The sequence below is a fragment of the Zootoca vivipara genome, chromosome 12, assembly GCF_963506605.1.
Source record: "Zootoca vivipara chromosome 12, rZooViv1.1, whole genome shotgun sequence".
In the NCBI taxonomy this organism is placed as follows: domain Eukaryota; kingdom Metazoa; phylum Chordata; class Lepidosauria; order Squamata; family Lacertidae; genus Zootoca; species Zootoca vivipara.
The window spans coordinates 58,311,698-58,376,482 of record NC_083287.1 but is presented as its reverse complement, the minus strand read 5'-3'; the positions used below and the strand labels follow the sequence as shown (position 1 = coordinate 58,376,482).

The following is a 64,785-nucleotide window of genomic DNA, read 5'->3' as shown; positions in this document are numbered from 1 at the left end:
ACAAACCCCATTAAAAGCCTGCACAAACCGCAGTATGCTTTCCTGGCATCCAACTACAGTGCTGTTTCTGCCTACTGTTGATTAGGTTTAATTTATGGACTGTAATGTTTATGTCTTACATGGTTTACTTGTTGTACTGAGCCATATGTAACTCGCCCTGGGACCACATGGTGTAGGGTGGGCTGCAAATGCAAAATCAATAAATATAGTGATATATTAATTCTCTTCTGTCAGTAATAATTAACAGGCTTGCTGCTGTATTTTGAATAATCTTGAAATGCAACCCTGGTGCACTGAAGTTATCCATCTAGATGTTATCAGGGCCTTGATAACTTTGACCAGCTTTCATTTCTATAATTTTTCTTTCTTAAAATATTGATAGTGGATGTCACAGTGGCCGGAGTGGACTACTTCAGAGTAACGACGCTACGCAGCTCTGCATTTTATTCTTTTATTGGTGCTGCGTATTTACAGTGCTCAAGTCATTGCTATTTACACGGAGCGATGTTGTCAGTCGGTTTCAGAACCTCCTAATGGCTTTTGGCGCGTCTTTCTCCAACACAAAAGCTTTGGCAGACCCATCCTCTTGCCCCTCCTCTTCCTGCGTAATTCTGGAGTTGGGGGGATGGGTCTTCCCCCCTTACTTGCCCCTTCCTGTCCCACCTGGGACCCTGGCTCCTCTACCTTGCCTGAGCCTCGGACACGACTTCCTGCTTCCCCACTGGAATCGGAACTCTCCCTGCTTTCCCCTTTGCTCGGGGACGGGCTTGAACTCAGGAGGGGAGGGACTTCGCGATATCCCCTGTCCCTCACATCCACCCCCCTCCCAAGCTCTCCTTCACCCCTCCCCAGGCCCCCCCCATGTGTCGGTGACGACTGGAAGCCTAAAAACTCGGTGCTCTCCGAGCCCGTTGGTGTGAACACCTCCCCCCAGTCCTGCGAGCCCCCCCCTTCCGCCTGGGAGGACGGGAATCCCAAAAAGTCCGTGGCGTCAGAGCTGGTGGGGGTAAAAATGTTTTGCCAATCTGCTCCTTCCTCTGACTGGGTGGATCTTGGCGACACCCATACCTCATCCTCTGGTTCCTCAAACTCCGCTTCCCAGCGCCATGGTGAGCTGTTCTCCCGTGCCTCCTCCTCCTCCCCCTCCCTTTCCATGTGCCAGGGCTTGGGTCTGTGGGGAAAGAGGGCGTGAAATTCTTCCACCAAGAATTCCTCCTGTATCTGAGTGGCGGGAACCCATTCATTCTGGGACGGTGGAGCATCCTCCCATGCCATGAGGTACTCCAGGCCCCCCACCCCCCACCTTGAATCCAGGATGGCCGTGGCCTCATTGAGTTGCTCCCTGCTTTCCCTCTCCCCCCCTCCCTCGGGGGTTTGTTCGCTGTCTCTGAGCCTGCTGCTTTCCCTGTACGGCGACAGCAGCGATCTATGAAACACTGGATGCACCCTCATGTCCTCTGGCAGTGCCAGCCTGTATGCCACCGGGTTGACCTGTTGCGTGACCGTGAAGGGGCCCAGCCATTTGGGTGCCAGCTTTTTGCACCTCCCCCTGGTGGGAAGGCCCTCCGAGGACAACCACACCTTGTCCCCCACCCTGATGACCTCCCCTTGTCGCCTGTGGCGATCTGCCCCCTTTTTGTACGCTTCCTTGGCCCTCTCCAAGTGTTCTCTGAGCTGCTGGTGCACCGTCTCCAGTTCCTCTGCCCAATCCTCAGCCTGTGGGCCCTCCTCCTCCTCCTCCCTCTCCCTCTCTGGGAAAGATCTGAGGTCGCGCCCGTAATTGGCCTTAAAGGGCGACACCCCTGTGGAGACGTGCACTGCATTGTTGTAGGCAAATTCTGCTAGTGGCAAGCGATCCACCCAGTCCGTTTGCCGCTGGCTGACGTAGCATCTCAGGTACTGCTGCAGAATGGCGTTGACCCTCTCCGCTTGTCCGTTGGTCTGCGGGTGTCTAGCCGTCGACAAGCTGACCTCCACCTGCAGGAGGTTCATGAGCCGCCGCCAGAACCTGGAAACAAATTGGCGGCCACGATCCGAAATAACCCTTAAAGGTAATCCATGCAGTCTGAAAATGTGATCAACAAACAGTTTGGCTGTCTCTTCTGCCGAGACTGCCCTGGCACACGGTATAAAGTGACACATTTTGGACATGAGGTCCACCACCACCAACACTGCAGTCTTACCCCTGGACGAAGGCAGATCTGTGATGAAGTCCATGGACACCACTTCCCACGGCCTGTGTGGTGTGGCTAAGGGCTCCAGCAACCCTGGTGGCGCTGCTCTGACCACCTTCGCCCGCTGGCAGGTGGTACAGCCCCTTACATAGTCTCGAACATCTTCCCTCACCCCTGGCCACCAGAAGTGTCTCATGACTAGGTGAGTGGTCTTGTCCCTTCCAAAATGCCCCGCTGTAGGGTTGTCGTGCATCTGCTTGAGGACCGTACGTCGAAGCTGGGTGGTGGGTAGGTACAGCGCACCCTTGTAGAAAAGCAGCCCTCTGCGTTCTGCAAAGTCTTTTGCCTGCTCCCTCCCCCCTCTCAGTTCTCTGAAGATGCGGTTGGCAAATTCATCCGCTGCCGTCAGTGCTGTGAGTTCTGCCTCGCTCACCACTGCTGCTCCGCAGGACCATGCCGACGGGGGGAAAATGTGCCTTGGGGCTGGTGGCGCCTCCTCCTCCATGTACTCTGGCTTGCGGGAGAGGGCATCCGCCCTGACATTCTGCTCTCCTGGGATGTAGTGTATGGAGAAGTTGAAGTTCGAGAAGAACTCCGCCCACCGTATCTGCCGCTGGTTGAGCACCCTGGCAGTTCTCCAGAACTCCAGGTTCTTGTGGTCTGTGCACACCTGGATGGGGTGCTTGGCGCCCACCAGGAAGTGTCTCCAGTGCTGGAACGCCGCGTGGATCGCAAGAAGTTCCCGATCAAAAACTGTGTAGTTTCGCTCGGGCTGGGTCAACTTCCTGGAGAAGAAGGCACAGGGTCTCCACTCTCTGTTGGCGTCCAGTTGCAACAAAATGGCGCCCACAGCCTTATCAGAAGCATCTGTTTCAATGCGTAGGGGCGCGTCCTGAACCACGTGGAACAGGTTCTGGTCTGAGGCGAACACCCTCTTGAGGCTTTCGAACGCTGCTTGCGCCTCTGGTGTCCACCTGAACTTCTGCTTGCCTCTCAGGCAGTCAGTGATGGGAGCCGTAACTCGAGAGAAGTTCTTGATGAACTTCCTGTAGAAGTTGGCAAAGCCTAGTAGGCGTTGGGCATCTTTGCGCGTCCTGGGGCTGTGCCAGTCCAGGATGGTCTGCACCTTGTCCTTGTCCATTGCCAGCCCCTTGTCTGACAGCTTGTAGCCCAGGAAGTCCACCTCCTTGGTGTGAAACTTGCACTTCTCCAGCTTCACATACAGGTGGTTCTCCTTCAGGCGCTGTAACACCTCCCTGACGTCCTTCACGTGCTGCACTGGGTCGTTGGAGTAAATAAGGATGTCATCCAGAAAGACCAAGCATTTCCTGAAGAGTAGGGACCCCAGGACGTGGTGCATGAAGGCCTGGAAGCATGCTGAGCCCCCTTGCAACCCGAAGGGCATCACCAGATATTCAAAAGAGCCCAGAGGCGTGAACATCGTGGTTTTCCACTCATCGCCTTCCCGGATCCTGATCAAGTTGTACGCCCCCCTCAGGTCTAGCTTGGTGAAAATCTTGCCTCTGCGTGCCGCTGTCAGGAGATCATCCACTCTGGGCATGGGGAAAGCCACTGGCTCTGTCACCGAATTCAGCCGTCTAAAATCCACCACAAGACGGCGCTGTTGCGTGTCTTTCTTGTCCACCCAGAAGACCGGGCTGCCCCCTGCTGCCTTGCTTTCTCTGATGAACCCCCGCTTGAGGTTCTTGTCGATAAAAGCGCGCAGATCCTCCAGTTCCTGGTCTGACATGGCGTACAGCTTGGCTGGGGGTATAGTTGCCCCAGGCACCAGGTTGATCTGGCAGTCAAAAGGCCTGTGTGGGGGCAGGTGGTCGGACTCCGCTTCACTGAAGACCTCCTGCAGGTCCCAGTATGGTTTGGGTATCGCCTCACCCCCTTTGACGTGCATGGTGGCCACCGTGGCTATCGGAGGCCCCTCCCCTGGTTGGTGCTGCATGCAATGTTCCAGGCAAAAGTCCGATCCAAAAGTGATGCATCTCTGATGCCAACTTATGGAGGGGTCGTGGCGCGCCAGCCAGCTCATGCCCAAAACGATTGGGGGGTCTGAGATGGTGGTGACGTTGAATGCCAGTGTCTCTGAGTGCCTTCCAACCGTCATTCTCATGGGGGGGGTTTGATGAGTGATGGCCCCTCCCAGCAGCTCTCTGCCGTCAATGGTTGCCACGTGCAGAGGAAAATCCAGCTGCAGAAGCTGGATCTGGTGCTCTTCTGCAAAGTTTCTCGAGAAGAAGTTGGCTGAGGCACCACTGTCAATTAGGGCGAGGACCGTCAATGGATAGCCATTTGGGAGCGTGAGCGTCACTTCTAGAACCACTCCTGCTCTGGGAGGGGTGGGCTGGCTCTGCTCCTCTCTGTGCGGGTGGGTGGGCTGGGGCTGTTGTCTGCTGACTGTGCCTGGCTGCCGCCCCTTGTCTCCTGCAGCCAGGCTTTCCCGTTTCCCTGCTGTGGTGCTGCGTCAGTGGGGGAGGGCACAACCGTTCCCGCCTTTCCTTGCCACTCCCTGCGATGTGGGCAGTCTCTGACGAGATGCTGGGGGGAGTTGCAGAGAAAGCAATTCCCACCCCTTCCCTCCTTGCGTCTTGGCGCCGCTGGGGTTTGAAAAGCCCGCGCGCGCGCGCTATCAATCTGCATGGGTTCCTGGTCCTGACTGGCCCCAGGCGTGGCTTGAAAGGGTTGTTGAGGGAGTGGCTTCTCCTGCGACCGTGGGAACCAAGCCCGCTTTGCGCGCGTTGCTTGCTTGTCGCTCCATCTGGATTCCTGCCTCACCCCCACCGCCAGAGCCGCTTTGCTCAGTTGATCCATATTACTGGGCTTTGGACCTCTCGAGAGCTCATCCTTCACCTCCTCATGCAACCCCAAGTAAAACGCCGCTTGCATTGGGGCAGACTCCAGATCCCACCCCAATCTGTGCACCAGCATGGTGAATTTCGCCCAATACGCGCGAACTGTCATATTTCCTTGGCGTAAATTATGAAGTTCCTCCTTAGTCTGGTCCATATGACTATCGGACGAATACATCGTTTTCAAACCTTCTAGAAATAGTTTGACATTCTTCATGCAAGGATTCCTTGTTGCAATTAACGGTCTTAGCCACTCCCTGGCCGCCCCTGTAAGGTGCTCCACAATAAACGCTACTCTGTGCTCATCATCAGGGAACTCATCGTGGTGCAGCTCAAGAGCATACACAATCTCAGTCTCAAAGCCCTGAAACTCCTTCGGGTCTCCATTGAACTTGCTTACTAGGGTCCCGGCTCTCCTTCCTGGCAGCACTTGGACTTGGGGTGCCCCTCCCGCCTTGTTTTTCTCTGCATCCAGCTTGTTTTGGAGGTCTACCGCCACCGCCCTTAAATGCTGCTCTTTTTCCTGGAGCTCTCTCACCTGTTCCGCAAGTTGTAGCCGGTCGTCCTGGACCTTCTTAGTCTCCTCTTTAGCTGCCTTCAATTCTCCCTGCGCCTGCAGCGACAGCTGTTGCAGTTCTAGCTGGGCTTGCTCAGCGATCTGCCGCCACTTCTCCGCCTCTGACACGCTCATCCCGGCAACTCCAAAGTAGCCCAAAAATGATTAGGAGGTTGCTGTCACAGTGGCCGGAGTGGACTACTTCAGAGTAACGACGCTACGCAGCTCTGCATTTTATTCTTTTATTGGTGCTGCGTATTTACAGTGCTCAAGTCATTGCTATTTACACGGAGCGATGTTGTCAGTCGGTTTCAGAACCTCCTAATGGCTTTTGGCGCGTCTTTCTCCAACACAAAAGCTTTGGCAGACCCATCCTCTTGCCCCTCCTCTTCCTGCGTAATTCTGGAGTTGGGGGGATGGGTCTTCCCCCCTTACTTGCCCCTTCCTGTCCCACCTGGGACCCTGGCTCCTCTACCTTGCCTGAGCCTCGGACACGACTTCCTGCTTCCCCACTGGAATCGGAACTCTCCCTGCTTTCCCCTTTGCTCGGGGACGGGCTTGAACTCAGGAGGGGAGGGACTTCGCGATATCCCCTGTCCCTCACAAAGCCCAAGAGGAGGGAGGTGCTGTGGGTCTCCTTAGAACCATAGAGTTGGAAGAGACCCCAAGGGCCACCCAGTCCAACCCCCTGCCAAGCAGGAAACAACATCAAAGCATTCTTGACATATGCCTGTCTAGCCTCTGCTTAAAGACCTCCATAGAAGGTCTTCTGCTGTGACGTTTAAGGCAGCTTTACGTGGCCACGGGGGAAACCACGAAAGGGGAGCCCAACACACCTGTAAACCACACAGGCTTCTATGCAGGCAGCCCCTCACTTTAGCTTTACACATACAGTGGTGCCTCGCTTAACGAATGCCCTGCTTAACGAAATTTCCGCTTAACGAAAGGATTTTTCGAGTGGAGGTTACCTCGCTATACGAATGCATTTTACGAAAAATTCGTCTAGCGAATCGTGGTTTCCCGTAGGAATGCATTGAAATTCAATTAATGTGTTCCTATGGGCAAAAAAAAAATTCAAAAAAAATTCAATGCATTCCTATGGGATTCGCTAGATGAATTTTTCGCTATAAGAAAAGACCCGTGGAACGAATTAATTTCGTCTAGCGAGGCACCACTGTACATAGAAATTACCGTAAGTCATGCTCTCAGAGCTGGGTGCCTGATTCGGCAAGAAAAACAGGGCCCCTCCTCTCCATCAGGCCTGCTCAAGGCTGAATTTTCCCTGCCCCAACACACTTCATATTGCCTGCACTCATTTTTGCATCTCTCTGCTGCCTATCAAAGCATACACTCGGATTCCCACTACTGTACAGAGGGCTGGTGAGGAAGCTGGTTCCCTTTCCCTGCAAAAGCCAACAGTCCCTGGCACCCGGGCAGTACAGCTGGGCACTATTTGGTTTTCTACATTGCGATGGATCACCAGCTAATCATTTCAATACACCGATATATCACGATGCCTGAAATAAGGGTGGAGCTACAGAGAGGCATTGGCTGGCTTCACAGTTTTCCCCACATTGTGTTTTTTTGCGCGCGCACACACACAAACACACACCATGACTGGCAATCTATATTGCCACGTCAGAAATCATGAAACCGATATCACAATATGGATGTTTTGGACGATATCTTGCCCAGCCCTAGCGGGCAGCACCCCCCCCCACGCCCACCTGGAAGGCGTTGTTCAGCCACAGCACAGAGCAGGAGGTGTAGTTCCCCATACGGTGTAGATTCCCAGAGATCAGGTGGGTCTCGTTCAGCCAGCAGCCAAACACGTCATAGGGCTTGTTGCAAACCCGGGACAGGAGGGCAAAGTTTTCTGGAAGGAGAAAACACGGGGAGCCCAACATGGTTTTCATTTTATTTATTTTTAATGACATTTAAAAACTGCCTTTATCTTCCAAGGATCTCAAGGTGGCCACGTGGTTCTCCCCCTCCCCATTTCATCCTCACAACAACCCTGTGAGGTAGAACTGACCCCTATCAAACTGTTGCCAGTTGCCTTCTGCTTCGCTCTAAGTCTCTTCCTCCACAGCCGGATGTTTGCCAAGCAGCCTTAAACTATGCTGGGGGGGGGGGATCTGTGCTCTTTGTTCTGCTACATGCAAAGCGCTCCATGTCCCTGGAGTCAAGCAGGAAGTGGAGCTTAGCATAGGAGGAGCGGCCAGGTCCTGTGCTGCTTCTGCCGCCTCTCTCCCTTCCGCCTCTGCTTCCTCTGCAGAGACTGAACTGCTTTCTACACCTGGCTCCTCTTGCTTGCAAAAGCCTGTTGCCTCTTCAGCACCCAACCATTCCTTCCCTCCTTCCCCCTCTGACCCGTCCACCACCCCACTCCCCGAGCTCTGAGCCTCCCCCCCCCTGCGGCTTCCCTAGGTACCTCCCTCCGTTCCTCCTCATCCAGCCAGTCCTGGACACCAGCAGCCTCTGCTAAAGGAAGGCAGCTTCCAGGAAGCTCATTCTTGGAGCATTCTTAAGCTTAGTGGGGTGACAAGGGAGGAACAGCAAAGCCCATTGTTTTTTACCCAGGTCGATGACAGCGATCTCGCCTGAGGAAGTAGTGCGGGGCCCCATGAAGACCCCGGAGACAAGGAGGAGGGAATCGTCTGCGTTGAACTGGGAGAACTGGGTGTACTTCCAGTTGTACTTCTTCATGCTGGTGCTGTGGAGCAGGGAGAGAGGGAGGCCATTGTTCCAGATCTGCCAAGAGAAAGCAGGAAAGGGAGGCCCATCAAGATGGCTGGGCAGCAAAAGGGCAGCTCTAAGTTACTAGTCCTTATCGCTGGGGAGACACACTTGAAAGAGGATGGGCCATGTCCTCTGAGGAGCTGAGGGCCCAATCTTCTGCTTGTCTCTCCTCTGAAATGTTCCACTGTGTCTCAGCGCAGCTTCCCGCTGATATACAATTTCACTCGGGTCTCTAGCTGTTGTTGGACTACAACTTCTATCATCCCAAATAGCAGAATTTGTCCCTCTCATGATCAGCAAAACAGATTCCAGAAATAATGCAATATAGTCAAACCTCGGTTCTTGAACGGCTCAGTTTTCGAATGTTTTGGCTCCCGAATGCCAAAAAACCCAAAAGTAAATGCTCTGGTTTTCAAACGTTTTTCAGAACTTGAATGTCCGACGCAGCTTCCGCTTGAGTGCAAGAAGCTCTTGCAACCAATGGGAAACGGTGCCTCAGTTGTCGAAAGTTTTGGAAGTAGAACGGTCTTCCGGAACAGATTATGTTCAACAACCAAGGTTTGACTGAATAAAAGAGACCATGAATGTTGGTCTTGAGTTGGAGAATTTAGTGTTTCTATGGGAAATCATTTAATCATAGAGTGTAGAGTCGGAAGATTCCGCAATGCAGGAATCATCTGACCAACATGGGACTCAAATTCATGACCCTGAGAGGTTACGTGTGTATTTAAAGTACAGGACACACAGTCCTGCCTTAGAATGCCCCCCCGCCCTTTCACAGAACCCTCGTGCTGGAAGGGACCCTGAGGGTCATCCAGCCCAACCCATGGCAATACCTACCTTTCCTCCAGGAAGGTTTCGGCAGTGCGCATGAGGCTCCCTCGCCTGCTTATGCCATCCTCATAACAACCCTGCGAGGTAGGTGAAGCAGAAAGGATGACTGGGCCCAACTCCCCCTGTTCTCTTCAGGGCTGAGGTGGGTCTCTCAAGCTGGGTCTCTCTGCTCCCATTCCCGTCACCGACGCAGGGATCAAAACAAGCAAGCTACCTTCCAGGGTTGCTGTGAGGATTGCGGAGCACAGCTTCAAATGCTTGAAACACACTGTGTTATAGTTAGGATTCGTTCCCCCTCCGCCCTGCTTCACCTTAACAGTACAGTCCTTGGAGCAGGAGGCCAGCAGGTAGCCATTGTGGGAGAAGCTGAGGTGGAGGACTTGGTCGCTGTGCTCTGCCAACGTCTGAACTTCCACGCAGGGGATGGTATCGGACAGCCGCTGGAACTCGCCATACCAGGAAGTGGCAGCTGCAGAGGAAAGAGGAAGAGGAGGAGGAGGAGGAGGAGGAGGAGGAGGGCTGCAGGACCCACCACCCCTCGCTGAAAATCTGAAGGGATTACCAGACCACCTCCATCAAGCCTCCTTTCCTTCAAGGGGCGGCCATTGCATCAGGTTGCCTCTCCATCGGGCACCTCCAGCCCGGAAATGGGCCAGCATTTGGATACCATAGGAACAACTGTTCAGAAACTGGTGTCCAGGTTTTGATTTTCCTTCTCCCTCTCCTCCCTCTTTCTTTGTGTGCCATGGTCTTGGTTTGTTTTGTGGATTATAAGCCTGCAGGGACAGGGACTGCCTTGCTTTGCTTGTATATATGCTGCTCTGGGAGCCTTTTCAGCAGGAGTGCCCAGCACACATGCTCTAAACAAATAAATGAAATCAATAAAGACCCAGAGACCTAGACTCAGGCAGCATTTCTACTATCCTGCATTATCCCAGCTGGCCTCTCTTTCTGCTGTGATTATCACAGAATGGCAGAGGTGGAAGGGACCCTAAGGGTCATCTAGTCCAACCCCCTGCAATGCAGGAATATTTTGCCCAATGTAGGGCTCAAACCCACAACCCTGAGATTAAGAGTTGTCTGCTCTACAGGCTGAGCTATCCCAGCTGAAGATCTACAAGTGTTATTCCTTGCTTCCACTCTCTGCCTTGAGTCCGAGAGTCACTCTCCAGCTGGTTTCCAATTTTCCTCATTCCTCAGCTATAAGCCTCACCTCCAAACCGAGCTGACCCCAGTATGGGGCAACAGATCAGGGGCACAGCAATTACTCTTTTCCAGTTTTGAGGCTGCCTGCTCTGCAAGGGAGGACATACCTGGGTGTCGTGGGACGTCCCGGGCTACTGGATAGTATCTGTAGAAAAGGTCCTTCCAGAGGACTTCGTCCTGAGCCACTGCATGCCACTGCTGGCACACGAGCCCCGCTGAGAGGACGTCTGAGTAGTCCAAGTACAGGAATATCTCAAAAAGGATGCTGTCAGGGAGAACCACACCCTCCATCGTGGCATCCTGTCACTGCCAAGCGCCCTGCAAGACCAAGGGAAAGGGGGACAGGTTTAGGCAAAGGATGCTCAAGAACGGTAGGCGAAGAAGACAAAAAAGAGAGACAGCGTGGTGTGGTGTAGTGTTTGGACTAGGAACTTGGAAACCAGGGTTCAAATCTCTGGTCACAGTCGGTGAAAACAAGACAGTGCCTGCTCCTGCAGGCAGCGGCGTAGCTAGCCGCCTGGCCGCCAGGGGTGGCAAACCCCAAGGCACCCTGCCAGGGGGCGGGGTGTCCGTCGTGCGCATGCATCGCATGTCACAACGCATGTGTCATGATGCATGAGAGCACAGGAGGGATACGCCGTGGAGGAGCCAGGCTCGGAAGCCGCCAGAGCTCTTTCCGCAGCGCACCCCAGCCTCGCCTCCACGTGGGCGGCGAGAGGCGCTCGCAGCGGCGGCCGACCGAGGTGGTCACCCCGCCCCACCTGCTGCCCCCCGCCCAGCCTGAACACACACTCAGCCTGCACACACACACACACACACCATTATTACACCACTGCCTGCAGGCTTGCGATCTTTGAGAAGGAGAGACACATGAGAGGAGAAAGGGGTGAGGATGGAGGGGTGGGGTGGGGAGAAAACCCAGACAGCAATCTGTACAATTTCTTGTTGCCAGTGTTAGAAACTGAGATATGGAAGCTAGGAGCTAAATGTCACCTTAAACCGAGGTTATGGGAGCGACAATGGAATGTCCCACTTTTTTATGGCAAGAATATGAAAAAGGATCTAGGAGTCCTGGTAGACCACAAACTTGACATGAGTCAACAGTGTGATGGAGCAGCTAAAAAAGCCAATGCAATTATGGGCTGCATCAATAGGAGTATAGCGTCTAGATCAAGGGAAGTAATAGTACCACTGTATTCTGCTCTGGTCAGACCTCACCTGGAGTACTGTGTCCAGTTCTGGGCACCACAGTTCAAGGAGGAGACTGACAAGCTGGAACGTGTCCAGAGGAGGGCAACCAAAATGGTCAAAGGCCTGGAAACGATGCCTTATGAGGAACGTCTTAGGGAGCTGGGTATGTTTAGCCTGGAGAAGAGAAGGTTAAAGGGTGATATGATAGCCATGTTCAAATATATAAAAGGATTATTATTAATAGAATTTATACACTGCCCTATACCTGGAGGTCTCTAGGACTGGGCAATATATCAATATATCATCCAAGTCCATATCATAATATCAGTTTCATAATTTCAGTTTCATAGCCATGTTCAAATATATAAAAGGTTGCCATATAGAGGAGGGAGAAAGATTGTTTTCTGCTGCTCCAGAGAAGCGGACACGGAGCAACGGATTCAAACTACAAGAAAGAAGATTCCACCTAAACATTAGGAAGAACTTCCTGACAGTAAGAGCTGTTCGACAGTGGAATTTGCTGCCAAGAAGTGTGGTGGAGTCTCCTTCTTTGGAGGTCTTTAAGCAGAGGCTTGACAGCCATATGTCAAGAATGCTTTGATGGTGTTTCCTGCTTGGCAGGGGGTTGGACTGGATGGCCCTTGAGGTCTCTTCCAACTCTATGATTCTATGAATACCAAGCTGAAAATGAATGAACTGCAGCTAAAATCTTATGTTCATTTTTCACATGGACTAGTCCTTCCACTGCCCACCCCCGAATATACTAAGGTCCAAATTCTAGACTTTAAGAAAGCCGACTTCAGAAAACTTAGGGAAACGCTGGGTGAAATCCCATGGACAGTAATACTAAAAGGGAAGGGAGTTCATGATGGTTGGGAGTTTGTTAAAAGGGAGATATTAAAAGCACAACTTCAGGCAATACCAATGAGACGGAAACATGGAAGGTGCCTAAAGAAGCCAGGCTGGCTATCTAAAGAACTTTTGACTGAGTTAAGACTTAAAAGGGATATGTACAAAAAATGGAAAAGGGGGGAAATCTCCAGAGAGGAATTCAAACATATAGCCAGCACGTGTAGAGACAAAGTCAGAAAAGCTAAAGCACAGAATGAACTCAGGCTCGCCAGAGAGGTTAAAAGCAACAAAAAGGGCTTTTATGGGTATGTCCGTAGCAAAAGGAAAAACAAGGAAACAGTGGGGTCACTCAGAGGAGAAGATGGTGAAATGCAAACAGGGGACAGAGAAAGGGCAGAACTCCTCAATGCCTTCTTTGCCTCAGTCTTCTCCAAGAAAGAAAACAACGCCCGACCTGAAGAATATGGAGCAGATGATTCAGCAGGGGAAACACAGCCCAGAATAAGTAAGGAGGTAGTACAAGAATACTTGGCTAGTTTAGATGTATTCAAGTCTCCAGGGCCAGATGAACTACATCCAAGAGTATTAAAAGAACTGGCAGAGGTGATTTCAGAACCACTGGCAATAATCTTTGAAAATTCCTGGAGAACAGGCGAAGTTCCAGCAGACTGGAGGAGGGCAAATGTTGTCCCTATTTTCAAAAAGGGGAAAAGAGAGGACCCAAACAATTACCGCCCAGTCAGCCTGACATCAATACCAGGAAAGATTCTAGAGCAGATCATTAAGCAAACAGTCTGTGAGCACCTAGAAAGAAACTCTGTGATCACTAAAAGTCAGCATGGGTTCCTGAAAAATAAGTCATGTCAGACTAATCTGATCTCATTTTTTGACAGAATTACAAGCCTGGTAGATGAAGGGAACGCTGTGGATGTAGCCTATCTTGATTTCAGCAAGGCCTTTGACAAGGTGCCCCATGATATTCTTGTAAAGAAGCTGGTAAAATGTGGGCTAGACAATGCTACCATTCAGTGGATTTGTAACTGGCTTACTGACCGAACCCAAAGGGTGCTCATCAATGGCTCCTCCTCATCCTGGAGAGTAGTGACTAGTGGGGTGCCACAGGGTTCTGTCTTGGGCCCAGTCTTGTTCAACATCTTTATCAATGACTTGGATGATGGGCTTGAGGGAATCCTGAGCAAGTTTGCAGATGACACCAAATTGGGAGGGGTGGCTAACACCCCAGAGGACAGGATCACACTTCAGAATGACCTTAACAGATTAGACAACTGGGCCAAAGCAAACAAGATGAATTTTAACAAGGAGAAATGTAAAGTACTACACTTGGGCAAAAAAAATGAAAGGCACAAATATAGGATGGGAGACACCTGGCTTGAGAGCAGTACATGTGAAAAGGATCTAGGAGTCTTGGTTGACCACAAACTTGACATGAGTCAGCAGTGTGATGCAGCAGCTAAAAAAGCCAATGCAATTCTGGGCTGCATCAATAGGAGTATAGCATCTAGATCAAGGGAAGTAATAGTACCACTGTATTCTGCTCTGGTCAGACCTCACCTGGAGTACTGTGTCCAGTTCTGGGCACCACAGTTCAGGAAGGATATTGACAAGCTGGAACGTGTCCAGAAGAGGGCAACCAAAATGGTCAAAGGCCTGGAAACGATGCCTTATGAGGAACGGCTTAGGGAGCTGGGTATGTTTAGCCTGGAGAAGAGAAGGTTAAGGGGTGATATGATAGCCATGTTCAAATATATAAAAGGATGTCATATAGAGGAGGGAGAAAGATTGTTTTCTGCTGCTCCAGAGAAGCGGACACGGAGCAACGGATTCAAACTACAAGAAAGAAAATTCCACCTAAACATTAGGAAGAACTTCCTGACAGTAAGAGCTGTTCGGCAGTGGAATTTGCTGCCAAGGAGTGTGGTGGAGTCTCCTTCTTTGGAGGTCTTTAAGCAGAGGCTTGACAGCCATCTGTCAGGAATGCTTTGATGGTGTTTCCTGCTTGGCAGGGGGTTGGACTGGATGGCCCTTGTGGTCTCTTCCAACTCTATGATTCTATGAATATTCTTAAGAGGGTCTCTTTTCCAGTCTTCAGAGTAGCTGGGGTCTTCCTTTCCTCCCACTCTGCAGTTTTAATCTCAAATCTTAGGTACCCTACTGCGCCCAGAGCTCCAAAACTGCTCATGCTAATGAAATCCACAGTTGCAAAATTCACCTAGAACAATGGGAGTTTTGGACACTGCTTGTTGCCAAATAACTTCGGAATTTGTAGAGGGAAACCCCCTCTCCCTTCTGCTTCAAACCTTGTGAGGCCTTGTCAGCATGTAACACCTCTGCTCAGATGATTTGCTGCTGGGCCCAGTTCAAGGTGCTACTATGAGCATATAAAGCCCTTAACAACTGGGGGCCAATTTACCTGGCAGATTGTGTGTCTATGGGCGCCCACTGGCCCTCTTCAAGTGGCAGAATTGGCCCTGCGGAACAGGTTTTATGTGGCAAGAACCTGGTCGCTTAATGTGGCAGCACCTGCACATTGGAAATCCTTGCCCCTTGGGCCAGGCAGGTGCCATCTGCTAAAAAAAAAATCCCTGCTTAGATAAGCTTCACCCAGATGCTTAGGAAATCAAGGTCGTTGCCATCTGCTTTAGTATTTTCACAATTGTGTGTTTTTAAAAGTAGGGTTATGAGTTTTCCCTCTATTTTGCAGTTTGTTTGTTTTTAAACTAATTTTTATTTGATTTTGCAAGTGTAAATTTAGGAAAATAAAAAATGCATATCCACATTTAGTGATCTCTCTGAATCTCCAGACTTCCCACCCCCCCTCCGTGGGTTCTATTGTCAGTTTTATCTTATCTTTGCGGTTTTCTGCAATGGAGTGGTGCATAAATGTTAGGAAATAAATAATAATAAATAACAAACCAGCCAAAACTGCCTCCTGCCCCCCCCTAGAGAGATACTCTCCCCATTTCTCCCCCGCCCCCCAACACACAGCTCCCCTCTTGGGCCTTTCGCCTGGTTTGTTCTGGTTCTCAGCCCCCCTCCCCCCCAATTCCCCAAATTGGTCCCCCTCCCCCACATCCATACATCCCCTCCCCCTCGCATCTATTTGGGGACCCCTCCCCCCCAGGCATCCCCTCCCCCCGCATCCCAGGCGACTCCCCCCCTTCCCCCCCCACAACAACAGACCTCCTACCAGCTGCTTCCTACATCATTTCCGGAAGGGCCCTTCCGCTTCTGGCCGCCACCGTCAGAAGCCGTCTTCCGTTCCATGCTCTATGCTTAGCTCCTCTAGGCATCCTTTCTCTGTGGTTCCCCTCCCTCGTCCGCCGCTCTTCCGGCGCAGGCGCGGCGGGAGAAGACGTGCCCGAAGGCGGCGCAGGGAGCAATTCGGTGTTTGGCCACAAGAGGGAGCTCGGCCGCTGCGCCTCCTGGCGGAATATAGTATTATGCATTGCAGAATAAAAATGTGGGTTGTTAGTTTAGTTGAGAAGAAGAGAGAAGGAGGGAGAATTCGTGAAGATGGGTCCCCATTAAAACATATTGGTCATTATGTTACCGTTATAAGAATTTTAAGGTGCTATATCAGGCATCCCCAGACTTCGGCCCTCCAGATGTTTTGGACTACAATTCCCATCTTCTCCGACCACTGGTCCTGTTAGCTAGGGATCATGGGAGTTGTAGGCCAAAACATCTGGAGGGCCGCAGTTTGGGGATGCCTGTGCTATATATATAAAATAGATGTTCATAAATAGGGTTGCCATACTCAATAGAGGACAGGACTTCTGTGCCTTTAATTGCCCTGCTCTCTTTTGAGTCTGGAAACCTTAAGGAGATACCAGCAGACCCTTTGCTTGGAAATTAAACAAAGGGTCTGCTGGTTTCTCTCTAAGGTTTCCAGACTCAAAAGGGAGCAGGGCAATTAAAGGCACAGAAGTCCTGTCCTCTATTGAGTCTGGCAACCCTATTCATAAATGTACCAAGCAAACACATACAAATATGTAAACCACGTGTCTGAAAGCCACAGAAAAGTCCTGAAATCATTTTCTCTCTCCCAAAATGACCTCAAATATTTCTCTGCAAGGTTGACGGAAATCGGAAATCTCCCCATCGTCTCTTTCACAAATCCGGTCTTAAGGGCACCTTTAAGATAGGAATAGGGTGTGAGCCTGTGGCCTGGATTCAGGAACTGAGTAACAAAAGAGTGGCCAGGATGCCCAGGGAATTCAATTGAGGAACCTAGCAGACAAGAGGAAAAAACAACGCATTCAGATTTCTGTTGTAATCTGCCCCACCTGTGATGTAGGTATAATGCAATGGGGGAGGTGGTCCTGGGAAGGGATACACCCCTCCTTTGATGTATGTATGAGGTTTCTGGGGGTGGTCTGGAGTTTGAGGGTGGGCAATTTAAAAAGTATATATAAGGGCGGGCACACCCTCCTGTGTGTGTGTGTGTGGGGGGGAGAACCCTGTTGCAACAGCTTTAATAAAGATCAAGCTTACTACGGGTAGCTGCTTTGCTTCTCAATATTCTCTGGTTGGCCTCTGTTATTTTCTCCTACCGATGGAGAACCTACAAAAGGACTCTATAAGGGCTCTTGGGTACCCCATAAGTGAAAAGGAGCAGTTTTTTCTCATAACAGTTACTATTTGTATTTATGGGATGTTTCCACAAAACAGCAGCAGTCCTTGAAATACTTTTTTTTTAAAAAGATGTGCTCAAGTTTTTTGGGTTTTTTTTAGAGCTAAGGATTGCTAATTGTGAGGTCAGAAGGCCATGAGACAGAGATATGGGCAGAGGCTATAATTGCACAATTAACCATGGCCAGAGAGGGAGAGAGAGAGGCCGATAGGTATTGGTACACCAATGAGCTCATGCTGAGTTATTTACATATGCAAACTAAAGCTTGGTTCAGATTCAGAATTGAGCCTGAACTGTTGTTGTTGTTCAGTCGTTTAGTCGTGACCAGAGCACGCCAGGCACTCCTGTCTTCCACTGCCTCCCGCAGTTTGGTCTGACTCAGGTTGGTGGCTTCAAGAACACTGTCCCACCATCTCGTCCTCTGTCATCCCCTTCTCCTAGTGCTCTCCATCTTTCCCAACATCAGGGTCTTTTCCAGGGAGTCTTCTCTTCTCATGAGGTGGCCAAAGTATTGGAGCCTCAGCTTCACGATCTGTCCTTCCAGGGAGCACTCAGGGCTGATTTCCTTCAGAATGGATCAGTTTGATCTTCTTGCAGTCCATGGGACTCTCAAGAGTCTCCTCCAGCACCATAATTCAAAAGCAGACACCCCCAAACTGCGGCCCTCCAGATGTTTTGGCCTACAACTCCCATGATCCCTAGCTAACAGGACCAGTGGTTGGGGAAGATGGGAATTGTAGTCCAAAACATCTGGAGGGCTGAAGTTTGGGGATGCCTGTTCAAAAGCATCAATTCTTCGGCGATCAGCCTTCTTTATGGTCCAGCTCTCACTTCCATACATCACTACTGGGAAAACCATAGCTTTAACTATACGGACCTTTGTCAGCAAGGTGATGTGTCTGCTTTTTAAGATGCTGTCTAGGTTTGTCACTACTTTTCTCCCAAGAAACAGACATCTTTTAATTTCGTGACTGCTGTCACCATCTGCAGTGATCATGGAGCCCAAGAAAGTAAAATCTCTCACTGCCTCCATCTCTTCCCCTTCTGTTTGCCTGAACTGTAACTCTGCCATTTCCCACCGAAACCTTTGTTCCATCCTGGTCATATTAAACTCAATTGTAACAGGGAAAATGAAGTAAATCCATTATCCCTCATGCAACAAGAAAGGAATAGTAAGCTCAACGGAGCCTCCATTTCGAAAGGTACTTTACCTGTGGAGACCGGCTATTTGCTCCAAGGCGGCAACACATGTCCAGCTGTGTCCACTGTGTGAAAAGGAATGGGGAGTTAGAGGTGGCCTCATCTAAGTAGCCCTGAAACAGAGGCATAAAACTGGGGAGGGCTGTTGCCATCTTGCCTTGTGCGCGGCCTTCCTATTGGGGTAGCTTTGGCTAAGCTGGTGCCCTCCAGATGTGCTGCTGGGGGAATGACAGGAGATGTGGTCCAAAACAGCTGGATTCCCCCCCCCCCCCCCGGTTGGCCAAGGTTGCATTTGGCCATCTGACATGATGCCACTGTGGGAAACCAAGATGTTGGTCTGATGTCTGCAGGCACATCGTGGCACAACGCCTAGGCTAATTGATAGAACTCACTGCCACAGGATAGGGTGGTGGTAATTTTGTCAAGGGGAGGGGAGATTAGGCAAATTTCACGGGGAAAGGCAGCCTTGATGGTTATTGAACAAAGGCAATATAGAACCTCCAGGTTTGTAGAGAATCAGAGGTCTTGCCATGAAGATCCTGGGATGGAAGGTGGGGTGGACAATCTATTTTTATTCACTTGTATTTTTATTTAAAGCAGAATAATTGACAGATGTACACACCTCTGCTCCACTCCCCTTTTCATGGTGGCGCCAGGGAAGTCTCTGCCATGCGCTGACAGGTGTAGATTTCACAAGCTAGCGAGACTTTGCTCCCTTTGGGTCAGCCTTGGCTTCGGCCTTTCAGGAAAATTCATAGGGCTGGTTAATGACTGACCAGCTCTCGCCCCCTCCTCTCCTGCCCCACAAGCTCTTCGCAGTCCGGCCATGGGTCCCACCTCGTTCCCTTTCGTCCTCTTGCTCCCCCTGCTCCTTGCTGCACCCGGCGCTGCCCAGGGCCCCAAAAAACGCCCAGCCCCAGAGAATCCCATCGACAAGATTGATGTTCAGGCCAACTTCGATCTTGGCCAGGTGAGCAGATGGATTTGGAAAGGGAAACAGAATTTCTTCTGGGGTTGGAGTGGGGCAAAATAGCTGAGCTAGAGCTGTCCAAATGCGTCTCTCAATCATTGGCTGAGATGCTGTGATGTCATGGAATGCCCTGCTTCTTTTCCCTCCAAGATGTTTCTAAAGGTGGTTGCAAGATATTAATCGGAGTGTTTTCCTCCCCTGTCACACCAGCCGGTGCTCCTGGATCTCAACGGAAGGGTTTTCATTCATCCCCTGTTGACAGCAAATCCTCTTTAATATCTGCGTCAGAAGGAAGGTTCCAGAAAGCGCTCTGTCCAAATGCCCTGAAGCAATCTGGACCCTGTCCCTGCCCTCCTCTCACATGACGGCGTCTCTTACAGCCTTGTGCTTTACCTTTCTGTCTCTGTCTTGCACTTTCTCTTCTCTTTGGTGATCACTCATAGCCGAGTAAGATTGTCTTCCATAAACAGGGTTTTAACAATGGGTATGAAAGTGACTGTGGAGGCCAATTCTGGATCCACACGTCCTTCCACAGTGGGGACATTGGTTTCTGGGCGGGAGTTGATCACGGTGTGCATTTGCCAAATGTGCCTTCCTCTTAGCACGTTTCTCCCTGGCGTCCTGAGTTCGAGTGTCTTCAAAACCAGGACACCTTTGGTAAAGGCTGTTCTCCACCTGGAGCGCTCACAGGCCAGAGTTTCCCAGTTGTCAGTGTTTATACTACATTTTTTAAGATTTGCTTTGAGACAGTCTTTAAACCTCTTTTGTTGACCACCAGCATTACGCTTTCCAAGCCAGTCACAAAGGCGTCCTCAGTCCAATCTGGGTCCAAAGGGGAAGGGGAAGCCAGGTGGGAACTTCCTTCTCAACAACCCCCGCCTCTTGAAAAAAACGCCCCTGAGCTTGTGTGCGTTGTCAAGAACCTCACTCATAATGTGATATTTACACACTGGCGTGATATGGCACACCTTGGTTCTCAAATTCTAAATTTGATCCATGCCAAGTAATTCCATTTAGCCTAGATAATTTAAACCCACCTGTACCTCTAAATAGCAAGAGGATGCTCTCTAAAATCCACCTCATGACAAAGTTTAAAAGGCAAAGGACCGAAAATCTGCTGGTTGTTAAGGTGCTACAAGACTCAATGTTTTTACAGGTTGTCTATGCTTTCCAGTGTGATTTGGGGCAGAAAAGGCTCCTGCGGGGACCTGCGGGTGGTGATGGACACCCTCCCACCATCCCTGACCTTTGCTGGGGTTTATGGAAGTTGTGGTCCAAAACAGATGGAGGACACCAGGTTGGGTATCCTTGGTTTGGAGGAACAAACAAACGAACCCTCCCACCCACACAAATCTTATTTTTTAAAATCGTTCAGCAATATTGTTAGTGTTATTTACACCTTCACATTCAGTGGGCTGTAACCGACCAAGTTCTACTCAAGAGGATACACAGTGAAATTAATGAACCAAAGTCAGATTCATATCCATCCATTTCAAAGGGCCTACTCTAATGTAATAATAATAATAATAATAATAATAATAATAATAATAATAATAATATATTATTTATACCCCACCCATCTGGCTGGGTTTCCCCAGTCACTCTGGGCGGCTTCCAACAGAAGAATAAAATAATCGATTAAAGATTAAAAGCCTCCCTAAACAGGGCTGCCTTCAGATGTCTTCTAAAAATCTGGTAGCCCTCTTTGACATCTGATGGGAGGGCGTTCCACAAGGCGGGTGCCACTACCGAGAAGGCCCTCTGCCTGGTTCCCTGCAACTTGGCTTCTCGCAACAAGGGAACCGCCAGAAGTCCCTCGGCACTGGACCTCAGTACACAACATTTCAACATTTCTCCGATGAAAATAGGGACACCCTATTCCATCCCCTCCAAGATTTCTCTGATGAAAAGAGAGACGTCTTGGGTTGTCCCAAGTTGACTCTCCCTCTCTCTCCTCCTCTAGTTTGCTGGGAAATGGTTCCTGGTTGGGGTGGCCTCGCAATGCAGCTACTTGAGTGAGAACAGCCACCGGCTTGAAGCAACCAACCTGGTGGTCTCTGTGGGTGGCCCAAGCTCTCAGGGATCCTTGTTGGTGAGCACCTTCCGCCCGCTGTGAGTATCCGAGTAAGCTGGCAGGATCCGCTGGGCCCAGATGAACGGGGTGTGGAGGAAAGGCCATCCTCTTTGTTGGTCCCCAAGAATCATAGAACGGTAGAGTTGGAAGGGACCCCAAGGGTCCTTTAGTCTAACCGCCTGCATTAGAGGAATCTCAGCTACAACATCCCTGGCAGATGGCCACCCAACCTCTGCTTAGAAACCTCCAAGGAAGGAGAGTCTACCACCTCCTGAGGGAGACCGTTCTACAGTCAAATAGCTCTTACTGTCAGAAACTTTTTCCATGGAGAACTATGTCTGGTACCTTTGGAGGAAATACAGTGGGGTATGAATGTGGTAAACCAAATAAAAGTGGTTAAAGGTTATTATGAGAGAAGAAATAATATTTGAATGTATGGAAAAATTTTGGGGTATAAATTGTGAGGCTAAAGGAAGAATTAGAGATGGATGGGAAAATAAATTTAGATTTGGATTATTTAATGAATTGTAGGTTGAGGATAGTCGATGTTTTTCCCCCCTTTGTGTAGATTAGAATTGGTTGTGAGATGATGGAAAAATTGCGTTGGAATGATTTAAGATGATAAAGGAAAATTGCTTAATTTAGATTTTAAAATGGACCCAGTGTGGGGGTAATCGAGGAAGTCCACAATGTCAAGTTAATGTAAGAATTGATATGTTTTAGGGGTTTTTTTGAGTATGTTTTATTTTTATTTTTGCTTTTTTGTTTTTGTTTTTGTGTTGAAATGTTTGAAAATCAATAAATATTATTTTTTTAAAAAAAGATAAATGTGGTAAACCAAAGGAATGCTCTTACGAGCATCTATTACATGCACACACACAGGCAATGCCTTTGTTTTATTCTGGGATGTGCAAGTAGGGGTGTGTTTTTCTGGTGCTGGCTGTTGCTAGGCAAACAGCCTATGGAACAGGATCCGGCCTGACGTGGACTGGCCGCTGGAATACTGCCCTGAATGCCTGGTCTTCTCCTCCATTTCCACAGGGATGGCGTCTGTTGGAACATCCAGCAAACTTACTTCCCCACCAAGATTCCTGGCAGGTTCCTCTTGAAAGGTAGGTGGGCGAGGATTGGGGTAGTTTTGCCAATGGGGACCTCCCTCACCTTTCTCCCAATTCCCCCTCCCCCCCCCCGAGGAATAATCCTCAGCTTTTCTACTATGCATTTCAAGCACTCCCAGTTGATATCTCTAGTACCCCTACAGCAGGGGTGGGTAGGCAACCTAAGGCCTGTGGGCCAGATCCTGCCCAATTGCCTTCTCAATCCGGCCCACAGATGGTCTGGGAATCAGCGTGTAGATTGAGTAGAATGTGTCCTTCTATTTAAAATGCATCTCTGGGTTATTTGTGGGGCATAGGAATTCGTTCATTCCCCCCCAAAAAAATATAGTCCGGCCCCCCACAAGGTCTGAGGGACAGTGGACCGGCCCCCTGCTGAAAAGCTTTGCTGACCCCTGTTCTAGTTTATGAATTGCTTCTTTGTGATTACAGGTAGGTAGCCGTGTTGGTCAGGGTCGAAGTAAAATAAAAAATTCCTTCAGTAGCACCTTAAAGACCAACTAAGTTTTTATTTTGGTATGAGCTTTCGTGTGCATGCAGTGTGCATGCACACGAAAGCTCATACCAAAATAAAAACTTAGTTGGTCTTTAAGGTGCTACTGAAGGAATTTTTTTATTTTCTTTGTGATTGACGTATTAGCTGACCTTCTATCCCAGTAGGGACGGCTTCTTGCTGAATCATCAGTTTCTTTAAAGCAACAGGTTACCATAACTCTTCTAATATAAGCATATTCCAAGATTTATAAGGATTTACATTATCACCTTAATTGTGGCCCTTTGGGCCCCTGCTACACTATGGTGGTCACCTTATGCCTGACAAGAGAAACAGCTAGACAGGGCAATTGGGATTAATGGAGGGGATGGAATAATCTTGCAGGGGAGCAAGCAAAGCGCCATTTCTCCATGCGCTGACCTAGGGCACTCTGTGTGTGTGTGTCCCCCAGGCCGTGGCAGCCCCGTGGACGTGGTGGTGGCAGAAACGGATTACAACAGCTATGCCATTGTGTATTACCAGAAAGCCCGGAAGATCTCCGTGAAGCTTTATGGTGAGTACTCCTTGGAATCGCTGGGCAGGTTTCTGGTGGGCTGGAAACATTCCTGCAGAAGGGAGGGGAGCTCTGTCTAAGCTCAGCCTTGAGAGCTAAAAAGAACCTACAGAGGCAGTGTGCCTCCAAGTATCGGTGGTGCGGCAAAAATGAGGAAAGGTTTTCAAGCCCCTCTTGGAAGACCCCTGGAAGCAGTGGCACCGTGGCAAGTGGGACATTGCCCAGTTTGCCCGTGGTCCCAGTCAGCAGGACTCTGCTTATGCCCTTGTTAGGCAGGATGGGAATGGAGCCCCCAGGCTCAGGGGTAGTCTACTTCAAAAGTGCTAAATGCTAGGAGTAGACTTTTGCTTCTCCTTCCATAAAACAGGACTCTGTTTTCGCACTTTCAATTGTTCTCCGAGATGTGGAGGAAAAGGGGCAAGCAGGACAGTCTGGGATCAAATCAGAAACCAGGACGGCTTCTATAATTCCAGGACTGTCCCTAGGAAATTGGGACACTTGGAGGGTCTGCATTCAGCTGCTCGCCCTGCAGAGATGCAGGCAAATTGCACCAAGGTTCCCCGTTGCTTCTCTGTATGAATCACTGCCCTAGGCACCTCTCCATCCACACCAGAGGCATTCCAGCAGCAGAGACTTACGCCAAGAGACTTGTTGACAGAGCAGTGCATACTCACCTCAGACATTGCAGAACTGGACCTTTACAGGGGGAGGGGGGAATTGTGATTTGGCTGTCGGCTGCTTAGGGAACAAAGACGGCATTAACGCTGCACTTAAATTTATGAAAGGACGAGCCATCCGGGTGAACGACGCCGTCACGGCTAAATTTGAGCAGCGTGTGACGGGCCTAGGCCTGAACGAGGACACGACCTACTACTTCCCTGTCTATGGTGAGTAGAGGATGGGGCTCCATGCCCCATAATTTCAGGGGTCCGGCTGGGAAAGTGAAGTGTAGGTGGGTTCCCATGAGGCAAGACACAGCGATAACAGCAAGAACCTTTTTACAGGTAGGTAGCCGTGTTGGTCTGACGCATCAAAACAAAATAAAAAAATCCTTCCAGTAGCACCTTAGAGACCAACTAAGTTTGTCATAGGTATGAGCTTTCGTGTGCATGCACACTTCTTCAAGAAAGCTCATACCTATGACAAACGAAAGCTCATACCTATGACAAACTCTCTAAGGTGCTACTGGAAGGATTTTTTTTTATTTAGCAAGAACCTTTATTGAACTACATAACCAGGGAAACAGGGGCAAAGCAACTGCTTATAAACATTTCTGAAAGCCTGGGCCACTCCCACTCCCAACTTGATTGGCTGTCTAAACTTCCAAGCTGCGAATCACAACTCAGAGTTCAAGGGCCAATGGCAGAGGCCCAAATCCAGAAGTGTTCTGTGATTGGACATCACGTATTGAATCAGAAAACAGGAGCTCAGAATCCTTAGTCCAGACTCAAGCTCAGGCAAACACAGACCACTGAATACATAACACTGAACATGCAGAAGTCCCCTGGCCCTCCACAGGTGATGGGGAAAGACCCCTCCGTCAGAGAGGGCCATCCCGTTGGTGCCATTATTCTCAGGTGACATAGTGGACTTGACAGGTCTCTGAATTTGGGGTCCCTGCAGATCCTGACACCATTGGATGCCTCAATGGATGCGTTATGGGGTGAGGCTGCAGTCGAAGGCTCACGTTCTGCCCTTTTTCTGTTGGAAGCCGCCCAGAGTGGCTTGGGCAACCCAGCCAGATGGGCGGGGTATAAATAATAAATTATTATTATTATTATTATTATTATTATTATTATTATTATTATTATTATTATTATATTAGAAAGTCCCCGGCTGTTAGCACTTTTAATGTAAAAGAGAGGAGTGATTGAGTATGAGGTCGCTTCACACCCACGAAAGGCTATGGGCCCATTTGGGCTTTAAACGGTGTGAGGTTACCGCCCCCCCCCAATAATTAACTACAAACGCCAAAATTTGGCATGCCCCCCATGTGCCAAAGTTTTGCTCTTGCTATTCAGTGAAAACCCCACGTTTTGCAGTACCCTCAATCTGAGTAATCGATACCTCAAACACGAGGTTGACACTCAAAAAATCCAACAGTGTCCAAATCACTCTAAACTGGTGCCAAGTTTTGGCAACAGTTTTGCAGGGAAAACTCCATGTTTTGCAGCGCCCCGCAAGATGAGTCCCCCTTGTGCAGAGCGTTTCCCCCCTTATCATCAGAAAGTTGTGATGCTGCAAAAGATTTGAGACTGTGGATTTTGTGTGTCCCCCCCTTTTAATTTCAATATATAAAGAAATCCATTCATCATGCTATGCCATGCTGCTGTCATTGATGAAATCTTCTGCTTGGGTGCGGGTAGAGTTCCCCAGCAGGTTTTCTTTACTCTCCACAACTAAGATAATTGCTCATTTTTTCTTCCTCTGGCCCTTTCCCTCAGGGTTTTGCGACTCGGCTGACCAGTTCCACATCCTCAATGGTGAGTTGCAAATTTGACTGCTTCTGCCCTGCTAAATAAATAAATAAAATGTAAATCAGAACCAGAAAAGCTACAGGACTTTCTGTGGCAACTCAAGAATCACGGTGAAACAATTGCTGATTCAAATAGGCCGAGTGTTCACACAAAGACCGTGGTATGTTTGGCTTTATTCACCTTGCTGAAGAACATAGAAATATCAAAGGTCCCTTTCGACCTCAAGGAAGTTATGTGGAGATGGACTCTGCTGTTGCGCAGACTTTCTAGGCAAATAATCAGAAATGCAAACTGAATTGATTTTGGACTTTTATTAGGAATAACTGCATTTTCAGCTTTAAACTCTGTTTGACAACAAACAAACTTAGGAAATTGACTTCATTTATGAAGCTGTAAACTGGAGGAAAGAAAAACTGCAACGTAAGAAACAGTAGATATTAGCAATATAATACATTTATATGAATAGTCACTATTTTAATTATCAGCCGTGACTTAAAGACCAGAAACAAGCGTACGTATTAAGCAAAAAACAAAACAAAACCACACACAAAATTTGGGGTGGGTGGGAACCAAGTGAAAGCGTTTCAGAAAGCAGAATTCTGCAATGGGTGGGTTGGGAACAGGAGCCAGGAGGACGTGATACTCCCTCAGGTTCGCAGCTGAAACTTCACATCCAGGTGAGCTTGCCTCGCCAAGGTCATGATTTCCGACAGCTTCACGGCCATCTCAGCAGCTTTGTCTAAGTCATCACAGGCCAAGATCTCCAAGTCACTCTCTGCTATCAAGGCCTTGGCTGCGTCCACCTGCGTCCCTTGCAGCCTCACGACGATCGGGATGCTCAGCTCCAGCTCGGTGGCCGCCATGATGATCCCTTCCGCGATGATGTCGCACCGCATGATGCCGCCGAAAATGTTCACCAGGATGGACTGGACCCTGTCGTCCGAAGTGATGAGCTTGAAGGCCTCTTTGACCTGCTCGGCTGTGGCGCCGCCTCCGACGTCCAGGAAGTTGGCCGGTGTCCCTCCGTGGAGCTTGATGATGTCCATGGTTGCCATTGCCAAACCAGCGCCATTCACCAGGCACCCGATGTTCCCATCTAACCCCACATAGTTCAAATCCACACTGGCCGCCTCTCGGTCCCTCGCGTCTTCTTGGCTCCAGTCCTGCAGGTCAAAGATCTTCCTCTGGCGGAAAGCCGAGTTGCTGTCAAAATTTATCTTGGCATCCATGCACATCACTTTCCCCGTTGAGTCTTCCGCCATGGGGTTGATCTCCACCATGAGGGCGTCATACTTAATGAAGATGTTGTAGAGCTTCATCATATTGTCCGCGGCATCATCCGCCACCTTGGCGGGGAAGCCCATCTTCTGGGCAAGCTTCAGGGCCTGGTCCTTCCGGATGCCTTCCACAATGTCAACGGGCTCCTTGACGATGGCTTCGGGGTCCTCGGCGGCCACGTCTTCAATGTTGACGCCCCCCTGGGAGCTGCCGATGAGCACGGGGCCCTGGAAGGACCTCTCCATGGTGATGGCAAAGTAGTACTCCTTCCTTGGGTAGCGGCGCTCGCAGATGAGGACTTGGTTGCAGATCCGGCCCTGCTTTCCCGTCTGCTTGGTGAAGAGCTTCTTGCCGATCATCTTGGAGGCGATCTCCCGGGCTTCTTCCGGAGAGGAGACGATCTTCACCCCTCCTTTCAAGCCCCCTTCGAATGTCCCTTTGCCCCGGCCACCAGCCAAAACCTGTGCCTTCACCACTATGTCCTCCGTCCCGATCTCTTTCGCTGCCTTATAGGCTTCTTCCGGCGTCTTGGCCACCAGGCCATTAGGGACGGAAACGCCGGCTTCTTTCAGCAGCCCCATGCTCAGGTACTCATGCAGAGACAAGCTCCTCCGCTGCTGTGTTTGCAGCCCAAGGCCTTTAAACCATCCTGGGCTTCCACCAAACAAAAGGGAACCTTCTCTTGCCATCAGGCCAGCCACTCTCAAGGTCCACCGGCAGATCATGGAGGCTGATTTCCCTTCCCTTCTTTGGATATTTCTCTTGCTCCTGCTCAGATCTCCTCCAACAGACCTTCCCAACTGTCCTTTTAAGGGGCAGGGCAATGCCCAAGATTCCTTCTCTACCTGCCTCCCCATTGGCTGGGGCCAAGATTCCGCAATGACATCACCACCCTGACCAGACACGCCTCTTTGGTGTCTAAATGATGTTGCCTTATTGTAGCGGGACACCCCTTAAGATTTGTGGGTGGGTAGGAGGGGATGTGATGTTTGCAATATTTACTTTCCCCACCCTGAAGAACCCCCCTGTAAAGGGGAGGGCACTGTCTCCTGCTGGATCAGGCCAATAGCCCATCTAGGCCTGCATCCTGTTCCCACAGAGGCCAACTAGTTGTCTGTGGGGAGCATGAAAATTGAAACCAGGTGCATTTCAGGGCAAAAGTGAAGTGCGGAGTTTATGGTTCTACCAAGGAGCGTACATATGCCAATCAGTCATGTCGTTTTAGGGGGGGTGAAACTTAATTATTTCAAATGTCTTCAGTGAGAATTTCTAAAAATTATGTTTTTGGGTGAGAGGAATTAAAGTTTGCTAATATTTTAGTGACTGGACAACATTTAGTTTGGTAATCTACGTTTTGTCAAAAATCGCATAAACTTCTCTTGGAAAACCAAAGAATTTTAATTTTACCTTCTGAAAATGTCAGGTAATGTTAAATAAATAATAAATAATTAATATTAATATAAAACAAAACAAAACTGCAAGTACTTGGCAGTTATTTCTATGCAATTATACACACATTTTGCTTACTAATTATATTAATTTAACTAAAATAGCTTTTGAATTCCCTAGTTGTGTTGCAACTTTTTAGCACATCCCTCAGTTTTGGAATGTGGAAGTTGGAAAATTCAGCATGCCCTGATAAAGTTAACTTGGCCCGGCAGCAAATGGGCAACAAGGGCAGATATCTCAGCAGAGGTGTGATACGATGGCAAGGCTTCCCTCCCACCAGCAATTGTGCTGCAGCATTCTGCACTCACTGGTGTTATATATAAAAAAACCTGCTCCTTTTCCCTTACGGGGTATGCAAGAGCCCATATAGAGTCCTTACGTGGGTTCCCTATCAGTAGAAGAAAATAACAGAGGCCAAGCAGCGTATATTGAGAAGCAAAGCAGCTAGGAAGCCTCATCTTCATTAACTGTTGCAACAGGGTCCCCCACTCCCCCCACGCAGGGAGGCAGGAGGAACCCAGAACAAGGGTGTCCAGGCCGTTATATAGACTTTTGAAATTGCCCATCCTGTAGCCAGAGACCACCCCCAAAACATCATGCATACATCGCAGAAGGGGGCGGTCTACAGCAGAAATCCTGTTTGCCAGGATACCTGATAATGGTCACTGATTGCTTTACCTGAGCAGCCTGGCCATTCTTTTGTGATGGTAAACACATTAATTCCCGAATCCAGGTCACAGGCTCACCCTCTTCATACACAAGTTACAGGATTTATAAGCAAAAAGACAAAGGGAAGGCCTTCCTCCTTGCAGAGAAATATTTCAGGTCAATTTGGGAGTCAAAATGGTTTGCGAGAGTCAAAATGGCTTCAGGACTGCTCTCCTGTACTATTTCAGACACTTACGTACGTGTTTGCCTTGTACATTTATGAACGTTTATTTTATATTTGGGACCTTAGAATTCTTATAACGCTGGGTTGAGATTCCTGCATTGCAGGGGGTTGGACTGGATGACCCTCAGGGTCCCTTCCACCTCTACAGTTCTATGATTCTGTGATGTCACTGTGAACTTTTTGCCCTGGCCAATGAGAAGGCCAGGGAGGTGGACTGTTGGAAAAGGAACTTGGGGAAGTCTCTCTCCAGGGGCCAGTTGGAAAGTCTGGGAAGGAGAAGAAGTTGGGAAAAGTGGGTGAAAGATACCTCCATGATCTGCAGGCAGGCGGTGAGGATGGTGAAGACCACCATGGCCAGGGTGCTGGGTGGGAACCCAGGATGTAAGCGCCATGGGCTGCCCACGCAGCAACAAAGGAGCTTGTCTCTGCACGAGTACCTGTGCATGAAGCTCTTGAAAGACGCCGGCATTTCCGTTCCCTACGGACTGGTTGCGAGGACACCGGAAGAAGCCTACCAGGTGGCGAGAGACATTGGCACCACGGACCTGGTGGTTAAGGCGCAGGTTTTGACAGGGGGGCGGGAGAAGGGGACCTTTGAGGGTGGCCTGAAAGGAGGAGTAAGGATTGTCTATTCTCCGGAAGAAGCCCGGGAGATCGCCTCCCTGATGATTGGCAGGAGGCTCTTCACCAAGCAGACGGGAGAAGAAGGCCGCATCTGCAACCAAGTCCTCATCTGCGAGCGCAGGTACCTCCGGAGGGAATACTACTTTGCGATCATGATGGAGAGGTCCTTCCAGGGCCCCGTGATCATCGCCAACTCCCGGGGGGGCGTTGACATTGAAGACATCGCGGCGGGGAAACCAGAGACCATCATCAAGGAGCCCGTTGACATTGTGGAAGGCCTTCAGAGCGACCAGGCCCTGAAGGTCGCCGAGAAGATGGGCTTCCCTCCTAACCTGGTGTACGAAGCCGCGGACAATATCGTGAAGCTCTACGACTTCTTCATTCAGCATGACGCCCACATGGTGGAGATCAACCCCATGGTGGAGGACTCGACGGGGAGAGTGATGTGCATGGATGCCAAGATCATTTTCGACAGCAACTCGGCGTTTCGACAGAAGAAGATCTTTGACCTGCAGGACTGGACCCAGTTGACGGAGGATGACAGAGACGCGGCCCACGCAGAGCTCAACTACATCGGCTTAGACGGGAACATCGGGTGCCTGGTGAACGGCGCCGGCTTGGCGATGGCTACCATGGACATCATCAAGCTGAATGGAGGAACCCCGGCCAACTACCTCAACGTCGGGGGCGGCGCCACCGTGGAGCAAGTGACGGAGGCCTTCAAGCTCATCACGTCCAATGAAAACGTGCAGGCCATCCTGGTCAATATTTTCGGGGGGCTCATGAGGTGCGACGTCATCGCGCACGGCATCATAATGTCGGTCAAAGACCTGGATCTCAAAGTACCGGTGGTCGTGCGGTTGCAAGGCACGCGGGTCAAAGACGCGAAGGTTTTGATCGCCGAGAGCGGCCTGAGGATCTTGCCCTGCGACGATCTGGATAAGGCCGCCAAAATGGCCGTGAAGCTCTCAGCAATAATGAACCTGGCAAGGGAGGCGGAAGTGGATGTTATGTTCCAGTTGCCACCCTGACAGAGCAGATCCTTCCGGCTTATTTCTGCAAAAGACACATAAGCCCCCTTGTGATCTCAGTTTTCCACAATAATCTCCCCCAACCCTGGTTTTTGTGTGTGTGTGTGTGTCAAGGTCTGACTTGTTTAATAAGCACATATGAATCGGACCTTTAACTTACAGTTGCTAATATATTAATTTACATGAAGAGTGACCCTCTGGTCACTCTTCATGTAAATTATTATATTGCCAAAATTTATTATTCGTGGCAGGCACCCCCACTGTCCAGTTTACAGTCACAAAAATGACGTAATCCTCAACAAGCATAAAATAACTTAAATCTGAAAGTACATTTCATCCAAATAAAAGTCTACAATCAATCGGATTTTTGGAATTGTCTCCCTGATTATTGGACATGTGTGACAGCAATATCCGTACCTTCATATGTGAGCAACACTTTTTCTGCCCAAATGAAGAATGGATGAATCTGTCAAGTGTGGTTTCTCGTTTTCCTCCCCCCCCCAAAGTTCTCCACGTCTGCATCAGTTTGCAAAAAGTTCCCTTGAAAATTTAGCAGGATTTTAGTGCACGCATACCTGATGTGCTATTGCATAACGCACACACATTTGCAACCAACTTAAACTAATAGAATATGTTTTTGTAACCCCCCCCCCCCCGGCCACAAAGGCACCAAGTTGAATTAAAGACGAGGGGCCTCAGCTAAGCCTCACCCCTGGTCCCATGCCCCCTTATGCCTCTAGTCTAGCTTGTCTGTCTGCTCTCCCTTCCCTATGGGGCCCATGTGGGGCACAGAGACATTCTGGGGGAAGGTCAAGGGGTCACGAGATGCCCGCATGCCACTTTCCACTCACTTCATCATTATTTTTAAAGTATTTATTTCGTTTTTCAGATTAAGATTTTACAGTCACATATTCAACATACAACATAAAAAGTAGATTCCGAGGAATCTCCCAGACTTCCCTCCTCCCCTTTGTGGGTCCTACTGTTAATCATTTCCTCCTGCATCTTTTATGATAATCCAAATCTTTTACCTCTCCATTGTGTCCAAAATTCACCCTTAAACTACGAGTGATATTCCAATCTTACTAATGATGTTAACTGTGTACAATGGTCTTTAAGATAAGTCATAAATGTTCCCCATTCCTTATTGAAATTTTGGTCTTCCTGATTTCTGATTCTTCCGGTCAGTTTTGCCATTTCGGCCTAATCCATCCACTTGACCTGCCCTTCTTCTCTGGTAGGGACTTTATTTTCTTTCCATCTCTGGGCTAATAACATCCGTGTAGTCGTGGTCCCATACATAACTATGACTTTCCAGTCACTTCAGCCCCATCCTTGGTTAAAAAGGCAACAATCATTAAAAATGGGGGGGCCAAGGCCTGGGCATGAGGCTACTGGGGTGCCATGTTGGGGTGCCCAGGATTTAAGCTGACGAGTGGCCACTTTGGCTGGAATATAACCCCACCCCCCCAAAAAAACAAAGGTTGCTAGCTGTGTCCCTAAAACACTTCTCTTGCATTCGCAGTCAGAATGCAGAAGAACAATGGGAGGAATACGCATGTCTAGGAAGGGCGCCTGAAGGTGCAGCCTGACTTTACATGAAAGGGCTTAGATAGAAACATTTTTAAAGTAGACCACGCTGGAAATGGACATACAGGGCAAATGCCTACATTCCAGCAGGCTGCAGAGCAGAAAGAGGGAAAAAGAAAGCAGGGTTATTCTATCATGGCTGCTCAGAGCTGCCTCTGGCTCTTCTGCAACTGTCACCTCGCAGCAGCCCTTCCATCAAGATCTCTGTGCTGTTTCCACCCCAACTGGTCATTATAACTTGAAGAACTGGTACCTGAGCTTATTCCTTTCCTCCTCCCTCCCCATTCCCCTTTCCTTTTATGCCACCTGTTTTAGATTGTTTTTCGTTGATCTGGAAGCGTGGTTGTTATGGGTTGTTTTGGGCTAAACGCTTTATAAATAAATAAGCGAATGCACTGTGCATATCCCTGGCATATTCTTGCCACTTTTAGAAAAGCCTCTAATAAAAAGAAGATGTTTTTAGAACTGTCACCAAGGGGGAGGTGAAAAAAGGAGGAAGAGCAGGTACAAATAAACGACGTAGAAAGAACAATGAGTCTAGAAATATTCTTACAAGGCAGCACTGGGGGAAATATCCACATCAAGTTCTTTTAAACTGATTTTACTCGGCGTAGACCTGCTGAAATTAATGCTCATGACTAAGGGCTGGTGCAGAGCCTACAGCACTAGTTCAAAACCCGTCTCAGGCATTAAATTCACCAGGGGAGACTACCTTAAGGCAGACAGTGGCAATTCTTAGGATATCTTATCACAGAGGAGCTACAATTCACTTTGATGCAGAAGCAGGAGGAGCCCAAGAATTGGAAGACACTCAGGGCATCATCCAGACTGGCCCCCCTCCCACCTATAACAGTGCAGTTCAGACTGGAATTTTATATGTACAGTACTAACAGGAAATTGAAACGGGACGTATCCAGCATTGCATCATAAGGGATGTTACAATGCGGAAAGAGATGGGGAAAGAGGGCTGTTCATTTTTTAAAAGCAGCAGACTTGAACCTAGGTGTGCTGAGCCACCAAGACGGCAGAAAGAGAGACGAAAGGTGTTAAGATGTGTCGCCTTCTCTATCGAATAACAGAAGAGAATAATATTTCTTTTGACGAGAAAACATTGCAAGGCGTTATTTTGACCAAGTAAAAATACACAGCCTGTGTTTGTTTATTACAGATATCAAGGTGGTGGCGTAACGGACTACGAGTGCCAGACTAAGACCTGGGGGAGCAGGGTTCGAATCCCCACTCAGCCACGAAGCTCACTGGGTGAGCTTGGGCCCATCACTGCCTCTCAGCCTAACCTACTTCACAGGGTTGTTGTGAGGATGAAATGTATACCACCTCGAGACCCCTGGAAGATACAGGTGGTATATAAATATGATAAATAAATAAATACAGCAAAAAGGAAAAGGAGCCTATAAATCTTTTTTTCCCATTTTGAATAAAGACGTTCTGAGGACCTAACTGCATTAAGGGTGTAGAGTGTTGTCAGTGGTTGGTGGGTTTCCTAAAAGTTGATATGAGGAGGCGATTTCACAGCAGGACTGAAGTGTCGGGGGGGGGGGGGAAGTGAAGGGTCCTCTTTTGTTCCGCAGTCAAGGAAGGACACAGAGAGCCCAGAGACAGGCGACTTGAGAATATCATTAGGCAGCCCTACCCAGATTGAGAAGGACCTCAGGCTTCTCCTGGCCTGCTGTGCCATGAGCCCTCACCACGCAGTCTCTCTTAGCACAAGAAACGGCACAGGCATATCGTGCGCCAAACTCAGCAACGGAGCTGCGATGGGTGGGAGACGGAAGGGAGCTGCCAAGTGCTAGGGGGGGTCGGGGCGATAACTTGTGTTCCTGATGCTAAAATGTCCCAAAGGCTGCAACCTTTCTTCATAGGGGAGTTCCTCCATCCAGCGGCGTAGCAGAGGTTGTCAGCACCAACGCTGATGGAGTAGGGTTGCCATATTTCAAAAAGTGAAAATCTGGACAAAATTTGTTGAGCTTTTTCTTTTCTTTTCTTTTCTTTTCTTGCCAAAGTTGTTGAATTTTTTTTTGGGGGGGAACCCCAAAAGAATGAGGTTCTAAAACTATTTTTAGGGAAAAAATATTCCGAAATGGGTTGCCATACGTCCAGGTTTCCCCAGACATTTTGCTGATTTGCGGAAATCCCCCCAGACGCCGTTTCAGACAGCCAAATCCCGGATTTGTCCTGGATGTATGGCTTGGCGATCCCTCATAGCCAAGTAAGATTGTCTTCCATGAACACGGGTCTTAACAGTGAGTCCATAAGTGCCTGTGGAGGCCAATTCTGGATCCACATGTCCTTCCACAGTGGGGACATTGGTTTCTGGGCCGGAGTTGATCACAGTGAGGGTTTGCCAAGCGTGCCTTCCTCTTAGCACGTTTCTCCCTTGCGTCCTGAGTTTGAGTGTCTTCAAAGCCCATGACACCTTTGGTAAAGGCTGTTCTCCAACTGGAGCGCTCACAGGCCAGTGTTTCCCACTACACTTTTTTAGATTTGCCTTGAGAGTGTCTTTGAACCTCTTTTGTTGACCACCAGCATTACAGTTTCCATTTTTAAGTTCGGAATAGAGTAGTTGCTTTGGAAGACGATCATCAGGCATCCGCACAACATGACCAGTCCAATGAAGTTGATGTTGAAGAATCGTTGCTTTGACACTGGTGATCTTTGCTTCTTCCAGTACACTGGTATTAATTCGCTTGTCTTCCCAAGTGATATGTAGAGCTTTTCAGAGATGCTGTTGATGGGATATTTTGAGGAGTTGGAGATGACATTTATAAGTGGTCCATGTTTCACAAGCATACATTTAGGTCGGTAGTACCATAGCTTTGTAAACAAGCATTTTGGTTTCCCTGCGAATGTCCCGGTCCTCAAACACTCTGTATTTCATTCGGGAGAAAGCTCGCAGAGCTCAGGCGATGCTGGATTTCAGCATCAATGCCGGCCCTAGCGGAAAGGTAACTGCCCAGGTAGGCAGCCCTATGCTGGAGTGACCCCACCCCAACCAGAGCAAATTGGGTATGCACTGAGCCGCCTGCCTGCCCATGTAGGGGGAAGCCCAGCTGGCCGATGGGGTTAGAAAGGAGTGCTGGGCTGGGCTGGAGTTGCCTGCTTCGCACCCACTTGAAAATTGTGCACCCGGGGCCACTGTCCCCGACACCCCCCCCCACGACACCCCTGGCTCCATCTGGGTAGGACTTGGCCACACAATCTTGCATAAGAACGAAATCTAAATCTTGCTGGAGCTACCTGGCTGAGGACTCCATGCGAGAAACCCTCTCCTACTTCCATTTTGGAAAGAGTGAGATGACCAGGCCATGTGATCGCCTGACCCTAAAGTGGGGGCACTTGGTGGGAGTGTTAGTAGAGGAATCTGCAGCGACTGCGTGCGGCAGAGGTAGACTCTGGATCAGGCATTGTTCTCTCAACGAACAAGTCCTCGCGAATAAATCCACCATCTTGTGTGCCATAAAGGCACCAGAACCCTTTTCACCTATAGGAATCAAACAGAAAAGCTGTAAACCTAATTCTGCTCGTTAGGGAGAGGTGGGTTAAACCTGGGCTTTGGGTTTTTAAGAATTTTGCTTGTTCATTTATAATTTGTGGGCTTATTTATTGTGCACCGCTTTGGATGACGCATGTGCGTAAGCAGCATTCGCCTAGCCGGGATTCCTGCATTGCAGGGGGTTGGACTAGATGACACCATGAGTCCCTTTCAACTCTAAGATTCTGTTCTGTACATAAATAAGTACGGTACACAGGCGAGGAATGGAACTGGTGTTGACATTTATTTTAAAATAAAACAAGATTTCATTTTGCACTTTTGTCAAATCTGTAACATTACAAACTTAAATGTTGGTTAAAAGCAACTATTAAAACCATTTGTTAAAAACAACTTGTTACACCATGGGCAGATTCCATCCACAGTGGAGGACCTTTGTGGCTTCATTGATTTCAGAGGGAGAACCGTGAGCAGTGCCTTCGTTCTCACCCTGTTACCAATGATGGGCCTTGAAGGTGCTTGACTGGGCCTGGATCATGCCCATTGTCTCTGATGATATCCCTACACGCTTGAAATATACACAACGTCGTGTTTCTCGAGTAATTTGATGAAGTGTTCCAGCTGCATCATCTCCACCTCCATCTTCTCTTTGCGAAGTCTCCTTGGAATCGAATCGAGGACAATGGAAAGATTTTGGTATTCGTGGTTGATCCCCTCCCAGTTTTTCTTCAGACCCTGTGCGAAGGAAGGGAGAAGCAAACTTTAAGCAAACTTATGAAGTACGCGGCAGCAGGATGCCAAAATGTGCTTTATGTGGCTTTGCAGCCAGCGTTACAGAAAGAAATTTAAAAATGGATAAAAGGCATGTATTTATTTCATAAAATATATGCACCGCTTGATTGTAAAAACAACAACAACCCCCAAAGCAGTTTGCAAAAGAGACAAAATAATAAAATTATCACTAAGAAAAATTACGTACGATGATTTAAGATGCTGAAAATTTGAAATAACAATAGACTGAAAACAGATTAAGACTCGCATCAATTTTCTAAACATCTGGGTAGCTTGTCTAAACAAGAATGTACACTACTGTATTTAGCAGGCACCAAAAAGAGGACAGCGTAGGGGTCCGCCTAGTGTCCATAGGCATCCTATATAATAAAGTCCCTGTGTCTCTGCGTCCAGTCCCTGTGTCTGCGCTACTGCGCATGTGCCCCACGGGCACAGGGATCGGACGCAGAGACTTGGAGCGCAGAGACCGGCCCCTCCTCCGCCTCCTCCCGCTGTCCCGAGTGGCGGCGGCCTCCTCCACCTCCCTTCTCCTGAGGAGAAGGAAGAGGCCTCTGCCGCCGCCTCCCGCAACGCGCCTCAGGTAAGCGCGCCGCCCCTCGCTCTCCCGCCCCGCGTCACTCTGCCGCAGCAGGGAGGTGGAGTAGGCCGTCGCCACTCGGGACAGCGGGAGGAGGTGGAGGAGGGGCCGGTGGGCCTCAGGCGCTCGACGGAGGCGACGCCTGCGCTGTCCCAGGGCTTCCCCTCCGTTCCCGCCCGGCTAGCGCCCGTTTACTGAACGGGCTGAATGACACTAGTAACTTGATAAACTTTTAACTAAAAATCCCCAAACGCTGCAACCATTCCTCATAGGGGAGTCTCTCCAACCCCATGATAATTTTGGGGTTCCTTTTCTGAGCCAACTTATTCCCACCCCCGTCCTGAAGCCGTTTGATCTGCGTCACCCTGTGTACCTCTATAATTTTCTCCTTCTCTGCCTTGGAGAGTTTTGTCAGGCCTTTCTGCATGAGGGCTTGCTGGAGGTAAGCATCGCTCTCCTCCTGAGCCTTCTTGGTGTCCATTATCCGCTTCTTAATGTATTTTGGTATCACACCAAAATCCTGCAAGGAAAGCACACTTGGATGTCCCAAACAATGCATTGCAGAAAACGCCCAAACGGCCCCTAACCTCCTCCTCCAAGCCCACAAAACATGGCAAGAAATTGACCAAGAAAATGTTCACTGTAGAAATAAACCAAGTGACCAATACTTTAGTTTTGGTACTATGGATAGATAGATATGTATCTTCTAAAAGTCAGATAGTTATTTATTTCCTTGACATCTGGTGGGAGGATGTTCCACAGGGAGGGCGCCACCACCGAGAAGGCCCTCTTGGATTAGCATCTTTACTATGTAAGGCCTCCTGAACCTTAGCAACACATTTTAAATATTATTTTAACCAAAGCATTGGGGATTTTTAAAGGTGCCTAGAGAAGGGCATCTCTAAGGAGGGCTGAGAGAGACCCCAAATCTGAAAATCCTGAAGAGCCTTTGCTGCAAACCACTGTAGACAACACTGGACCAAATGGCCCAAGAATCAGATCCAGAAAAAGCAGCTTCCTACTCTCCTCTGAACCATACCTTTTTGTGGAGGTATCTTTGAATGAGCCCTGAATCATCGAGGAGGAACTTGTCTCCCTTCCGCACGTCAACATATGCCCGGAGGGGCTTCTTGGCCACGGCCATGATGGCCTCGGCGATGTTTGAGGAGATGTAATCCTTCTTGCTTTGGATGCCCATGATGGGGTGGTCGCTCCTCTCGGGCACATTCAGCCCTGGCTTTCTCATGCCTTGGTTTCTTCTTCCTGCATTGTTTTGGAAAAGCCACACGTTTGCAACTGTTTTATCAGCAAGAACTGCCTTGGGGACCCTCTGGCACGCAGGCCCTCTCCTCTCCTGTGGTTTCTGGCAAGTGGGATTCAGAAGCATCACTGCCTCCAACTGTGGAGGGCAGAGCAGAGCCACCCTGGCTAGGAGCCACCCATAGCTCTCTCCTCTATGAATGGTTTCCCCAAAGAATTGTGGGTGCTGAGAGATCCTTATTCCCTTCCCAGAGTTACAGTTCAGCTGACAGGAGCCAGCCAGCAGTAAATCACACTGAGCAAGTTGGAGTTAACTCTTTAGTAGCAAAAAGCAAAAGCTGCATGGAGTGTCAGGCCCTCTCATGCCTCTCCTGGTTCTTGGAGACCACTGGGGAGGAGAGCTCATCACAGCAGGAGGGGGAGACACCCGGGACTCATCACCTGCCAGACTCATCTCTGCCCCTTGGCCTCCCTCCTCTCCTGCTTCAGCTTCTGCCTCTGATTCTGGACTCCTCGCTTCCACAGACTCTCCCCCCTCACTAAGCCCTGTTACCTCTCCAGCTTCCGATACCTCCTCTTCCCAGTCTTCTACCTTGTCTCCTTCTTCCCACTCATCATTGTCCCACCACCCAGCCCTGGGCGCTGAGCCTTCTTCCCTTGGTGGTTCCCTAGCTGGTTCCTCCCAGCTCCAGCCCCCACAACATTCCCCATGAAGGGGCAGGGCACCCACAATTTTTTGTCCCACCAGGGAAGAAGCAAGGTATCCTCTATAATAATATCCAAGTGTCTCTGCGCATGTGCCCCACAGACAGCCGTTGGGACTTGGAGGCTCACGTGCGCCGCCGGGACTGTAGGCTCTTGCCGCTCGCTGTGATGGGAGGGATTAACTACGTGAGGCAAAGCAGGGCGGTGCTAGAGGAAGACGTGGAGTCCTCCTGGGAGGAGCTGCCGACGCTGCCGCAGTCGCCACCCCCGCCCACCGGCACCGGCCGGAGCCCTGGCAGTGCCACCGCCGCCAGTTTGTGGGGGCCCGACATGCTGGGCGCGGGGGGCGGCGCAGGGGCCAGGCCGGCCAAGCCCCCCTTCGTCTCCTACATCAACCCGGAGGTAGGTCGGGCACTGAGGGGACCAGGAGAGATGGTTGGTCTGAGAGGAAGGGAGCGCGCACGCGCGGGTGGGGCTGACTGGCGGCACACGGGACGAGGAGGGAATTGGGACTCAGGGGGAGAAGGGTTTATTTACACATTCCTGGTAAAATTAAATCGGGAGTCCCTCCAGGGAAATTATGTGTTTCTGTTAATGACCATGATGGTACCAGGGAAGTTCTCAAACAATGACAATGACAATACACACAGTCCATCACCAATTATAGCTCACTGTTCTAGCACCCGTTAATTTAACGGGCTTCATGATACTAGTACAGAAATAAACAACAACAGCACAGTTGCACACTGTGTTCACTTCAGAAATGCAGCCCCAGAAGAAAGCAGAACTTTTCTAGGCCTGGTCTGGTCCAGTGTCCAGCATGTTCTCTCAGACCAGATGCAGAATCCTAGAATCATAAAGCTGAAGAGTTGGAAGGGACCCAAAGGGTCGTCTACTGCAACCCCCTGCAATGTACAGAGCATGCAAAGTGGTGGTTGTGGCAGCATCTTTCCCTCCCAGAGACAGTGGTCCTCTCTCAAATGCTTTCCAAGAGGATTGGGAGAGACCCACAGCACAGAAGATTTAAATGGCTCCGGAGATTCGTGCTTCCAATGAACCTCACCCCGACCCCATCGTTCGACTAAAACGTACGCTTCAAGAGCTTGGGTTCGCTGGCATGCTTCCGAAGAAACTCTCTCGGAGTGGGGATGTAGAGCTTGGGGATCCCCATGGTTTTGGAGGGCACCGTCTTCCTCTCTCGGATTTCGCGTATCACATTCGGCTTGAAGGTTGACACAAACCTTTCATTCAAGAGGTAGCAGGAAGAAGAAGAAGAAGAAAAAGAAGAAGAAGAAGAAGAAGAAGAAGAAGAAGAAGAAGAAGAAGAAGAAGAAGAAGAAGAAGAAGAAGAAGAATTTATTTGTACCCCACCCATTTGGCTGAGTCTCCCCAGCCACTCTGGGCGGCTTCCAATCGAATATTAAAACAATACAGCATTAAATATTAAAAACTTCCCTAAAAAGGGCTGCCTTCAAATGTCTTTTAAAAATAGGATAGCTGCTTATTTCCTTGACATTTGATGGAAGGGCGTTCCACAGGGCGGGTGCCACTACTGAGAAGGCCCTCTGTCTGGTTCCCTGTAACCTCACTTCTCGCAGGGAGGGAACCGCCAGAAGGCCCTCAGAGCTGGACCTCAGTGTCCAGGCTGGACGATGGGGGTGGAGATGCTCCTTCAGGTATACAGGACCGAGGCCGTTTAAGGCTTTAAAGGTCAGCACCAACACTTTGAATTGTGCTCGGAAACGCACTGGGAGCCAATGTAGATCTCTCAGGACCGGTGTTATGTGGTCCCGGCGGCCGGTCCCAATCACCAGTCTAGGGGCTGCATTCTGGATTAATTACAGTTTCCGGGTCACCTTCAAAGGTAGCCCCACGTAGGGCACATTGCAGTAGTCCAAGCGGGAGATAACTAGAGCATGCACCACTCTGGCGAGACAGGGAGGGTCTCAGCCTGCGTACCAGATGGAGCTGGTAGACAGCCGCCCTGGACACAGAATTAACCTGTGCCTCCATGGACAGCTGTGAGTCCAGGCTGCGCACCTGGTCCTTCAGGCCCATTCAGGACCAGGGAGTCCCCCACAGCTGCCCGCCCCCTGTCCCCCCAAAACAGTACTTCTGTCTTGTCAGGCTTCAACCCCAATATTTTAGCTGCCATCCATCCTCCAACCACCTCCAGACACTCACACAGGACCTTCACCGCCTTCACTGGTTCCGATTTAAAAGAGAGGTAGAGCTGGGTATCATCCGCATACTGATGAACACCCAGCCCAAACCCCCTGATGATCTCTCCCAGCAAATAGAACTCAAAAGGAAGCTATGTACTCCCCCCCCCCACCATTTATATTTCAGGAGCCATTGGCTGGCTGTCAGGCAAAGTGGGGCAGGTGCTGGGGGGTGGGGTGGTAGGGGGAGCCATTTGGGGCTGAAGTGACTTTAAATAAATAACTAAAGGTAAATAAATAAAGCAAAGAGCTCCACTACAGCCAACAAGACGAGCTTGCCCCATTGATCTCACTAACGCCTACGTTCGACTGACTAAGGCTGGATCCAACCCACCAAATTAATTTCCTTTAAAATCATTTGGAGCATGGTGAGAGCACAGGGGCCCCTCTGTACTATTTCCCATGGGGTGTTTTTTATTTTTAATGTTTGCTAGTTTGCCCCCCCCCATACCTGACCGTCTTGATAGGTTTTTTCTCCTCTTTGGGAATCAGGTTGTAGATATTCTCCTCGTAGATACTCTGCTCGGCATAGAAGGGAGTCATCTTCAGGCTTCAGGCAAGAGTCCTGGAGAGAGCCGCATTGAAATTGCACAATGCAGAGGGTGTCAACCTTTCTGAGTCCACGGCTCCCTTGACCAACTACTACCTTTCCTTCTGTGGCACCCCTGGGGTCCCCCCTTGCCTGCCGAGCTGGCAGCCCCTCACCCTTTTCTGAACACCCTCCATTGTACAGTGTTTCCTCAGCTTCCTCTTCCCTCTCCTTGGGAGTCCTCTGGGCAGCTGCTGCTGCCGCCCCTGGTCTCTGAGCTGCCCCCCCTCTCCCCAAAGAGAGGTCCCTCCTCACACCGGCCCACAGGGTCTGGGACTTGTCTGTCCATTCCCAACAGCAAGGGCTGGTGGACTGGCTGGCTGGGCTCCCTCACTCACTTGCTTGCTTTCTCCGAGGTCGCCTCTGCTCCTGGCAACCAGCACCCCCTGGCCAGCCCCAGAGGCACCTTTCGCTTGGGGAGCTTGTAGCCAGGGCTGCTGCAGCAAACAGCCACACAAGCCTTTGGAAGGCAGAGACAAGAGAGGGCATTTGAGAAGGGAGGGAAGGAAAGAGGGACAGAGGCCAGTGTTGCCAAGGCACACTGGTTTAAAACCCCTGACACAAGGCATTAGTCGAAGGCACAAAGTGAATAAGGACCAGTTTAGGAAGAGTCTAGCACTGCTTGCTAAAGTGAAAAACATCTCTGGATGAGGTAGAAGGAGGGCTCTCCTTGTACAGTAAAACTAAATTGGGTTGAGTAAGTGTATCCACTTATGGTTGGATGAAGAGATGGTGAAGCGTTAGGGTGGCAGAAGACGGTTGGCCAGAGGATGAAACATCCAAGATGAGGTCTATTCTTTTTCCTATATAGGGAGTGTGCCCTAATGGAAAGCTCTTGCAGGCTCCTTGAACTCTCTCCTGCAACACAGTACTTAATAATGTTTGACCAACTGGGAATTTTAGTGTGCAGGCACCGTAGCTGAACCCCCAAGGGGGAATTTCTAGCAGGGGATGAACCAAACCCCCAGGAGAGAGGACTACGGCTCTCTCGGCAGCCAGACTTTTAGATGACGACAACTACAAGTGGTTTGGGATTCATTTTCAGGAAGTGATTGTTAGCGCTTGAGATCCAGAAAACGGAGGGGCACAAATCTATGGTGTAACTCAATTTGGAGTCCTGCGTAAAGTTCTGGATATTTTCAAATTCTACAATATCTAAAAAAGATATTGTAGAATTTGAAAAGGTTCAGAAAAGGACAACAAAAATGACTGAGCGAGTAGAGCGACTCCCCTAAGAGTTGCAACATTTCGAGTTTAGAGAAAAGGTGAGTTAGAGGCGACAAAGGTAAAGGTAAAGGGACCATTAGGTCCAGTCGTGACCGACTCTGGGGTTGTGGCGCTCATCTCGCTTTATTGGCCGAGGGAGCCGGCATACAGCTTCCAGGTCATGTGGCCAGCATGACTAAGCTGCTTCTGGAGAACCAGAGCAGTTCACAGGGAAATGCTGTTAGCTTCCCGCCAGAGGGGTACCTATTTATCTACTTGCACTTGGTGTGCTTTTGAACTGCTAGGTTGGCAGGAGCAGGGACCAAACAACGGGAGCTCACCCCGTCACGGGGATTCGAACCGCCGACCTTCTGATCAGCAAGCCCTTGGCAGGGGGTTGGACTGGATGGCCCTTGTGGTCTCTTCCAACTCTATGATTCTATAAGCCCTAGGCTCTGTGGTTTAACGCACAGCGCCACCCACGTCATACTAGAAGCTTATAAAATTACTGTATGCCTCTCTCAAAACACTAGAACTTGTGGACATGCAGTAAAGCTGAATGTTGGAAGATTTGGCTCAGATAAAAGACAGGACTTATTCACACAGCACAGAGTTTAGCTGTGGAACTCCCTGCCATAGGAAGCAGCGATGGCCACCAACCTGAATGGCTTTAAAAGAGGGTTAGACAAATTCATGGAGGAGGAGAGGGCTGTTGCTGACTCCTAGCCTGGATAACTCTGCTCTGTCTGCACAGTTTGAGGCAGCCATGCTTCTGAATACCCGTTGCTGGAAACCACAGGAGGGGAGATGGTTGGTTTTGTGTGCAAATCCTGCTTGGCGGTTTCCTTTTGGGGCATCTAGTTGGGCCCTGGGCGAAGAGGATGCTGGATTAGAGAGATCATTGGCCTGATCCAGCAGGGTCTTCTTAGGTTCTTTTGAGTAGACGATGAACCTGGGACTGTTGTTCTGCCACCCCCCCCCACCCTACAACGTCTCTTCCTAGGGGTCCTCCTCTCCACTAACCGTTTCCTTTTCCCCCAATATCATTTTCATTAAATCTCCAAAACTCTTCCAAAACATTCACCATCATATACCTTTTTTTTAACACTAACCGTTTCCGAGCAGATTTGAACAAGCTGGACACCCCACCCACCCACAGCTCAGGTCGCAGGTGGCAGTTGGGATTCTGAAGGGAGGGAGGAGGGCCCCCCCAGGTGTGCGCAGAGGCCCCGCCCACTGGTCTCATGCTTCTCCAAGGAGGGAGGGGCTCCAAACTCATCCTCCCTTGCCCCCAAGGCTCCCCTGCGAGGGAGACCAGCAGCTCTCTTCCTGCAGCTGTTTCTTCCACTTACAGTGAAAACATCACTTCCTATTGTATCCGTCTTATATTAACTCTTGAAGATGGACAGGCTGCCCAGATGAGGAGAAAGAGACCCCCCCCCATGCTCAAATGAATGGCTTGAACTCAAATGGGTAACCAGACCTATGCAGACAAGGTCTCACTGTGGCCAGCAATTGTGCTGCAGCATCCCGCACTCGCTACAGCTTCTGGATCAAACACGAGGGAAGCTCCACAAAGAGCGCATGGCAGTAACTCATTCCAGGCTTCCCTGGTCCAGGAATGGCTGTTGAACCAAGCGTAGCTGGTCAAAGGCCACCTGAACGCAAAGGGTTTAAAACTCCGTAGAGGAGATGATTTGCAGACCCCATGTGTCCCTGTTCAGCTGAACTCTCTTACAAGCCCACCTGAGGTCTTCCCACCTTTCCCAGGACACTCCATTCCATTCCTCCCCCCATCCACTTTTCCATTTCTTCCCCAGAAGCGACTCAGCATTTCTGGGCCGCTGGGCTTCGGGCTGGTTAGGGAAATATTTTTTCCTGAAAGGTGGCGGGGTGTGTACATGCTGTACTTCTTCAAACCTGGGGGTTCCTGCTACCCACTCAAATAATCTGCTAATATTTCTGCTTTGGTTTGTGGGGCTGCTGTTAGCTAGATAAGGATTGGCATTCAGAGAACAGGCTTGCTCTTTGTGTGTGTGTGTGTGTGTGTGTGTGTGTGTGTATGTGTGTGTGTGTGTACAATCCCTTCTGCTTTCTGTCTTCTTCAATAATACGCTGTAATTTCAAAACACACCACAGATTGATTGCTCAAATGGACCACAGTTTCCTCCTTTTTGGCTTTGCTAATCTGCAGCCATGTTGGTTAAAATAGATACAGTGGTACTTCGGTTTAAGAACAGTCCTGTTTAAGAACGATTTGGTTCACAAACTCCGCAAAACCGGAAATAGTGTCCCAATTTGAGAACTTTACCTCCGTCTAAGAACAGAATCTGAACGGTGGAAGGACACTGGCGGTGAGAGGCCTCATTAGGGAAAGTACACCTTGGTTTAAGAACGGTTTCGGTTTAAGAACGGACTTCTGGAACAGATTAAATTCATAAACCGAGGTACCACTGTATTGTTAAGTAAAATGATGTGCTGTTTCTGTGGCTGACATGCAATAAAATAATGGGCGTGTTCCTTTCTTGTACTGCAGGCTGATATGGGAACAGGATGTGTAATTTATGGAATTTATGACTTGCTTGCTTGGAAATCAGACCCTCCAAGTGTCCTTATTTTCCAGGGACATCCCTGTTTAGAGAAGCCATCCCAGTTTCTTATTTGATCCCAGAATGTCCCACTTTTCCTTAGGATGTCCCTATTTTCATTGGAGAAATGTTGGAGGGTGTGGAGTTATCTGACCCCCCGAGCTGTCTGAGGGCTATCCTGTATAGGGAAGGTTTTTTTTAAAAAAAAGTTTAATGTTTTCTTATGCTTTTTATATTTTCTGGAAGCTGCCCAGAGCGGCTGGGGCAGGCAACCCAGTAAGATGTGTGGGGTATAAACAGTAAAATTATCATTATGGAATGGGACATCCCTATTTTCATCGGAGAAATGTTGGAGGGTATGGGAAATGTAAGGAGAAACTCATTTGGCATGTGCGTGTTACCTGCTACCTTTCAAAGGGAGAGAAGCTTGATCTCTTTTGCCCTGCCAACAATTCCCTTCTGCAGCTGGAGATTGTTCTGCACCCAAAATGGACCAACCTTCTGCAACACACAGTCTCTGTTTCCACTTCACTAGAAGCCTATTGCAAAGTTTGCCATGGATCCAGATTCAATAACTGCAGTTCCACCCACCACTGCCAGATGTCATTGCGGCACCAATCCTACCTTCTGCAAACTGGTTTTCATTTGAAAAGTCCCCCTTCCAGTCTCCCAGATTGCCATTGGGGTTCTGTCCTGAATGGAGGGCCAGGATCACACACACACATACATTCCCCTGCTGCGTGATGCTTGCCTTGTGAGGAGGAATACCAGTAGAGAGGCAATGTGTGGGGAGAAACAGGCATACAGCGGATTCCTCCCCTTCCACTTCAGGGCATGCATATAGACAATGGGGAGATTCCATTTTCGCAGGTGTGATTGTCAACTGAGATCCCGGGGTGTTAAATCTAGTAGATGAATATGGAGTGCACCCACAGGAGACAGACTTGAAAACGATAGGGGGAAATCTCATATATAATTCTAGTTGAGCAGAATTTTAGAAAGCCCCAAAATGTCTGCATTTATTAACCGCAATACATTTGCAATCTGATTTAGAATGTTAATAACCTGAATAAATGGTTGAAACTGAGCCATTTGGCTAAGTTTCCCAACCATCCTAATCAGTGTAGAGTAGTGGTTAGGGTGTTGGACTAGGACTTGAGAGACCTCTGCTTGAGGTCTTGGGCAGCTGTTGCCCGTCAGAATCCTGGGAAATATGACCCAAAGGACTTCTCTGGAGTAAGGCAGGTTCGTAGGCAGACTCTTCCACAGAAGCTTGCCTGGCGCTACCATCAGTTTGGCCACCTGACAGTTCTGGATCGCAGCGAGTGGCCCGACCTGATCTGGGGCTGTCTCGACCCAATTTGACCCAAGCCCAGATCCCTCTGAACTGACTCAGATTTTGGGATGGTGGATGTCTGGTGAAGGACCCTGTCGGAGAGGAATTTGCACATTTCTTTCTTTTCTTCTTTAGATCAGTTTGCTTTTTAATGTTAATGTAATATGAAAAGTCTGAATAAAACCTTAATTATTAAAAAAGGGTTCTTAACTGGGCTTCAGCTGAAGGTGGTGCACAGCTCTGCTACCCAGCATGTCCTCCTGGCCCTACTAAAATATTGTGCTGCCTCAGGTGTGGTGGTGGACACTCTCTCGGTCCAATTGCTGGTCCAGCTTCTGTATGAGGAACAGATGCCATCTTGTAATTGGCCTCAGGTAGCAAAATGACTTGCACAGGCCCTGCTCAGGAGACACTGATGAGACCATTCTTAAAGAACAGAGTAGCTTTTATTTAGTGGCTGTTTCATGGCGTAGCTGCAGGACGCAGGCAAAAGGAAGTAAAACATGGCTCCCCAAACATGGGAGAAATCAGTGGGCAATTGTGGTTGCAGCGTGTATCGTTCAATATGCAAAGTGCATAAGACATCTCCGGCAATCAAGTTTCTCAGCAGTCTTCCAGTGCAGGGAAAGAGGAAGGATCTGGTCTCATCTTGTTGTCAGCCAGCTGAGGTGATCTGGTGAATATGGCTTCTAGGCATGGATCCTTCAGACTGAATTTCTGATTCAGCTCCAGGAATTCCTTGGCAGGGAGCCTCTTTGGCACTGCTGGTACAAACAGCAATAGAATATGCTCCCCCCCCCCCAATGCAGATAAATCCAGGGTTAAGCGTTTTAAAAAAGAAATTATATCCTACTGGGTCTTCAAAAAGACATCTAGATGGCTAGAAATAAGAAAATGAAAGAAAAAATATTACAAGTAATCACACACACACACAGATTCCAGTCAATCGCCAGTTGAAAATTTACTCTGGAAACCAAGTCTTATGAGGAACAGTTGAGGGAGCTGAGTATGTTTAGCCTGGAGAAGAGGAGACTAAGAGGAGACATGAGAACCATCTTCACATCTGAAAGGCTGTTTCATGGAAGACAGAGCAAGCTTGTTTTCTGCTGCTCCAGAGCGTAGGAACCAGATCCATGGATTCAAGTTACAAGAAAGGAGATTTGACTAAATATTAGGAAGAACTTTCCGATGGTACGAGTAGTTTGACTGTGGAACAGACTGCCCCTGAAGGTTGTGGACTCTCCTCCATTGAAGGTTTTTAAGCAGAGGTTGGGTGGCCATCTGTCATGGATGCTTTAGTTGAGTTCCTGCATTGCAGGGGTTGGACTAGATGACCCTCTGGGTCTTTTCCAACTCTACGATTCTAAGATTCTATGGATAAGGAACAATACAGAATAAGCAATGCCTCAGAATGGAAGAGAGATCAATCAGGCAGGTCAAAAGCTTGCTAGAACAAAGGGGCCATAAGCAGCTCCTGTCAGGACATTCCTGCAACACCCTAAGTTTCCAATCATGTTCCAAAGGCTGCTAGAGCAGGCAGATTTATGGGCACATTCTTACGCAGGGGTGGTTAGAATCAGCACTTCCATATGAGGCCCCACTCACTTTCTTTATTATTATTAATGGCAGTCATCGGAGATAATACAAATCCCTGAAGAGAACAGCATTTCACCCAGCCCCAATGAGACAATAAGCTGGTAGGAACAATGACTGGGAAGCATTTTGTCTGCAGCAACGAAGGGCTTGTTCACACTTCTGTTTGTTCTGTGCCTGGGAAGCATGGTTCAGAGCAGTTTTCCTCTCGTCTCACACTTTCCAGGCACAGCTCCAAGCAATTTTGCCTTTGCCCCACTGCTTTCCCCCAGAAAGCCTGCTCTTTAGTGCTTAATCAGAACAAATGGCATTCCACAGAAAACCCGATTGCTGATAGTTCTGATTCAGCACTAAAGATCAGGTTTCCCCGAGCGAAATTGGCCAGGCAAATGAAGATGTGGATAAGCTCACCTCACGACAGCTGCAAATGTTTCCACAGCCACCTTCACCCAAGTACAGTACGCACAGAGAGGAAGAGACTCTGGTCTGAATTACACTCACAGAACCTGAGCTCTCTGCTGATAGCCAAAAGCAAACAAAGGGTGCCTGAAAAGCTATATATGACCCCCTTATTTAAACCAGTTTACAATAGCTTCCCCAACTTTCCTAAGTTTGGACTTTTTTACTTCAATTTGATCATAAAGCTTCTGCTCTCCAGGCAGCAGAGGCTCCCTGTTGGCAATTTTCTGTATTAACTCCGCTACTTTCCTCACTTCCTTCAGGGACTGGATTCGCTCCTGATATCCAGGCTTCAGCTCCTGTTCTTCGGACATGATGAGCAGATCGATGTACTCTGGGGTAGAGAGTGGGTTGGGCTTCAGGGCAATCGCCTGAAGGCGCTGGAGGCTTTGAGATGATTTCTTGATAAGCTCTTCTAAGATGTGTTTCACTTCTTCATATTTCTCATTAAGATTTTCAAGCAGTTTCTCTGTGGTCATCATCTCACCAGAGGCATGTTCATACTTTTGCTTCAGTTCTTCATAAGTCCTGATCACTTTTCTTGTGGTATATTCAAATTTGTATTTCTGATTGAAGTGCACATTCCACTCACACTTGCCTGGGCAGATTTTGCATCTTCCTGTGCTCTGATCGATAGCTCCACAACGACGCTTATCTTCATCTCTAGGAATTTCACAAGGATAGTGACAGGTGAAGTGACAATTCATGCAATTAGTTATGTATTTTCCCGTGCCAGCTATATCCGTCTTCACTGGTACAGTTACCTCTACCTCATACGTAAAGTTTCTGTTTGCCGCCATGTCAACACTATGCTTTTCCAGGATTTCCTGCGTCTTCCTCAGTTCTTCCAGCTTGGCCAGTCCAGCATTGATTTGGGGCTGCAACCCTTTAATAGCAGCTTCAAGCTCTTTTCGCTCCCTGAGCACTTCCTTTGTCAAAGTTAAGCTCTTTGTTTCTAGCGTGTGGGATGAATCAAAGAAAGTCTTCATGCTCATGGTGCCCATTTTCCAAAACATTTCATCAAAATTGAAGTTGCCTCCAGGCTCCACAGGATTGTTGGCAAACAGTGAAGAATTGTTGAATTTGAAGTGCACAGGGGTGCCCTTGGCATCCTTAGCACATGGTACATTGGCTTCCTTAATGGCCTCGAGAACAGGAGGGGTCTGTCCGTCTGCAAATGTGATCAGGACTTGGATGTTGTCCTTTATATCTTTGCCAAAGATGGAGAGCACAGAGTCAAAGACGTATTTCTGGGCATGAGTTAAACGAGCAAAAGAGGCCTGGACGACAATACAGATAGCATCTATATGATCAGTGCCCCCTGGGGAGGAGAAAAACTCCCGGATCTGCTTTGTTATCAACTTGTCATGCTCTATTCCTCTTGTGTCTCCAAATCCTGGAGTGTCAATAATGGTGAGGGAAAAGGGGACTTGGAAACCCTCTTGGTAGTGGACGACATAGGCGGTCACTTCTGATGTTTGGCTTTGAGCTTGGCTTCTGTTGGTATTTTCATGAATAAGTTTGAATCGGAAATCATCTCTCCATTGCACACCTAGGACATAATTGATCATCCCATTGATGAGAGTGGTTTTCCCTGACCCTGTGGCCCCCATCACCATAATCACTTTGTTATGGAGCTGCATGTTCTCTTTCCCTAGCTGGTATGTTAGACAGGATCCAGAGACATCCGATATGCGCTCCAGGGGCAGAGCATACACTGCTGGTGGCCCACCCTCCACCCGGATGCTGTCTTGGAGGTATTTACAAGCTACTGTCTTCTCATCTCCTTCCAATGATGTGGAAACCTCAATCTCTTGGCTGGGCTCACTCTCAGCCCCACCGGCACACATGGCTGAGACTCTGACCCTGTAGGGTGTCTGGGGCTTCAGACCATCAATCTCACAGAACTCTGTTTTCTTCCCTGTTCTTTTTTCAGCCCATTCATCTTTGTCCTTGCTTTTTGCCTCTCCAGCCTTTTCACTGTACTCCACTTTGTACTCCTTGATATCAGCTCCAATGACCTTTGGGCTCTCCCAGACAATACTGATTTTGGAAGACTCTACAGTTCTCTCTTTCGGTTTCCCAGGAGGGCTGGTAGGAAGTGTCTTTACAGATCTACTCAAATCACTAGTCTCACTAAGTCCTGGTTTGCTCCTAGCGGTGTATCGGAATTGGTATTCTGTGTTTGCACTCAACCCTCTCACTTGGAATGTCTCCTGACTGCTGTCTGTATTCACAATCTTCCAATTTTCTTCTCCTGCAATCTTGTACTCTACTTGATAGCTAGAGATTGAAGCCCTCCCGTACTCCTCTGGTTGAAATGTCAGCTGCACACTCTCATGTTCAATTCGGCCAATCAGTGGAGGGAGAGGTTTGGAGGGCAGCTCAAAGTTGCTGCTGAACAGCTCCCCATCTTCATAGAGGTAAATGGAAGCCCCTGGGTTGTCCTGATCCGGGACAGAAGCCACAAGGAACTGGGTATTCTCATTTGATTTATTGACCCGGGCAAAATCTGCAATGGATTTGGCAGCTTTCCGAGCATTTCTCTGTCTGTCTTTTTGCTCAAACCAAGCTTTACTGTTCTTGGGTGTTGACTGGCCACTGGTGGAATTTGCTGTTTCCTGAAAAAAATCTTTCTGAAGCCAGTCTTGTAAGCTGGTTAAAAATGGTTCCTCATCATGTAAAGAAGTGAAAGTAAATGAGACAACAAGCTCATTCACAGGGTTTAGCACGATTTCTTCCAGTTTGTTCTGGGAAGAGATTACCTCCATTCCACTTAGGATTTTAAGGTAAGAATTCACCAAATTAATCTCTCGTTCCTTGGTGTCCAAAAACTCACTGAGTCTTTGGCTATTGAAGGGAGACTGGTTAATGGACATTAAAATGTCCACCAGAACTCTTTCCTCTTTCCCCCCTCCCCGGATCAAAGGCAGGATTCCTGCCAGGTGTTTCTGGAAAGTCTGCCTGTGCTGCTTGCACAGATCCTTGAATCTCTTGATTTTCATCTTTAATTCTGGGAAGTTTTCAGCAACAGGATTCATAGTCAGATCATTGCATCGCATGTTGATTTCATGCAGTTTCTCCAAGACAGTTTGAGCATCAAAGATCAGTGTTAAGCTGATTTCACGCACCATCTTAGCTGCTCTGGAATCTAGCTTGGTCAGTGGGTACAGCCAAACTCTTACAGGCACAGCCTTTTCCCCATCCTCCCCGAGCTTTTGAGGCAGATCGCTGTAGACTTTCATGGCATCTTGAAAAGTCACCGGATTACTTTCCAAAGAAAAATCTCCATAGAACTTGCAGCTGAAATTCTCCGTTTGGGCTTTCTCCTTCTCCTCCATCTCGACAGATGCTTCCCCTTTGAGAGAGACTGCAATCAAGTTAATCGCAGCATGGAGGCTTCCTTGTATATCTTGCACAGACTCGGAGGAAGAGACATTTCGGTCAAACACAAAGAAAGCCTGGGCTCCATACAAGATGGCAGTGACAACATGGGTGGCTGTGCCATGCTCAAAAACAGCTGGATAAGTGACATTTTGGATTCCCAAATGGCTCATGGTCAGCTGTGAATACCTGGTGGTAGCTTTGTACTGCAGAGTGACTCTGGCCTGTTTTGTGGACTTCTTGGTGTCTTGAAAGAATTTGCCTGATCCACCCACTTCAACCATTCCACCCAAAAAACTGGCCTTGAGCGATGCTGAGACATTGAGGGCGGAGGCCTTATCATCGATGGAGTCAGATGCAATGATTTCATATTCAGCCTTGGGTTGTGGTTTGATACACAAGTCCTTCTGAAGCGAGTCCTGGTCCCAAAGGGTGATTCCTGGGAAAAAGCCGAGAAATATGCAAGGCTTGAGTATGCTCATACAAATATAGAACACAAGTAGCCTAATGCCTAAGGCTGAACAGAGAAACAAGGAGTTAAAATAGAGCTATCATTGCCCACAATGTCTGCACTCATGAATTTTGTCCCACTGTCATCCCCAACCAAAGAGGTTTGTGCAGTTTTGTAAAACTTTGCAAAACGCAGGGGAAATCTTTGACCAAAAATGATAGTGGAACAAATGTGAACATTTCCTGAGTGTCTGTTGTACAGGCCTCAGAAAGGGGATGGGGCACTAGCTCAGCAACAGGGATAAGTTTCCAGATTCAGTCACCACCATTTAGGGCTGTGAACATCTCCTGATTGAGGCCATGAAGAGCTGGTGCTACTTGTTGACTGGCACGGGAGAAATGGGTATACATAAAGAGAATTCCCCGGAGGCCAAGATCCAAGTTAGGGGCAAAAAACTTGGGTGAGAGAACCCCAGCAGATTTAAAATCACAAAATATGCAGCAAAGCAAAGTGTGGAGATTTAGCCTGTCAGACCTTTAAAATACGTGCTTGTGAGTTCCTTCCAAAATAGTCCCCTCTTCCCCGACATTGAAAAAGACCACGTTTGGTAAGTTCATAATGGTTCACTTAAAAACTCTCCAAAGGTCAGATTCATGTGATTTTCCATACAGCAGTCAGAATACAGGGAGTAAAACTTGGCTTAGTTACAGTTGTGAACGTTGTTAAATTATTGGTACAGGAACACAACAATGGATTACAGTTCCTCCAGGTGTCCCTATTTTCCAGGGACAGTCTCTCGGATTTAGAGAAGCCATCCCAGTTTCTGATTTGATCCCAGAATGTTCTGCTTTCCCTTAGGCTTGGACATTTCTATTTTCATCAGAGAAATGTTGGAGGGTATGGAGTTATGCGACCCCCTGAGCCAAGGAGAAAAGTAACTAGACAAACTATAGAAGACACCTGAAGGCAGCCCTGTACAGTGGTACCTCCGTTTACAAACGCAATTGGTTCCGAAAGTCTGTACTTAACCTGAAGCGTACTTAACCTGAAGCAAACTTTCCCACTGAAAGTAATGGAAAGTGGATTAATCCGTTCCAGGCGGTCCGTGGAGTACTTAACCTGAAGCGTACTTAACCCGAAGTATGAGTGTGATTGGTTCTGGAAGTCTGTACTTAAACTGAAGCGTACTTAACCTGAAGCAAACTTTCCCATTGAAAGTAATGGAAAATGAATTAATCCGTTCCAGATGGGTCCGCAGTGTTTGTAAACCGAGGTGGTTGTAAACCGAGGTATGACTGTATAGGGAAGTTTTTACGTTTAATGTGGTATTTTTCAAGAAAAAAAGATGCCAGAATTCACCTTGAATGCCTCCCTTGTTATCTTAGAATGCAATGGTGCCCACCTGAGAGGTGCTGGAACTGAGGTTCTGGCTTTAAAAAAGCCTCTTTTTTTTTTTACCTACAATAATAATTGTGGACCATGCGGTCACGAAGAGTCGGACACGACTAAACGACTAAACAACAACAACAAATAATTGTGGAAAGATGTGTTCTTAATGGCCTGCATACAGCGGCGAAGGAAGCGTCTTGGGCACCCATAGGGGCGGGGCTTGGCACTTCCCAGGACCCAGGGAATGTGGCACCCGGTGCCCAGGAACCGGGGGATGCGGCACCCGGCACTTGGCGTCCAGGACCTGAGGGACGTGGTGCCTGGGATCTGGCACTCGGGACGCAGAGCGTGATGCTCAGGACATGCCAGCAGCGCAATGCACATCCTGCTGGGGGGTGTCAGTGCTGCAGTGCAATCCCGTTGGGTTGTGTTTCAGGGCTGAGGGCGGGCAACACGCAAAATGCCACACACCCACACCCAAGGATGGCACCCTGGGCGATGCGCCCCCCCTGCCCCTACCTTCCTTCACCAGTGCCTGCATAGGCCTGGTGGACTAGAAAGGTTTTGAGCAAGCTTTAAAAAAATTGAAACAGAACACACCTGCTAAATCTTTATTGGCAGATGAGGAGGAGGAGGATTTGGGCCAAGACGATGCCAGCAAGATTAAGGAGCAAAGAAGCTATCAAGGGCAAGAAGACTTATTTTTAATAAATGGAAGTCCTGTCCAAATGAAGAGAACATAAAGGAACACAAATTTTGGCAAAAGAAGTGGAAGCAGACAGTAAGGGATATTGAAAATGAATTTGAGGAGCACATTGGACATTCTCCCATTTAGCACTGAAACTGCACTGTTTGGGCCGACTGCTAATCTTGATATGAATAATGTTTTCCTTTTCAGTATAAGCTCTTCCTTGCACCAGCTCTACCTGGGATGAGGGCATCTTTACGACAGTCGTACAGCATCCCCAGCTGGAATGGGCGGCCCAGGGCTGGTATATCAACTGTGTCGTCTGATCTGTCCATGGCTCAGGTCCAGGTTGTTCTCCTGCCTCCACCTCCCTGCAAGAAACAAGCGGCATGAAGGACTCCAGAAAGATTATTTGGCATGCAAAGCATGTGGGGAAAAGAGGAAGATTAGCACTACCATCCAAAGAGGGATGCCGACATGCCATCAAAGGGGGGAGGGAGGGAGGGAGGGCAGGGAATGTCCCATCATTGGGGGGATTAGACGTTTGTATGCAGTAGTTGCACATGTGGAAGGTAGCCTGTGCAACTGATCTTCTTGCTTACCCACCATCCAGCTCCCTGTAGCAGTTGAAAACTTTCCTGTGATCCCTGCACCCTGAACAAAGGGGACTGTGTCACACAGAATTGCAGTGAGAGGGGAAATCACCTTAAGACTCGGCAAAGGGATCATGTGCCAACGGGGGCTCTGCTTGGACAGGATTCCTAGGCCCAAAGTTAGGTGAATCCCACTGCAGCCCTGTATGGCAGACACTACACTATCCAGGCACTCTGGAAAGGGTTTGGGTAGGCACAAAGGGTCACAGGAGCTGGACGGGAAGATATATTTTCCATGCACAACCACTGGATGATTCCTACACTGAATTTTGTGGGTATAAAGCTGTCAGTCAAGTCCAACATTCCGAGAGGACTAACTGCCTCTATGTGGCAGGCAGTTTGCCTGTTGGTCGGTTGCTGCTAGGAGTGTTAACTGGGAAGAAGAAGGAGGAGGAGGAGGAGGAGGAGGAGGAGGAGGAGGAGGAGGAGGAGTTTGGATTTGATATCCATACCCAACTCCCTCAACCATTCCCTGCAAAAAGCTTGGTTTCCTGGCCCTTCATCATCTTGGTCTCCTGCTGTTGTAAGCCAAAAATGGCTTATCTTCTGAGTTAGCCAATAAAACTCAGAGACAAGAGGAGTTAGGAGTCCATTATGTTTATTGCAAAGCAATAAGGTTACAGTCGAATCTTTTCGCAAAACTGCAACCCCGCCCAAAGGTCGGGCAGGAATTTATAACATTTCAGACAAAGGATTTTGATTTAACCAATCACATAAAGCATTACATCATTTAATATTTTAATATTCATCATTATCTCATTTCATATTTAATATGTATATCATTACCTAATCTAATACGCATGCGCAATAAGCATTGCTAACTAAACTTTGATTCTTACCGTGATCTGTTAAAATATTGTTAGTTTGCATGTATGGGAACCTGTGTTACGTGTGGATGTAACAATTTATGTCCTAGTTTATGAATTGCTTCTTTGTGATTTACGTATTAGCTGACCTTCTATCCCAGTAGGGACGGCTTCTTACTGAATCATCAGTTTCTTTAAAGCAACAGGTTACCATAATTCACTAATATAAGCATATTCCAGGATTTATAGGGAATTACATTATTACCTTAATTGGGGCCCTTTGGGCCCCTGCTACACTGCCCTAGCACACGTTCCAGCTTGTCAGTATCTTTCTTAAACTGAGGTGTGTAGGAGTGCATCAGTGTAGGTAAGTATGGGGTAAGGATAATAAGACAAAGACAGCCAGAGTTTTGCCAGCAAGACAAGTTTTGTGCCCGTCCGTGCGAGCTTTGTCCCAATGGGGCGGCACCTGTCCGGGCAAGCGTCCCAAGGGGGAGACGCCCACCCACGGCAATGTCACACATCTCTGGCTGGCACCCGGGGCCACCTGCCCACCCACCCGCTTCATCCACCACTGTGAACACGGTCTTAACAGTGAGTCCATAAGTGACTGTGGAGGCCAATTCTGGATCCACACGTCCTTCCACAGTGGGGACATACCGGTAGGTTTCTGGGTGGGAGTTGATCATGGTGAGGGTTTGCCAAACGTGGCTTCCTCTTAGCACGTTTCTCCCTTTTGTCCTGAGTTTAAGCATCTTCAAAGTCCACAACACCTTTGGTAAAGGCTGTTCTCCAATTGGAGTGCTTGCAGGCCAGTGTTTCCCAGTTGTCAGTGTTTATACTACATTTTTTTAGATTTGCCTTGAGACAGTCTTTAAACCTCTTGTGCATGTCGAGAGTGGCCTCTGACTCTCTCCCTGTGCCAGGTCGTTTATTACATGCTAAGGAAGCACCACAGAATTCAAAAAGAACCTATCACATTCCTCCAATGTAGCCCATGTAATTCCCCATGTTCCCACATGGACAGAGAGTGAAGTTTCAAAGAAGCTTTGAAGTAGCAATATGGTAAACATAAACAAACTTTCCCATGCACAGACCTCTTGCATTCCTAGGCTTCAAAGATTATTCATATGAAAGAGGAGATTAAGGAGATAGACAAAGACAGCTTCCTATTATCACCTTGCCTTTGTCCGGAAAGGTAGAAACCTTATGGTAGCCATGAGTATACTATATTTGTTAGGACCTCAAAGAGATCTGGGCATCAAAGGAAAGTACTTAACAGCCATTTAGTGAAGCCAAATGTGATCTCAGGCTAATGCAGCATCAGGAGAGAGAGAGAGAGAGAGAGAAACGTGATTTCTAAATGGAGAAATAAACACAGCCAATTGTACAGCATCTGTAAAATTCATATCAAAAATCATTTCCCTATTATGATCCAGCCAGAAACAGTCCGCTATTGTGAATTGTGAATTCAAAAGCATTCAGTTCAACCGACACGCTGATCACATAGTTTATGATTTCCTATATTGATTTTTTTAGGATGCTACAGTGGTGCCCTGAACCTTACAAAGTACTCCAGGTGTGTTGCAAGGGACCCCCAAGAGTAATCTAGTCCAACCCCCTGCAATGCAGGAATCTCAGCTAAAGCATCCATTTTCATGTAACTATTTCCAGTGTCTTTCTTTATTAAGACTTTGGCTACCTTTCCTGTTCATTAAATGTCTCCCAATACCCTTCTCCATCTGTCTGCAAAGCAATTCAAGATTAATCCCAATTGCCCTGTCTAGCCAATTCTCTTTTCAGGCATAAGGTGATCACCATAGAGCCCATAACAATTTATTCTTTTCAGTGTTCTGGAACGGACATTCACTACATACAGTCCCTAAAAGCAACTAGTTCTGTACTGTAAAAGGCAGTTAGTGACCTTTTCAGTTTAGCTAGTCCATAAACTAAAACGTCAATTTAGAATAATCAAAACGATAGTTTTATGAAATTATTGCTTTCTCTAACATATGTATATCACTTGTAGGGTGGGATGTATTTACACTGGTGAAAGATCTCTCCCTTTCTGGGAAAGGCTCTGGCTGGAGAGAAACCTTCCTTGCAACTGGTCTTGACTTGCTGTGAACTTGAGCTCCCTGAGCCTTCGCCTCTTTTGCTTTCACTTCACTTGGCAGAGCCCAGTTTGAACTCCCTGCACTCTGCGCACCAGATCCAGCCCCACTTGGAAAAATCACTCAGTCCAAAATGCAGCAGCCAGATTGCTGGCCAGGCTATTAATGGGCTGGCAGAAACAGTTGCAGATTTGGTAGACAGTGTGGCTGGAATAAACTCGAAGCTGCCAAAAGGGAGAAGAGCAGGGCCAAACTTACAAGACAAGGACTGGACTTCTGTTGATGCAGCCTAGGATTGCATTAGGGTTTTTTTTTTACTGCTGGATCTCACTGTTGACTCATTTTAAGCTTGTGTTCTACTAAGACCCCTAGATCCTTTCTACATACCATATACTGCCAGAATGCCAGGTGTCCCAATCTTATATTTGTGCATCTGTTTATTACGGTACTTCTAAGTGCAGAAACTGACATTTTATCCCCATTGAAATCAGTGTTGTTAGTCTTGCCCCAGTTCTTTAGTCTGTTACAGACATATTGAATATTGATTCTCTCTTCTTCAGTATTAACTACCCTTCCCAGTTCAGTGTCACCTGCAAATTGGATGAGCATCCCTTTCTCTCCAAGTCAACAAACCCAAATCCTGGTTAAGTGCCAAGACTTTGCCTGTGCTCACAAAATCTGCTAAGGAGATTTCAAGCTTGCTGCCTTTAGCTACAATCACTATAAACCTTGTCTACATGTTCAATTTATGCCCTGCTGTCTTGTATGTATTCTATATTAACCTTGCTTATGATCGACATTTTTGTATTCACTCATAGGAAGTTTGATTCTTGCTAGATTAGAAAAATAAAGTAAACGTCCATGCCTACTCTCATCACCTCAATTAAACAGAGTTCAAGGCAATACACATTTCAGCAGCACAACAGAGCTGGCAAGGAAATGGGTTCTGCAGTTTGCCACCTGCTCTCAGCATTTCCTCCTGGGCAGCAGACCTTTCATTCAATCACTTTGCAAGGAGGGAAGGTTCCTCCTATAGAGTGGGAAAAACCAAAGAAGAGTTTGGATTTGATATCCCGCTTTATCACTACCCGAAGGAGTCTCAAAGCGGCTAACAATCTCCTTTCCCTTCCTCCCCCACAACAAACACTCTGTGAGGTGAGTGAGGCTGAGAGACTTCAGAGAAGTGTGACTAGCCCAAGGTCACCCAGCAGCTGCATGTGGAGGAGCAGAGACACAAACCCGGTTCCCCAGATTACGAGTCTGCCGCTCTTAACCACTACACCACACTGGCTGTGAGATAGCAGAACTGGAGTTGAAGCTGAGTTCCACCTATGCTCTGATTGTGCTTGCAGAAACTGGGCAGGGTGCTAACGCTTTGAAGAGCCCTCAATTTCTCTTGACATCCCCCAGCTTTCCCCCAAGAATAGGCAAAAGGAAAGGTAGGGCAGAGAGGGAGAGAAAGAGATCTGATGCAGGTCTCCCCCAAATTGTGAGGATTAAGAGCAATCTCACACTCAGGGCCGGCCCTACAGCCAGGTTGGGTGGCGCAGGGCGCCAGGGTGCTGGGCCACCAGGGGGGTGCCGCGTAGCTGCGCCTGCGGCAGCCGCACTACACGATACGCCCGCCCGCCTGCCGTGCAGCAGCACCCACAGCCGCCGTGCTGAGCCCGCCCACCACGCTGGGGAACGGGGCGGGGGGCGGGCGCCGGAGAGATCCGTCGCACCACGGTGCCAGGACGCCAGATATACTTAAGACGGCCCTGCTCACACTCGTTGCAGTCTTAAAATCAGAGAGCAGAGAAGAATAAACAGTGGGGGGTGCCATCAATGACTGAAATACTTTTCCCGTTAATTGATGGAGACTGGTAAAACAAACCAAGGGAACACACAGAAATGTCCAGGATGCAATAGCCCAGATGGCCCACAGTCGCCTGCCCCCTCCCTCCTGCAAGGAAGCAACTGGAGCAGCAGAGGTGCTCAGCATCTCAGGAAGGGGCCATATCCTGAGTCAGGCCAGGGGTCCCCCTAGTCCCACCCCAAAGCCCGGGAGAGCCTTGCGCTGCAGCCTTCATTCCTTTGCTCCAAGTCTGGGCCATATCAGGATGGATTTGTGGCCTTTCCAAAGAGCCCGAGAGCAGGAGGCGAGGGCATCAGCGCAAGATCCCCGTCACCAAGTCCCCTCTGCAATATGCCATGGTTACAGCAGCCATGCAAAAGAAGCTTTTGACAACAAAAGAAGATGTGACAACTTCTAATGTGCAAACGCATCTTACCAGAAACGTGGAAATCGGATGACTCTTGCCTCCAAGTGGCTCTCTTGCTTGAGTTTGTCTCGACTTGCGTTGGTCCCCTCTTAAAGCACAAGTCTGTTTCAGGCACAGAGGCCACTTCTCCTTTTATCTATTCATGAGTGACAAAGTGCAAGGGGACAAGGATCACTTTCGGGGGAGAAGGAAGTTGCGAGATGGTGGTAACCGTTTCCACTCGTCAGCATTTCACTCCAAAAAGGCTCTCAAGCAGAGCATCATAGAGTTGGAAGGGACCCCAAGGGCCATCCAGTCCAACCCCCTCCCGTGGCCTCCCCACAAACACATGCAGAAACAAGGTCCTTGGTTGCACAACCCTCCCTTTCCTGGTATCTGGACCCAAAATGGATCTATGGAAGCTGGTCAGCTTCATACAGCAGGGATCGACATCACCAGGGATCTGTTCTCCCCCCTGGGCTTTGGGGGAAGAGGTTATCAGCAGGTCCTCCATCTTGGCCTCAGATATGTGGGCTCTTGGCAGTAGAGGAAGGTTTCCCTTGACATTGAGCCACAATCAGCCTCTATTTATATGAGATTAAGAAAGAAGAGGCTTTCTGGAGCAAAAGCAGTCAACCCCTGAAGAACTGCCCTGAGATGTTTGGGTGAAGGGCGGTATACAAACAACAACAGCAAGAAATATTCTCTTCCATTTTTATGCATTGTGGCAGCAGTGGGGCCATGCTCTAGGGAAACCCTTCAAACCCCTCACAGATGAACGAGGAAATTCTGTGTATTCAGAGGGTGGAAGAGCTGATAGGAGTTTGCCCTTGGAAATGCCTCCCGGTGTAAATGTGATGGGGCCGTCCCCTCAGGCAGGCGTGGGGAACCTTTGCCCCTCCTGAGGCGGATGAACTACAACTCCCGCCACCAGGCCCTTTGGCCAGGCTATCTGGGGCCGGTGGGAGTTGTAGTTCAGCAACATCTTTTGCGCCAAAAATCCCCCAGGCCTGCCCCAGGGAAAGGAACCTTTTGAACTCCTCATGATGAACTCCCCTCACAAATCTCATTTATTTGACTGGCCAAAGGCTCTTCCATTGCTGATCTTCCCTGGCTTGTGAGGGCTCTGGAGGGAAACATTTTGAACCTGCTGTTCTGGTGGCCTCAAAAAAAAGAGCGGGAAAATCCTAGCTGTTTCTTTCTAGGAAGAGGACCGAGCCATTATTCTTTTTGCTTTGTTGCCTTACCTGGGGAAACCTGCCGTTTACCACTGAAAGCAGAAGGGATGCTAAACAGAACAACAAGGGTTTACATTCAGGAAACATTATATGTTATACAACTCCTATGGTTAACCGGAAAGGAGGAAAAAAACAAAGAAAGTCCCTTTTCTTCCTCTCGGGTGTTAACCCCCGGATAGGATCAGCAGGGCATAGCTTAATAATTTCTCCCCAGTCCCAGCTTTTCAGCTGGAACTCGGACCTGACCCACAGAGCCGCTGCAGATGCAGAGACTCCTACTCAAAGGATTATTTCAAATAAGTTTTACACAGCAGCAAAGTATCCAATATGCCACTTCAGCTAAATCCAGTTAGCCCCGCAACTCTCAATTTCCCTCTTGGTTTACTATTTGGCCCACTAGCAGTACCTTCTGCCCTCTGTGCCCTTTCCAAGGTGGATCAGACCTTGCTTCCCCTTTTTAAAAGGAGGTTCCCAAACACCAAGAATTTCATACCTTTCTTATCTGTTGGGCGTTTGTTGCCGGGACTCCGTCTCCTCCTCAGTGAGTTGAAATGCAGGTTGGGCCGTCTTTGTCCTCCACTGCTCTGCCGAAGTAGTAGGAGAGAAAAATGTGTCCCAAATCGTCCTGCTTCAACCTTGGTACATCCGAGAATTCACGGCACCAAATGTTGTAAGCCAAAAATGGCTTATCTTCTGAGTTAGACCAATAAAACTCAGAGACAAGAGGAGTTAGGAGTCCATTATGTTTATTGCAAAGCAATAAGGTTACAGTCGAATCGGGCAGGAATTCATAACATTTCAGACAAAGGATTTCAATTTAACCAATCACATAAATCATTACATCATTTTATATTTAATATTCATCATCTCATTTCATATTTAATATGTATGTCATTACCTAATCTAATACGCATGCACAATAAGCATTGCTAACTAAACTTTGATTCTTACCAGTGATCTGTTACATATTGTTAGTTTGCATGCATGGGAACCTGTGTCACGTGTGGATGTAACAATTTATGTTCTAGTTCATGAATTGCTTCTTTGTGATTTACGTATTAGCTGACCTTCTATCCCAGTAGGGACGGCTTCTTGCTGAATCATCAGTTTCTTTAAAGCAACAGGTTACCATAATTCACTAATATAAGCATATTCCAGGATTTATAGGGATTTACATTATCACCTTAATTGGGGCCCTTTGGGCCTTTGGGCCCCTGCTACAACCTCACAAATCTTATTTATTTGACTGGCCAAAGGCTCTTCCAATGCTGATCTTCCCTGGCCTGTCAGGGCTCTGGAGGGAAACATTTTGAAGCTGCTGTTCTGGTGGCCTAAAGAAAAAGAGCGGGAAAATCCTAGCTGTTTCTGAGGGGAAGTGTCTAAAATTCTCCTCAGAACCAGTCCTTAAACTGCTTAGGGCAATTCACTCCTTTTGCTTCTGAGGGGAGAGAGAAACTAGCACACTCAGCTTCTAAGTTAGCGTTTGCACAAAACTCAAGAGCACCACTCCTTAACTCCTGGGATTTCGGGCCTGGAAAAGCGATGAGGAAGGAGATACGCCGTCATTTGCTTTCCATCATATCCCTTCTGAGCGTTTGGTGCAATCTCTCAAATCCCTGACTAGCACACATTTTATGAAGCTGAAAAGCTCTGAGTGAAGGGACTTAATAACATTCATCAAGGGACAGGAGGAGGAAAACTCGGCCTATTTGGGGCACGTATTCCTCCCCCCCCCAGCTCCCACTTGGCTCCAGTCGCCATTTCATGCATTGGAACCCGTGAATTGATGCTGCACCGAAATGGCTGCCCTGTTGGGCAAGGCTTTTCCTGAGGGGTGTCCACAGAGGGGTCGGGAACCCTTGAGCCCACTCGCAGAAGTGGCCTGGGAGCCCTGCCCTTCCTGGCTAGCGGAGGGAGGCTGTTTCCCCCACCATGCTGGCCTCACAAAATGGAACCGGGGGGCGCATTGCCTGTCATGTGTCCCCAGGCTGAGGGAAGAGAAGAGGAGGGTGAGGGAATCCTCCCACCTGGCCATGGCCTTATGAAGAACAGTCAACAAACACATAATAATAATAATAATAATAATAATAATAATAATAATAATAATAATAATAATTTATACCCCCGCCCATCTGGCTGGGTTTCCCCAGCCACTCTGGGTGGCTTCC

At 48.6% G+C, this 64,785-nt stretch overlaps 6 protein-coding genes and 1 long non-coding RNA gene across 9 annotated transcripts; 2 read left to right on the top strand and 5 right to left on the bottom strand.

Annotated features, from left to right (window-relative positions):
* Positions 1–6,697: 6,697 nt before the first annotated feature.
* Positions 6,698–15,739, bottom strand: FBXW5 (F-box and WD repeat domain containing 5). Its single transcript, XM_060280529.1, has 5 exons — positions 15,618–15,739; positions 10,481–10,691; positions 9,479–9,636; positions 8,171–8,345; positions 6,698–7,467 (listed from the first exon to the last, which is right to left on the bottom strand). The coding sequence occupies exons 2-5, from the start codon at positions 10,662–10,664 to the stop codon at positions 7,289–7,291; spliced, it is 696 nt and encodes a 231-aa protein (XP_060136512.1). The 5' UTR covers positions 10,665–10,691; positions 15,618–15,739; the 3' UTR covers positions 6,698–7,288.
* A 657-nt stretch (positions 15,740–16,396) lies between these two features.
* On the bottom strand, positions 16,397–19,287 carry LOC118092330 (uncharacterized). The gene is made up of 3 exons (XR_004693497.2): positions 18,893–19,287; positions 18,282–18,335; positions 16,397–16,667 (listed from the first exon to the last, which is right to left on the bottom strand). It is a non-coding gene; the product is annotated as an uncharacterized LOC118092330 (long non-coding RNA).
* C8G (complement C8 gamma chain) lies at positions 19,058–34,241 on the top strand. Of its 3 annotated transcripts, XM_035130259.2 has the most exons (7): positions 19,059–19,240; positions 21,204–21,352; positions 22,356–22,426; positions 23,374–23,475; positions 24,261–24,362; positions 25,920–25,958; positions 33,985–34,240. In XM_035130259.2, exons 1-7 carry the CDS (start codon positions 19,097–19,099, stop codon positions 34,002–34,004), a joined length of 627 nt encoding a protein of 208 aa, XP_034986150.2. In that variant the 5' UTR covers positions 19,059–19,096; the 3' UTR covers positions 34,005–34,240. The 3 variants fall into 3 exon arrangements, with proteins under 3 accessions (XP_034986152.2, XP_034986151.2, XP_034986150.2); XM_035130261.2 differs by lacking the exon at positions 23,374–23,475 and having other exon boundaries at positions 19,058–19,240; positions 33,985–34,241; XM_035130260.2 differs by lacking the exons at positions 25,920–25,958; positions 33,985–34,240 and having other exon boundaries at positions 19,058–19,240; positions 23,374–23,589; positions 24,261–24,342.
* LOC118092320 (succinate--CoA ligase [ADP-forming] subunit beta, mitochondrial-like) lies at positions 26,600–27,862 on the bottom strand. Its single transcript, XM_035130255.2, has one exon. The coding sequence runs from the start codon at positions 27,809–27,811 to the stop codon at positions 26,600–26,602; it is 1,212 nt and encodes a 403-aa protein (XP_034986146.2). The 5' UTR covers positions 27,812–27,862.
* LOC118092299 (succinate--CoA ligase [ADP-forming] subunit beta, mitochondrial-like) lies at positions 29,511–31,771 on the top strand. The gene has a single exon (XM_035130217.2). The coding sequence runs from the start codon at positions 29,883–29,885 to the stop codon at positions 31,224–31,226; it is 1,344 nt and encodes a 447-aa protein (XP_034986108.2). The 5' UTR covers positions 29,511–29,882; the 3' UTR covers positions 31,227–31,771.
* Positions 34,242–36,603: 2,362 nt separating the features above from the next.
* On the bottom strand, positions 36,604–42,501 carry LOC118092310 (enkurin-like). Its single transcript, XM_035130238.2, has 5 exons — positions 42,332–42,501; positions 40,751–40,899; positions 38,733–38,956; positions 38,067–38,213; positions 36,604–37,059 (listed from the first exon to the last, which is right to left on the bottom strand). Exons 1-5 carry the CDS (start codon positions 42,421–42,423, stop codon positions 36,886–36,888), a joined length of 786 nt encoding a protein of 261 aa, XP_034986129.2. The 5' UTR covers positions 42,424–42,501; the 3' UTR covers positions 36,604–36,885.
* Positions 42,502–47,876: 5,375 nt separating this feature from the next.
* LOC118092263 (uncharacterized) lies at positions 47,877–61,517 on the bottom strand. Its single transcript, XM_035130134.2, has 3 exons — positions 61,410–61,517; positions 55,802–55,934; positions 47,877–53,474 (listed from the first exon to the last, which is right to left on the bottom strand). The coding sequence occupies exons 2-3, from the start codon at positions 55,896–55,898 to the stop codon at positions 49,762–49,764; spliced, it is 3,810 nt and encodes a 1,269-aa protein (XP_034986025.2). The 5' UTR covers positions 55,899–55,934; positions 61,410–61,517; the 3' UTR covers positions 47,877–49,761.
* Between the last annotated feature and the right edge of the window lie 3,268 nt (positions 61,518–64,785).

Coding starts and splice junctions, on each gene's coding strand:
- LOC118092299 (XM_035130217.2), top strand. CDS start 29,883: ATGATCTGCAGGCAGGCGGTGAGGATGGTGAAGACCACCATGGCCAGG.
- FBXW5 (XM_060280529.1), bottom strand. CDS start 10,664: ATGGAGGGTGTGGTTCTCCCTGACAGCATCCTTTTTGAGATATTCCTG. Junction 9,637..10,480: donor GGACGTCCCACGACACCCAG/GTATGTCCTCCC, acceptor TTTCCTCTGCAG/CTGCCACTTCCTGGTATGGC. Junction 8,346..9,478: donor CCAAGGACTGTACTGTTAAG/GTGAAGCAGGGC, acceptor TTCTCTTGGCAG/ATCTGGAACAATGGCCTCCC.
- C8G (XM_035130259.2), top strand. CDS start 19,097: ATGGGTCCCACCTCGTTCCCTTTCGTCCTCTTGCTCCCCCTGCTCCTT. Junction 21,353..22,355: donor GTGAGCACCTTCCGCCCGCT/GTGAGTATCCGA, acceptor CCATTTCCACAG/GGATGGCGTCTGTTGGAACA. Junction 24,363..25,919: donor CTACTACTTCCCTGTCTATG/GTGAGTAGAGGA, acceptor CCTTTCCCTCAG/GGTTTTGCGACTCGGCTGAC.
- LOC118092320 (XM_035130255.2), bottom strand. CDS start 27,811: ATGGGGCTGCTGAAAGAAGCCGGCGTTTCCGTCCCTAATGGCCTGGTG.
- LOC118092263 (XM_035130134.2), bottom strand. CDS start 55,898: ATGGACAGATCAGACGACACAGTTGATATACCAGCCCTGGGCCGCCCA. Junction 53,475..55,801: donor TAAAGATGCCCTCATCCCAG/GTAGAGCTGGTG, acceptor GCTTTTTCCCAG/GAATCACCCTTTGGGACCAG.
- LOC118092310 (XM_035130238.2), bottom strand. CDS start 42,423: ATGACTCCCTTCTATGCCGAGCAGAGTATCTACGAGGAGAATATCTAC. Junction 38,214..38,732: donor AAAGATACCTCCACAAAAAG/GTATGGTTCAGA, acceptor CTTTCCTTGCAG/GATTTTGGTGTGATACCAAA. Junction 37,060..38,066: donor AGAAGGAGAAAATTATAGAG/GTACACAGGGTG, acceptor TCCTTCGCACAG/GGTCTGAAGAAAAACTGGGA.